This window comes from Gossypium raimondii, chromosome 5, assembly GCF_025698545.1.
Source record: "Gossypium raimondii isolate GPD5lz chromosome 5, ASM2569854v1, whole genome shotgun sequence".
In the NCBI taxonomy this organism is placed as follows: Eukaryota; Viridiplantae; Streptophyta; class Magnoliopsida; order Malvales; family Malvaceae; genus Gossypium; species Gossypium raimondii.
The window spans coordinates 52,873,742-52,934,689 of record NC_068569.1 but is presented as its reverse complement, the minus strand read 5'-3'; the positions used below and the strand labels follow the sequence as shown (position 1 = coordinate 52,934,689).

Below are 60,948 nucleotides of genomic sequence, written 5' to 3'. Positions count from 1 at the left end.
TCCTATGGTTCGTACGGGGCTTTAGGATGTCTTAATTCAATCGTATCAAACTCGTAAACAATTCTCCCATGCATAAAATAATTCAGCATTTATAATACACATATATATATATATATATATATATATATATATATATATATATATAGATATATTCAAATTAACAACAATTATTTACTTATAAACTTACCTCGGATGAATACGAACGGACTGGGACGACTATTCGACCACTTTTGATTTCTCCTGGTCCAAATCCGATTTCCTCTTTTCTTGATCTAAATTAATACAAATTTAACTTGTTTTATCATATAATTATTCAAATTCATTCAAAAACAAGTAAATAGGAAAATTTCATTTTAGCCCCTAACATTTCACATTTTTTACAATTTAGTCCCTATTTCACAAAACACAAAATATTCAAAATTTCACCACACCTAAGCTTGGCCGAATTTCACTAAGGTCCCTAGCAGCCCATTACTTTCATTTATTTCACATTTTAACCCTTAAATTTTTGAAATTCACAATTTAATCCTAAATATGCATTTTTACTAAAAATCACTTAATTAAACTTGACAATCTAACAACATATATTTATTTTTCATCATCAAACAACAAAAACCACAAGCTATAATCAATGGAAAATCATGAATACATCAACAAATTCAAAAATTTCAACATGGGCTAGCTAGTATTCGAAGCAACGATTTAAAAAAAAATAAAAATTATCAAAAATCGAGCAAAAATGAACCTTGAATCAAGCTTGGACTATGGCCGAATGTTGCTTGCTCTTTTTTTTTTTTCTTTTTCTTTGGTAAATTCGGCCAAAAACATGAACAACATGCATGGTTTTTAGTTTATGTTTTATTATATTAACATAATTAATTAATTTACAAAACTAACCTTTATAATTTCATTTAAAATCCACTAATCTTAGGCTTTTATGTCCATCCATAATTTCAATGGTATAATTTCAACATAAAGCCCCACATAATGAAAGCCATAGCAATATAGCACTTTAACAATTAGCAAGTCACTTTTGCATTTTACGCGATTAAGTCCTTTTATAAAATCGAGCACACAAAAGATAAAATTTTCACATGAAATTTTCACACATATAAATTAACATGCTATAGACACTAAAAATAGTATTAAAATATTTTTCTAACTCGGATTCGTGGTCCTGAAACCACTATCCAACTAGGATCTAAACCGGGCTGTTACAAAAGTATTTAATTTGAGTTTATTTTAAACTAATTTTTCACTTTTGCCCCCATTACCAAATTTCTAGCTTTGCTTTTGATGCTTACATTGTTAAAAAAAATAACGTTTTAGTAAACATTTATTAAAAACGATTTGACTCTTTTTAAAAAATTAATGATCAAATTTAGTTAAAAAAGAATAAGATCTAAATTGACAAAAAAATGTAAATATTGAAGGTTAAATTTATCATTATGCATTTTTTCACTTACCCTTTCTTCCCATAAATAAAAGGGTAAATTTTATAAATAGTCACCCAACTATTATCGTGTTTTTGTTTTAGTCACTTAGGTTTAAATTTTTATTTTAGTCTCTAACGTTACCGTAATTTAATATTTTGGTCACTCATTCATTAAATCACTAATGTAATGTTGATGTGGTGTTTTATATTGAGATAATAACAAATTTAACCATCTAATGTTTTAATATTCTATCAATTTGGTTTTAATACTAAAAATTCAACAAATTTAATTCTCAAGTTGACACAGTTTATCAATGTAATCTTGATTCTGAAAAATTCAAAATAAAATTTAAAAATTAAAAAGTATTTAGAACTTCATTTTCGATAAAAATACATACAAAATTATAGATAAATGAATACCCAATTTTCTCTTTTTTCTAACATTTCTTTTTTTTTATATAAATAATAATTTATTCATCATACATTTGACCTTATTTCTTAGTCCTCGCCAAATTTGTCGAACACTGGGCACTTCCTTCGCTTACAACCACAGGCACCAATAACATTTACTTCGAACTCTTCGATTTTCATATCCTTCAGTTTCATGCCATCTTGAATTAGGAATTGATTATTGAGTTGCCAACATGATCTTTCACCTATTGGGTCTCCAAGACCTCATTCTCACCTATATATCTCCAGTCATGCCCTCCCTCAAACACAACCTCAGACGCAACAAACTCATTTTGGGTAACAACCTAAAGGCGTCGATTCTTATCCTTTTTGACCTCGAGTTTAGTTTTTGATCCAACCTAAACATAATGGTCGTTAATCTTGAAAAAAAAGAGGAAAAAAGTTAAATCTATTTAAGTCTTCTTCATGATTTTTTTCCATTTAATTGTTTATTTATAAAATTATTATTTTACTAAATAAACGTTATGTTAGGAAATGAGAAAATATATATTCATTTAAATATAATTTTTCATAATTTTGAATGTATTTTACATGATCTTATCTCGGTTTTATAAAAAATTGAACTTTTAAATAATCATTATTTTAAAATTTTAAAATTTTAAAATTTTAAGAGTCAAGGCTAAATTGATAGAATGTGTAAAATAGATGATTAAATTTATTGATTTTTTAGATTTAAGACCTAATTGATAGAATTTGTAAATATTGGAGTATTAATTTGTTATTATGTCAATAAAAAAGGTCATGCCAATATTTCGACAATAATTTAATAGGGGAGTGATTAAAATATTAAATTTCGATAACGTTAATAGAAATTTCCATGGGTCCTGCTGATTTGATGCCCAATTTTAAAAAATTTCAAGCTTGAGCCCTTTTTGGCTAAGTTCGACTGGCCCAAAAAGTCCATTTTACTATTCAAAAATTAATAAAACATTCAATATATATTTAATTATAATTAAATTTAAATATTAAATTTTTATTATTCAAATTGAGTTTGCTCTGAGCCGCCCGAGGTGCAAAATATTTGTCCAAACTTTAGTGACTAAAATAGAAAATTTTAAGCCTGAGTGACTAGAATAGAAATATGCTCATAGTTGGGTGACTATTTATAGAATTTACCCAAGGAAAAAAACCTTGATATCATTAACCCGACCCAACCTACCCAATTAAAAAAGATCCAACTATATAAAAGTCTAATTTCCATGTCGCCTCTCAAAACCCTAGAAAATCTTATACTTCCATTTTTCCACTTTCCGACACTTTCTTGGCAGCCAAACACACTAATCCTAAAGTATATCGTAAAATGGCGAAGAAGAACACGGAGAGGAAAGTGAACGTGTCGGGTAAGCCTAAGCACTCGCTAGACGTGAACCGGAGCGATGGCAAGAACAATTCGAGAACCGCCGCCACGGTGCGCCGCCTTAAGATGTACAACACACGGCCCAAACGTAACGCTAAAGGGAAAATCTTGAGTCATGAGTTTCAGTCTAAAGAGCTACCAAATACGCGTATCCAACCTGATCGCCGATGGTTCGGTAAGCTTAAGCTCACCTTTTTTTTTTAAAAAAAATTTAAGTTAGTTCCCTTTAGCTGTTAATTTTGTTAATTTATATGGTTTTTTTCTTAGAAATTGGGAATATAAGAAAATTATGTTTTTGAATAATTGAAAATTTTGTATATTGTTTGATCATGTTAATCAAATAAAGCGAATAAGAATGAGAAAGCAATGCAGAAAAGAGCCTTAACTGAAGTCCTAACTTCATTTAATGGGCTTGGTTTTATTTTTATTACTATTTTTTTGGTCTTGTATGAAGCTTACTAAGTTTAAATATACCTTTCTTTTTTGCAGGGAATACTCGAGTTGTGAATCAAAAGGAGCTAGAATTTTTTCGAGAAGAGCTCCAAAGCCGGATGTCAAGCAATTACAATGTCATTTTGAAGGAGAAGAAATTGCCCTTATCTCTCTTAAAGGACCATGCTAAGGTATGAATTCCTTGGAATTGAACCCTTTTGGCATTTGGATTTCAGAATTTGCTTTGACTTTTAAGTTAAAACTTAAAAAAAAAAAAAAAGATACTTCTAATTCTATTGTATTGTTGATTAAAATGTATGTATATGAAGCAAGCTAGAGCTCATCTTCTGGACACAGAGCCTTTCGAGAATGCATTTGGACCTAAGACAAAGAGGAAGCGCCCAAAGCTCCTAGCTGTAGATTATGAGTCTTTACTTAAGAAAGCAGATGGTTCTCAAGGTAAATTATTACTTTTAATATTTTTATTATGAGGATTTTAATCTTAAAGTGCATCTTACTGTAGTTTAAGCTTTGTGTTTCACATTTTGTTTTATCAACTCCGCAGATGCATTTGAGCAGAAGCATGCTGCTTCTACTTCTGCAGAAGCAGGTGAGGCGGATGGGTTCCGTGACTTAGTTCGGCACACTATGTTTGAGAAGGGTCAAAGTAAACGAATATGGGGTGAACTCTACAAAGTAATAGACTCATCAGATGTTGTTGTCCAGGTCAGTCTATGTCCATCTTCTGTTGCTTAGACATTGATTTCTGTAGAAAACAACAATTCTTTTACCCACTTTTTCTTCTTCCTTGTTACTTCTGTTGAATTATTGGAACTATTTTTATCACCTAAAATTCAGGAAATTTTACTTACGCTACTCGAATTCATTTCCCTACATACATATGTCAGGCACATGTCAAACACTTTTAAAATAGACCTGGACGTAAAGTTATGTTCCTTTCTAAATTTTGAATGTATCTTTGTGAGGCAATGCATGACTTCTGTCCCCTCTTTAAGAGGAAACAGTAGTAGCCTTCGTTTTCTTATTTTCTTTTGCATTACAGGTTTTGGATGCTAGGGACCCACAGGGCACCAGATGTCATCATTTAGAGAGGCATTTGAAAGAGCATTGCAATCATAAACATATGATTCTTCTGTTAAACAAGGTAAGTTGCATTTTCATGTTGCAGTTTCTCTAATATTGTTGTTATTGTTATTATTATATTTTACTCCATGATGTTTTCTGCAAAACTGCTTGTAAATGCTAGTAATACCTATTTTCAGTGTGATCTTGTTCCTGCTTGGGCTACGAAGGGGTGGCTTAGAGTTCTATCCAAAGAATATCCAACTCTAGCATTCCATGCTAGTGTTAACAAGTCTTTTGGCAAGGTAACTCTAATTCATTTCATATTGTTGTTGCATTTAGGATATAGATAGAAAGTGTTTACACCTTCATCTCCTTTGGTTCCTTATTTATGTCTCATGCTGTTAATTTATGGCATTATGGCCCCTCCAACTTAAGTGTGGCTTTTTATGTTATGATGTTGCAATCTTTAATCAGAATATGAAATTCTTACCTGTAATTCCTTAGAAATTTGTTCATTGCAGCGTATTTAGTTGATTTGATGTTTACATGTGTTTATTCAATGTTTAGATTTTTGTTTTAGAATTTCTATCAAAATCTGTTTCCATCAAATGTAGGGTTCTCTTTTATCGGTACTAAGACAATTTGCCCGCTTAAAAAGCGACAAGCAAGCAATATCTGTTGGATTTATTGGTTATCCTAACGTTGGCAAGTCTTCAGTTATCAACACACTCCGCACAAAAAATGTAAGTTTTCTTTCTCATTTTTCGTTCTTTGTTTCATGCACACTATACTTTTAAGTTCTGGTGGTCCGGTATTATGGTAATATTAAAATGTAATGTATTTTGTATTCACGTGTTCTTATGCATACATTTATTTTAAGTTCCTTATTTTTAGATTTGTATTGTACCTGACCTTTTGCTTTCATTGCCCCTTAATTGAGAGCAGTGATCATGTTTCTATTTTGGTACAATGAGAACTTTAATCTGTCAGGCATTCATGTCAATAGTTTGTAATTGGTAATTGGTGTAACTAATGCTCTCTCTATATTTAGTTCCGCTTTTTTAATTCGTTTTCTTCAATTTTCTGAAGGTCTGTAAGGTTGCTCCCATCCCAGGGGAGACTAAGGTTTGGCAGTATATAACACTCACTAAAAGGATTTACTTAATTGACTGCCCTGGAGTTGTTTACCAGAATAGTGACACAGAAACAGATATTGTGCTGAAGGGTGTGGTATGTTCCTTACATCTAATTGCTGTTGTTTGTGTCTTCCATCTACATTCATGTCACGGAATCTTAGCATCAAACTCTTGGTTTTTGTAGGTACGCGTCACGAATCTAGAGGATGCTGCTGAACACATCGGAGAAGTTTTAAAGCGTGTCAAAAAAGAGCACTTGAAAAGGGCATACAAGATAAAGGACTGGTGAGCAACTTTGTGGTCATTAGTTCCGTAGATTCTTAGTATGGAGCCCATTGTTGTTTGTTTGATATTTGATTTAAATGCAGTTTGTTTAATGACATATGGTGAAAAATAGGTTAACTATTGCTTTATATACTTTTTTTCTTTTATCTGAGGCATCTTAAAGGCTTCTAAAAGTATGATGGCCTACCTTGGGGCATTTTCGTTGAGTGTTGTGCCCATTTACTACTCTTAAGATGATAGTCATACAACAATGAAGTTGCAATTTATTTGTGCTATGTTTGTTGTTTTGCTGTTATCAGGGAAGATGAAAATGACTTCTTAGTTCAGCTATGCCAATCAACCGGTAAACTTTTGAAGGTATGTTTTTAATCTGAAGTTTCAATCCTCATTTAGTATTAACTGCAGTATATAAAGTATAGATTAAATTTTGCGCATTGTAAATGGCTTGTATGTAGGGTGGAGAACCTGATTTGACTACTTGTGCGAAGATGATCCTTCATGACTGGCAGAGAGGTAGAATACCCTTCTTCGTTCCTCCTCCGAAACAAGAAGCTGATGATTCGTCAGATGAACCCACTGTGCATGGGATAGACAAGGATGCCGTGGCTGATAATAATCAGGCTGATGCTGCACTTAAAGCCATTGCAAATGTAATGTTGTTCCAGCAGCAGAAAAGTGTACCTGTTAAAACTGATCTCTTCAGTGACAATGAACTCACCGGTGATGCAACCAACCAGGTACCTGATAGTGATATGGTTGGTGAAGATGGAGCCTCCGATGATGATGATGATGATGAGGTTGAAGGTAGTAGCTCAGATGAAGCATAGACATTTTGTTTTGGAAAAGGATGGAAGGCTCGATTTTTGGTAGTTAGGGCTTGCTCATTGTAACTGGAATATGTTTTTCTTTTCCCTTCTTAATATGAAAAACATTTGACCAAGTTAAATTAAATTTATGTTTTTTCGTTGTAATTCAAGAAAAGAAAATTTCTTAATATTTTATTATGAGCAATTTGTTTTATCTATAGCAATAAGAAACCATTACATCTTTTAAGTCATTAGTTTCCCAAATACTAACACCTCCCACTATACTTTGTTGAAACTTGCAATTGTTAGCTTGTACACAAATTGAATTAACTAATCGTGTAAATCAGCATGTCACGCCCCAAATTTGGATAACTTGAATTTTAGGCGCATACACAAGAAGATGTTTGTTCTGGCGCACTACGGAAGTTAGTTTGCCAAATTATAGCTTCTAGCAAATTAATATTTTGGGTGTATTGAGTATCCACCCAAGTCTTGGACGTGTTCTTCAGTAAAAGAAAGAGTTCGATAAAAAAGGGAAAAAGTAAGCTTTATAGCAGTAACCGCCAAAGGTATATTACGCTCAGTTTGTTTAAATACCGTGAAGGGCAAGTCTCAATAACTAGATCTGGTTATAAACCAACTAAACTAATTGGACAAATGACATATGGAAAAGACTTTCGTTTATGTTTCCTTTGGATTTTATAGGCCATTATGAAGGTTATATTTTGAAATTTTAGGACATTTGTCAAGTTCTACTAAACGGAAGTGGATTATATATATGCGTGAGAAAAGTTCGTGAGAGGTTCCTCTTCCTTCAGAGTAATTTTTTTACTTCTTTCGTTTTTTCCCTTTAAGCATTAAAGGTTATTGCTGGTTGTTTTTCTTATGTGATCTGGAAGCTAAAGATTCTTGGATAATGTAGAGGTGTTCCATCTCCTAGTAAGTATGATAACTTTGCATGTTAGGAATAAAGATGCTATGAGGTAATTAAGTAGTAAGTTATGAATAAGAAGCCGTGCATGGGGATTTTCTGTAGATGAATTGTAATAGCCCTCCCAACAAAGTCTTTGTATCTGGTTACTATTTGATATGTTTTGGTAAAATGAGGATTGATTAAATGCTAAAATTACATGTTTTATGTAATTAAATTGGTTAAATTATGAGAATGCACCACTAACTTTGCCATATTTATTGAATTTTTGTGCAGGAATGCAATTTGGGCTAAATAGAAGAAAAATGAAACAATTGGGCCAAATTAAAGAAAGAAGCAAAGAAGGAGGGCCAAAGTAGAATTTTTCCTATTTTAATTAGCTGAAAATTTTGTTGATTTAGTGGGGGAGATTATTTTGGGATATTTTTGGTCATGGAATATTTTATTTTTCCTTGATTTTCTAGACTAGTTGGCTCCAAAATTAGTAAATCCTCTAGTATAAATAGAGCATGTATTGTTCATCATTTAATCAATCAATCAATCAAAAAATATTTTAGCTTTTGTCTCTCAATTCTCTCTTTTCTACATAGCCTTGGTTGATTCTCTAGTTTGTTTTCTTTCAATTTATTAGTTCCAGTAGCCAACAATCTACCTTTACTTTCAACTTTTCACAAGTTTATTTATTGTCTTTAGTTTCTTTAACTTTTAATTTCTAAAACTTCCAGCTTTTACTACTTTCCATTTACAACACCTATTTCAAATTCCCTTTTTCAACCACCCCCACACTTAATCACATCACCTATCTTTTCACCTTCTCTACCTTATTTAATTTATCAAATACCAACATGTCCCAAACCTTAGCCAACTAAACCCATTTTCAGCTTTAGGCCGAAATTAGCCTCGTCAAAACCCGTGAGTTACTGAACCCGAACCATTTAACTCCTAAAATTCCAGTACTTATTGCTTCTCCGGATTAAGAGTATGATTTTGTCAGCTCATAAAGTCAGATCAACACTAAGTCAAAAAAGACGTCGTTTGATTTAGTGTGGTTAGACGTACAGTTGGAATTCCGAAAAGAACGTTTCTAATCGGTTTTCTGTGAACACATTGGCGTGCCAAGTGGAGGCTGCTGTTTGGTTCCGTCAAGGGAAGTAGTAACCGGATTTAAATGTCCCACGCGGTTGAGGGCATTGGTTCGAGCTAGGCTCTTCTAGAACGCAAAGCTGCCGGAGTTCTAAATCACGAACGTTTCGTGGTTGTTCGATCGGTAAGAATTAGTTATTGGACGTTCCATAACTAATTTACACAAGGAAGAGTTGGTGTCCGAGGCGTCCTTGGTAGCTATAACTAGCTTATTGGAAAAGAAGAGTTCATCCAATTTCGAGGATCGGTTCAAAGACGAGGAAAATTCGCGCCTAAAGCTGAGCTCATTCTAATTAATTTTTCTTAATAATTATTTCACAGTTATTATTATTCTGTTTTCAACTTTTACTTTTGACATTATTTTTCTGTTAATTTCAGGTTTTCAAATTTTTATCCCCCCAAACGTCTTGGGCACGGCAGCTGCCCCGACATAAATCTGGTCAAACGAGCAACAATTTACAGTAAACCAGTCTCTGAGGGATCGACCCTACTCCCTATACTGCATAATTTGCAACTTAAGGCGTAGGTTTATATTGGTGGATTCGACACCCATCAAGGATAGATGTGAGTAATTAACGTGTTTATTTTGATTAAGTATAGGATTTTGTGTGTATGCGCTGTTTGGCGAACTCTTTGTTTTGGCATATTCTCTAGTTTGGCGGACTCTTCTGTTTAGTATCTGCCCAACTCAGATGCTTTTGGCGATCCCAGTAAGTTCACAACTATTTAGATAATTTGTTTATTATTTAAGTATGGTAATTTGATTAGTTGAGTTGAGGTTTACTTAGAATGGAACTGAATTACTGCAGATGGTAAGACCCAGATTAAATTAAGAGCACTTAATCACGAGAACCAAGAGAGTTAGTGGAATTATTTGATTTTTCCACTAATCCTTGTCTCCGAGCTTAGGTATATAAGGTTAGCAGTGGTTTTGCTGAACACCTTTATGTTTTCTTCTTCTTTCTTGATTTTTCTCTGCAACTCTTTGAAAACTTAAGTTCAAAAAACCCCTTTGAAGTAAGGTTCGTAGTATTCAACTAACTTATACATTAGTACTAGCTTACTGGTAATTACTGATGAACCTTAGGTTATTCTTTATATCATTTGATGCTCTTCGTTCTGTATGCATAAGTATTAGAGTGGTGTGTTGTAACACCCCTTACCCGAGACCATCTCCGGAGTCGAGTACGAGGCATTACTTAGCTTATCTTACTAATTCGAAGCATAAAAACTTGTTTTGAAAATTAATTTCACTATTTACAGCAATCTGTCTAATCGCGCAGCAGTTACTAAATTAATTATAAATAGAGTTACGGGACTCGAAATTTAATTCCGAAAATTTTCCCTGAAACTAGACTCATATATCTTCCTACCATAAAAATTTCATAATTTTTGGTCCAGCCAATTAGTACAATTTATTAGTTAAAGTAAGCCCTGTTTCACCAATTGACTGCCCTGACCTCTTGTCACTAAAAATAAAATTTCTCACTGTAGGATTGTCATATGAAGTTATTACTTGTTTCTACAGAAAATAGACTCAATAAGGATTCTATACATATAAACTACAACTCATAATTATTTTTGTACCATTTTTAGTGATTTTCTAAACTTAGAACAGGGGACTCCAAAAACAGTTCTGACCCTGTCTCACTAAAATTCACATATCTTAAAATATAAAATTATTTTTGCTAAACCGTTATTTTTCTATGAAAATAGACTTAACAAGATTTAATTTAATATATCATTCACCCTCTAATTCATTTTATACTATCCTAGGTGATTTTTCAAAGTTACGTCACTGTTGCTGCCTGAATTCTGTTTCTTTGCAAAGTTTACCCTTTCTTGATTTTCATACTTAACCATTTTAAAAGCCAAACATTATCACATACTCACACATCTTTCTTTAGCAATCTCATAGATACAACATTCAAAATGACTAATCCCTATACATCACTTAGGTATATACATTACCTAGGTACATGCCACATTATCAATGAAAGGTACATCACTAAAATGTCTCCGAGGTCGGGATTACTTTGGATCTTTGGATCGAACACCGGTTTTTTTACTAACTGCATGCACGGAAACAACCGTGCATTGAGTATGGGTATACTCAGTGGTATTACCATAATTCAAATTAATAATATTAATCGATAAATTATATATATTTTATTTATGTCTACAATTATTCATTAATTATCTCATACATTAAATCAACTTGATAATTAATAACAATAAGCAATAATTCAAATCTTATATTTAATTGTATTCATACCTTATTTCACTATCTCAATTCCGTGGATTTTTTTTCTTTACATCTCATTCCAATAGTTCATTTCAATTCATATACAGTCCATTTCATTTAATTTATATTCAACATCAATTTTATTGCAATTTTTACTCACTAATATCATATAACAAAATTTACTCTTTATCATATTATGAACTTTGGGTTCATATATTTAAATCTCATATCTCGATTTCCAATTCACATATCAATTCACAATTTCACTTTCTCATTTCTTTCCATATCCCAATCAGTCACACTTATTCAAATTTTCTCATTTCAATTATTTACCCCTATTAACAAGACTCGGACCTTGGCGGATACACGGATCCAACCAAACACACGAATGGCACCCAGTGCCTCATCGGATAGTTCAAGCAATAGTTGACACCAGTGTCTCATCGGCAAAGCAAGTAAGTTGGTACCAGTACCTCATCGAATCTATCCGAAGAAATATAGTGACACCAGTGTCTCATCGACTCGAGGTCAAGTATCCTGAACTCTTCCAATCCTATGGCATGCCAACTATATCCGACTCACCGACTAGTTAATAGGGTTTCCGAATCACATTTCAATTCAATCACTTTCTCATACTTTCAATTCAAATCATTCCAATTTAATCACCATTTGATTCAATACATTTTTCTATTTCAAATTCACTTCCCACTTTCAAATCAATGTACAGTTCAGTACCAATACATATTTCACAAATCATACTTCGATTCGAATCAAACCACTTTTCAGTCAATACTCAATTCACGTATTCACACTTATTCATAATTTAATTCACTTTTATTCAATTCATATTTTTAATTCATTCAATTAAATATCGATATTCTCCTTATTTTTATTTACTAAACATATTATTCAAAATTCAACAATTACTATCAATAAATTTAATATCAATACGTATATATATATATATTTCATTCGATTCAATCATGATACTCTCCTCAATTTTCTTATCATGTATATTAATTTAAATTTTAACGATTAATAATTAAATTCGAATTATGGTAATACTAACCGGAATTTCTCTCGAATCACTCCTTGTCCACTTTCTCCTTTCCTTTCTCGGACAATGACTCGTGCACGACATTAGCTACGTAATTAAACAATTAAAAATCATTAATACACAATTTCATTAAAATATTTCCCGTATACCTAAACTTTACCCAAATTCTAATTTAATCCCTTATCAATACTAATTTTATTTTTCCATTTTAACTCTATATTCTTTCTTAATTCTTACTATAAACTCAGTTTAATTCTTCAATTTCCCCATAAATCTCTAATTTCGGGATTCTTTCAATTTAATCCCTATCAATTCAAAACTTATATTTTATTTTACAAATCAATCTTTTACTAACTTCTAACTTAAAATTCAATCATTTTAACCTCTAGTTCATCAATTAATTCAACATAACTCATGTCTAACAATCTACTAACTTTCAAAATATCAACATAAATCAAGTAGTATTTATCTCTAGGATTCCAAAAACTCAAAAATTATAAGAAAAAGACTTAATTTGACTTACCAATTGAGCTTGGAACCTTAAAACCTTAAATTTCCCTTTTTCTTTTTCTTTCTTTCTTTCTTTCTTTCCTTCCTTCTCTGCCCGTTTTGCTCTCTGTTTCTTTCTCTGTTTCGTCTCTTCTATTCTGTTTCTTTTCTTTCTTTTTCTATTCTTTCTTTTGTTTTATGTATATATATAATATAATATAATATATTAATAATAATATAATATAAAAACATAATCATTACTATAATATAATAATATTTTTTTAACACATAAAAATCTCAGATTTTTATACTTATGCCGCCTCAACTTTGGAAAAAGGCATAATTGCCTATTTGGTCCTTTTAACTTTTCTTTAATCTATAATTAAACTTTTATCCCTATTGCAATTTAATCCTTTTCATAATTAACTATCGAAACGTTAAAATTTCTTAACGAAACTTTAATATTATCCTATTGACACTCTGTAAATATTTATAAAAATATTTACGGCTCAGTTTATGATATCGAGGTCTCGATACCTCGTTTTTGACCCAATTTACCTAATAATTTCTTTTAAATCACAAAATTCACTGATTCAAAAATATTTCTAACTTTTTCATCGAATTTAGTGATCTCAAATCATTGTTCTGACACTACTGAAAATTGGGCTATTACATGTGTGAGGAAGAAAACTTCCTGATTCTGGTATAAGTGTTGTGATTCTTGCATGTATGATCAGATTTGATAAATTCATGATATGATATGTTTATTATCTTTACTTTAGCTCAAGAAGATAACGAAGGTCTAAGTGATAAGGGAAAGGAACCTACGTTATAGACTTGTGTTAGAGTTTCTGGTGAGTTCTTTCTTACTTCCATGTGCTGTAGTTTCTTTATTTTATATTTCGTGTAAGGTAAGTATTTTTCCTTTGTAAAGAAGGTAAGGTAAGTATTTTTTTTCATGTGAGTCATTTTCATGCTTAAGCCACTACCATAAGCTTCTGATATGTATGAAATGATACAATATGATATGTAATGAAGGAGAAGTGGATATATGTTTGTGCAGCCTTCGGTATGGCAGAAATATTGCAAATCGATTGGTAGATCACGATAAAACACACTATTCTGAATGAATTGATATGAGGAGTTAAGGGAGAATGAATGTGAACATGTTTGAAAGATATGCTTCTGGTATTGTATTTTGGGTACGTGATTGGCATAAAGATAGATTTGTATGAGTCAAGTTGAGTTGGCGTACAATATACGTCAAAGTGAGATGAGTTGGCCTAATGAGTCTGTTTGTGTTTAGTCTACACCAATGGGTGTACTTTGTGTAAAACGTGTGTAATTTTCAGAAAGATTCAATTAATATTCTAAGTATTGTATTGTATGAATTCTCTTTGGAATTCATTAAGTTCATACGAACTTACTCCGTTATCATTTTCCTTATCAGGATTTGCTGATTGAAGGAAAATTTTGATCAAGGACTAAGGGCTAGTTCTTCATTACTTAAAAAAAACACTTTTGACTCCAAAAGCACTTTTGGAAGAAAAGCTGTGCAGAACAAGCTACTTTTGGCTAAAATTTCTAGCTTTTCAGAAGTGCTTTTCAAAAGCATTTCTGAAAAGGAGAAGCTAAAAATTTTAGCTTTTCCTCTCCCAAAAGTACTTTTGGTGCTTAATTTCTTTTTCACCCTTCCAATAACATAGTACTTTCTCTTTTTTTTGGTGCTTAATTACAAATGTGTTAAAATCATTAATTAAAAATAAAAAATATTTTTTAAATACTAATTACAAATTTAATGGTTATATTTAAATGTTTAAAATATAGTTTATATATTCTAATTAAATTTTATAAATAATTAATATTTATTGCTTAAAATATTTAAAACTTATATTTCATATATTAAAATATTAACAAGTTATAATAATTTTTCTATATTCTTACTAAAATATAATAATATTAACTAATTTAAATATTATTTAAATACATATTTGTTACTTGATAATAACATGTCTAAAATGGACATTTTATTTCTCAAAAGCCCTTTTTGACAGCAATGCTAAACACTCAAATTTTAAACCAAACTTTTCAAAAGCACTTCTCAAAAGCACTTTTCCATAACACTTTTCAAAAGCATTGCTAAACTAGCCCTAAGCCAAAGAGCTATTAGGATTGTGAGCTGACTGTTTTGTGTCTGTATCATGCATGATATATGGGGATGATGCTCAAGTCTATGTTGAAAATGATGTGTATAAAGAACTTATGTATATTAAGACTTTGTTTTGATAATAATTGAATGAAGTATTAATATTTGGGTTTTAAGTCAATATATTCTATTTATAAAGTTATCATATTTGAATTTATATGCCTTATAAATTGAATATTATTTTTAAAGTGATGATATTTCTCTCACCTTATTAAAATAGCAGCTAAACTATGTTCTAAATCTAAAATGTTATAAGAATTCTTTAAAGCTTCCGCCAAAATGTATTTAAGTCAGTCTGCATTGCCCTGGTGCAATCTGATACTCATTTAAAACAATATAGAAGAATAGATTCAATGATAAATGGAAACCAGCCTCCAATAGAATAAATGGTAAAACAAAACCTACGATATTATCGCTTAAACGACATCGCTCGAGTAAACAGAAAGTGTAAGCGAAGTTTGGGTTTAGTATACCTTAGACTTCTAAATACCGATCCATCTCGTCCTCGGTGGTGCTACAAGTGATCGAATGAGTCCTTACACTCAGAAGGGTATTCTTAGGGACCTTGAGGCCCAAATGGAATGGGTCTGGTCAGAGTAATGTTTCACTTGGAATGGCTTTGGCCCTTTCCTCAGGTAGTGCTTCGAACCATTTTTGTGATATAAAGTAAAAAGAAGAAGAGAAAAGAAGAATAATTCGTACCTTTAAGTAAGACGAAGATGAAGAGCGCAGAGAGCGAGTTGAGTAGACAAGAACTTAAGGATTCAAATGTTGCAGCAAAGTGGAAAAAAAGGGGTGTTGAAATAATAGATATAAATAGAGGTAATCTTGTGGGAGAAGTCAAGTTGAAGATGACTTTTTAAGTTCTCCAATGTGACGGTGACATCTATCACGGGGTAAGTTATGAAAATTTGAAACTCTGGTGTAAACGCTAAGTTTTGGCTAACCTATTGGTATTCTGAACAAGTAAAGACTATTGTGATATACCAATAGGCAGTTGAGTTTGACGGGGATTTTCCAAGATTATATTAATTTTGGCAATGAAATTTCCTAATTGGGGAGAGTTGTAATACCTAGTTTTGGCAGGTTCTGAGTTTGACGCGTAACCTGAAAGTAGTTTGAGTGGCACAGTCCTATTCACCCAATTAATGCTTTTGGTGTGTACATCGGAAACAGGGTTAATGTTAGAGTATCAGTTAAGAATTGTTTTTTGGATGTGCGAAGATGTAAAAAAGAGGAGATTGGTAAAAGTATTGAAGGTTTTGGATATTATGGGTATCGTCAAAGGAATGATACACCAAGTTTGTTTAGTTACTATGCTAGTTAAGTTCTAACAAGATGGTTAAGAATGAACGAAGGGATGAATTGTATGTATATAAAGTTATTGGATTCTCTTATACGTTTCTTTACAACTTAAACAATTAATAAAGGTAGTCTTGAAAGTTTGTTGCACGTGTCAAGTTTCACTATGAGAACATGGGTTATATATATTATGATATGAGCTTGAGAAGAAAGAGAGTTATATTCTTTCTTCCATTTAAAACACCATTGATGATTTTCCTTGGAAATGTGCATAGATCTTTCTTGATTGAGCTGAACCAAAGGATTTGGTGCATGTAAAGGGTTGTTTAGCATCCTGAGTAAGTATTATGGTCTTGCATGTTGAATTTTAAAAGAGTAAGTATGGTTTTATGTGCTTGAACAGTAAGAAGAAGAAGTAAGGCTTTGCATGAGGGTTCTCTGGGTTTGAGATGATGGTAAAGATTATACGAATGAGTTTTAATGGCGTTCCTATGTCTTATAACAGAGGTTTCTGAAGTCTCTTGATGGATGTTTGAATCTGGAGATCAAGCTACTATTCGTGGATATTAGGTGAGTCTCTACACTAACTTTTGCATGTATACTATTCATACAAGATACATTCGTGGTAATCGATCGAACTATGAAATAGAAACCATAAATGTATAGTTTGAATGTTTGTTGGGGTTTGCATGTATGGTACATCTGAAATGTATGCAATGAGGTGTATGTTGGTAACTTGAAGTGTTGGGTCGTAAATGATGTCAGTGCATTGTGAGCTTGTCAAATGAGTCTGTGTCTATTCATTGCAGTGGAGACTAAAGGGGTCTGTCGGGACTTTAAACACAAACTCTGAAATGAAAAGTCCATGGCCATGGCACTCTCTGTAAGGGGACTAAATGATGGTTATTTCCCAATAGGTTTTTTTGCATGTACTAGAACGATGATGGGCAAACCTCACGAAATGTGAGTCTAGGCAAATCCAATCGTAAACATGCTAGGAAAGAAAATGCCCTCATAGCGAACCCTAAATGAATGCCTTTATGGCACAATATGAAAGGAACACCTTTGTGGCGCAATATGAAAGGAACACCTTTGTGGTGTAATATGAAAGAAAATCTTTTGTGGCAAACCCTGAATGGATCGCCTTAGTGGCGTGTTCTATCTGATTGCCTGTATGGTGTCTTTTGCTAAGTCTATGTGGCGTGAACTTTTAGGAATATCCGGTAAGCTACGAATTTGAATGCTTGTCTCTATGGTAAGATATGAGTAAGTTCTAGTAGTTCTGTAATATGTATAACCAATATAAAGAGTTTATATGCTCTGGAATAAGAATTGAATGAAGTCTTAAGAGAGTTTCATGAAAAGAAGAGATGTATATCTGTATCTCAAGAAGCGTGTTTGTTATGATGATTTGTAAGTATGAAAATAAGGGGTATCATATCTTCTTTAAAATTTATTTTGAATTTGAGTAAATGCTGTTTTGAATTATGAGATTTTGTTATAGCATGATATGAAGTTCATTTGGACGTTATATGCAGTGAATTATCAGTATGGATAGGTGCACATAATTAGATCAAGAAAGGTCTGAGTGTAAAGCATTGGTACAAAATTTGACATAAGTATTCACCATGTATATGTACCCGCCCAAGATAATGTTAGTGAGTAGTTGTTTGAAATAAGAGATTCGTGAATTGACTAGAAGGATCCCCTAGTTAACAAAATATAGAAGATTAAGTATAACAGAGGTATGATAATTGGCGTATAAGAGAGTGATAAGATCGTATGATATCTACTGCAGTAAATGATACAGAGTAGAAGTTGACTCATGGAAAGTCTTAGAATATTACGAAGACTTCATCAAGGTATGGTTAATGAGCTCGCTAAGTACTTCTATACTTACAAGATTATTATTTCTTTTCAGGTTTGATGAGAAGATGCTTTTCCTGGAGGGACAATGCAATGAGTACACCTAGCTCGTGGCAGATTGGGCTATTATGCATACAGAGGATTGTGGCGCAGTCTTAAAATTTGCTTTTAAGTTTGTCCTAATTAAATTTGAAACTTGTAAAGATCCAAATCAAATGTGTTGTAATAAGGTGTTAAATACATATCTCATTTTACGTTTTAGTTTGGACTTCAAATAATAGATTTAAAATAATTGATAAGTTGTAAATTGTTTTTGTTAAAAGTTTTATACGTCTAGTAACACCCAAGATCTGGACCCGGTGAATCAGGTCGGGTTGAGGGCATTACAATTACAATATTAACAAATCCAAGATATTGTGGAAATATTAGAGGTAAGTCTTCAATTCAATTTTTATCCAATCTCCTTATTCAAATGATTAGATTGATTGGCCCAATGTAAGCTTCAAAATATGTTGATCCAAATGGATCGATCTTCAAAGATGGGCTACTACACATCTAAAATATCAACAAGAATTACAACCTAACTATTTTGTTTCAAAAGATTGTCAATCTCTAAATAAGGTAAGTTATGTGACTTGCGTAGTGCTTAAGAGCAGCGAGCACTACTTTGACACTATGCAAGTCACTGCTCACATAATTGCCTTAACATAGTGTTTAATGATATCATCTTGTGACTTGCATTTGTGAGAGAGTTACGAAAGCATGTTTTTTATTTTGCTTCAAAGGAAAATTTAAAAGAAAACAATAGTCTAAAGAAAGAGAAATAAAGAGCACTTGTATTCAAATTGAAAAATCAAAAGAAAGTGTTATTTGTTATAAATTTTTTGTTATAAAATGGATGCTAAGTAGGATAAGAAGCTTGATATACTTTAGGGCTATAATGTCAATTTTATATCATTCTTACTTTTAATGTTTATAAATATAGACTTTTAAGAAAGTATTGAAAATGTTCTATTGATGAATAAAAAACTCACATACTTCTCTTTATTCACACATCTCTTGTTCTTTTTACTTTTTTTTTCTTTATTTTATAACACACTACTAGCACAATTCATTTAAAGCGATTGTTTTACGTCTCCATTGCACTTAAAAAGTCTTATTAAGTCGATCATAATGCACAAAGGTCAACCTCAAAGATGATCTTGCCAAAGTGTTACATGACTACTAATACATGGAAATGCTATCTATATAACCCACCCCTTATGACTACTTAAAGGGGACTCCTTCATTCTTTCTCTCAGCATAAAGAGTCACAAGAGCTCCTTTCTCTCGTATTTTAGGAAACCACTTGCGACTATCATAATAATTTCATTTAAGGAATTTACAATTTTCACTGTTGATAAAAAATGTTTATTATTTTAAGAATATAAGGAAAAATTATTAAATTTTTTTTATCAATCCTAATAAGATTTCAACATTTTGTAAAATTGAATGCCCAAAAGAAGTATACAATTTGAAACATTTTTCTTTATAACACTCTTTCGATTGCTTGTAACATCATGAAATAAAACAAAAGGAGATAATTGAAAAACACCAATCATAGATAAAAATATGGCTTAAAAATGTTGAGAGAAGCTATCTTTGTCTTACTCGTGTATGGCCACCAGACACCAGACCAATCAACCAGCCGCAAATACCTCATCTTAAAAACTCTTTAAATTTCATATTTCCATAGTTAAGCATCATTAGCCATTTTTTTTTAAAAATTTCTTATCTTAAGCTTAAAAAAAAATTTTAAAAAAAAATGGGGAAGATTGCTTTTGTAGTATTCTCATTGACATTGATTCTCTCAATCCAATTCGTGGTAGGACAAGAAACCCAAGATTTCAAGCCCAAACCTGGGTTCAACGTTGCAGGCGGTCATACCGATAGTTTGAGGGAAATGGCTACTTCATTGGAAAATCTAGAACTCACACCTGATCAAGCAAATAGGCTTAAGGAAGAGATCAAAGAAGCCTTTGAAAGTGGGGATGTCGACGACGTGCAATCAATCAAACTTTCCCCTCAACAGCTAGAACAATTTTATCAATCAATGCTGGTAAGCACCTTTATGAAAATGGCTGATGATGGAATAATAAATCCTGATGAAGTCAAGACCAAGCTTTATCCACAGGGAGAAAAACTTTGGTCCCCTGAAGCTAAATCAGCCTTTGATCAAATCCTCCAAACTGCTAAAACCAAGGCTCAGGCAAAGGCTGTTGCTAACGCTAACGCTAATGCTGTAAATGACAAGATTTAAACATGGGATATTGATGAGGTAGTTTAAATTAAACATAGGCACTCCATTCTCATTCTTTCACTAATGAACTTGCAATATATGGATAAATCTTCAAACCCCCCCCCCCCCCAAAAAAAACCATTTTTTAGCAAGAAATTCAATAAAAAAAATTTAGCAAATTGGATTAATTAAATGTAGCATATCTATATTTAGGAAAAAACAAACATTTTCTTTTACGATAATTTAGTTGTAATATGGAAGTTCATTGCTTTCGAAAACACTTTAGATTTCTTATTATGTTAGCACTTCACTCTACACATATAGGCCATCCTTTTTATGATGTGTACATCGCTTTTTTTTTTATATTAATAACATTATTATACGAGACTATAATTTTATATAATTTAGTGCATCAATATTTATAATATCAGACGTGAATTTTAAGAATGATTAACACCATTTAAATTTTATATTAAATTCAAGTGCATTCAATGCCATTTCTTTTTACATAAATGCCGTGTGAGTATTTCTTTTAAAAACTTTAAAATGTCACACAAATTAATTTAACAAAAAAATTAAACGATGTTAATAATTGAACCTAAATTCTAAATTCGAAAAATAGAATGACTAAATTCTTGAAAGTAAAAACATGATGACTAAATTCCAAATATAAAAGGATTTAGAACATATTAACTTTAATTATAGTAAAAACAATTAATTCAAAGCTGATTGAGTTTAGCTTAATTGAAATTGACATTATTATCAGTATAGGAGGACGTGAGTTTGAGTATACTGAAGCACATTATCTTTCTATTTAAAGATTGGGGAGGGGCTATGAGTAGTGTTCAAGTTTTGGATAAAAAATTCCATTGCAAAATTAAGTTGTTTAGAACTTGAAAATTAGGCAACCAACATCTATGGTGTATTTTTATAATTAGTTTTACATATTATACATATTTTAGTAGGTCAGTCGCTTCTCACTATAATTAAAAATAAAAATTACCTTCACATTATTGACAAAAACTGAGCAAGAGATTAACTGGAGATCCAATCTAGAACCATCATAGTGAACGAAGTAGTATTTTCATAGTAACTTCTAACAAGTTATCTTGCATTTTTTAAAAATGAAAGGTTACCTTGTTTTGATTTTTTTTTATAATTTTACAAATAAAATTAATATTTAGTAAAAAATAATTTCATATTATTTTTAATTATATTATAATTTGACTTTTATTTATTTATTAATCGTATCAAATTAAATTAATCTATTTAATATGAGAGAAACTAATTCCTATAATAGGTTTTTTAACTCATTATTAGTAGGTGGAGTGGTTAGCTGATTTAGGGTGGGTTTGGATGGGCGATTGAGTGCGGTGCGGTGCGTTTAACTTACTTTTTGTCTCACGCTACAGTATCACTACAGTATCTAATCTCACCGCCACTACTATTTTTACACTAACCGCAGGTAAACGCACCGCCCATCCAAACTCATCCTTAATCAACTAAGGTCAAATTTCACTTTTTTTTTCTTCTTTAGCAATTAACACTAAATTAGTTGTCAAAATAACCTATTGTGTTTATTCCAATCCAAATAATCAATCGTTAATCACAAATAATTCAACAAATCACCCATTCAATCCATTCACTCAAGAAGGCCCAGTCATAAGAAACATTTTAGCTCATAATGGAATAGTGAAACTGAATCATGATCATAAATATATTCATATTAAGTAAGTTTTTTTTTTTTTTTGTGAGGAGCTGTTTATCTCTCTTAGAGAGTTTTCGTGATGAGAGGATTAACCATTGTTACAATGAGGATATCTTGATTATGAAAAAAAAAACATTCAACCTATAAGTGAACCCAAGTTGTGACCTATTGATTGAGTATTTACTTTCCTCAATGTTAGCATGAGTTTAAATATCCATTGTACTAAAAAAAGATTTACTTAGTTAAATTTTGCTATTAGTCCCTGTATGATATATAAGTTGTGGATTTAATCTTTATATTTTTGAATTTTAAAATTTTAGACTTGACTAATCGATAACATTGAATTCATTAAGTTAAATTCTATTATATTATAACATGCGTAATGTCATTTGAACTTGTTATTTTTACATGTTACTCACTTTTACATTTAATGACTATCGTTTGCATCAAGATTGAAATTTTGAAATTTGAAAAGTATAAGCACTAAAAAATCTAATTGGAGAACAATGACTATATCTACAACTTTACACATTGTACATGACTAATACATAATTTAATTAAACATATTTAACCGCTAATTTTTAGATTAAGATTAAAATTTTAAAATTAAAAAAGTATAAGAATAATTGCTACGTGTAAAACTGAAAATTTAAGATATTACACTTAAAAGGAAACAAAAATTACAGAGAGAAATTTTAGCAAGGAAATAACAGGGACTAGATTTAAAGTCTTCCCTTTCTAACACAAAATGAAGTATTGAATGCTGCCTCAACTACCTCAACTTACTCCTTGAAACCCGATCCCTATAAATTCTAAGGGATGAACATTAAACAAAAAAAAAATGAATTAAGATAAAAAATACGACACAAAAACATGCACCAACTAGATTATTGAGTGTACCCCCCTTTATCTTCTTCAATTACATTCGACAGATTCCAAGCTCCTCTTCAGAATTTCAAACCTTCTTGCATTAAGCTCTTGGTAAAAATGTCATCCAGCTGGTTTTCTGTTGAAATATACCGAAGCACAACACGCATCGATTCAATTGGTTGAAGTGATGTCGGATATCTATATGCTTTGTTCGAGAGTGCAAAACAAGATTTTTTGAGATGCTTATTGCACTTGTATTATCGCAATATACTGTTAAGTTCCACGTCTGAATGCTTATTTGATCACTTGTTTGAACACGCGGTATTTGAACACTTGTTTGAACAACTTCTTGAACACCCGTGTGTACACCATAGTCAGCGAACATTTGGCTCATTCACAGCAGTTGTGCACAATAACTCCCAGCTGCAATATATTCAGCCTCAATATTAGACAAGGAAATAGAGTTTTATTTCTTGCTGTACCAAGAAACCAAGTTGTTTCCAACATAAAAACATGCCCATAAGGTACTCTTTCTGCCATCCATAAAACCAACTCGGTTTGCATCACTATAGCCAACCAAAGCAAGATTAGTTTCTTTTGAGAACCATGGTCCAAAATCAGAAATACTTTGATATATTTGATGATCCTCTTAGCTGCTTTAAGGTGGGATGATCAACTTGAAAACGAGCACATACCCCGACACATTGGAAAATATCAGGTTTGCCGGTTGTCAAATAAAGCAAACTTCCTATGATGCTTCTATATGTCTGACTGTTTGTCTGAACTCCCATCTTGTCAAGCCCCATTTTCTCACTTGAGCTTATAGGAGTTTTTGCATTCTTTGCCCGCTCAAGTCCAAACCTCTTAACCATATTATGAATATGCTTCTTTTGGTTCACAAAGATCCCATCTTCTACTTGTTTAATTTGCCAAAAAAAAAAAGAAAAAAAAAGAAAAGGAAAAAGAAGAAACAAAGTAGTAGGTGAGCTTTCCAACCATCTCATTTTAAATTAAGAATGCATGAACTTCACAAACTCATCCTTATCTTTTACTCAAGTGGATCTAAAGATAAAATTGTTCATATATATTTGCACTATTATGGTGTTTGTTGGAATTTTGCTGCTAAGGCAAAAAGAATTACAGAAAGAACAAGAATTTTAGCAACAAAAATTGTTTGCTAAAGTTTTATATATTTCACTCACTCTATATTTGAACAATGTAACAGGGGTATTCATAACAAGAAAAACTCTTAAAATATTGAAAGAAATTAAAAAAAAAATTTTATACTAGTCAACATCAAATATATTATACTAATAAATACTAAATTTTGTAAGACATAACTTGCATGCAAACTCTTCAAACCCAGATGCTTCTAATTTGCCAAAATAATGAGTTCGCCAATTATTATGAGTTCACCCAAAAAACTATCCGCCAAGTGATTTACAGATGTGTACACCATTTGGTCTATCCTCCATGTTCACCAGTCTTGATTAGTTTGCCCTTCCTGGAGAGTTTGACAAACTCAGAAAGTACGCCAAATCTGGGGCGTTTACCAGTTGTGCATGTTGCATGAAAGGTCATCTTGCAACACTCCTCCTTAGCCTTCATGCTGCGAACATCAATTTTATCCCTCAATTCTTCAAATCTCATCTTCCCAAGTGGTTTGGTTAGAAGGTCTGCAAGTTGAGTTTCAATATTGCAATGAACCAAAGTCACTTCTTTGCTCTGTTTGACTTCTCTCACAAACTAGTACTTGATCTTAAAATGCTTTTTCTTCCCATGAAAAATTGGGTTCCTTGCAATTGTTATGGCAGACTGATTATCGTAAAAAAAATTGTGTTGCTTCAACCTGCACAAGATTCAAGCAGGCGATAGTTTTCTCAACCAAATTGCTTGGGTGACAACTGTTGTTGCATCTACATACTCTACTTCAGCTGTGGATTGAGCAACTATCAATTGCTTCTTCGAACTCCAAGAGATTTGTACCCTAGATCCAAGCGAAACGACATATCCAGAGGTACTTCATGTTGACACCATTTTTTGGATGAAAACGGGGTCGACTTGGGTTTTGAAAAATGAAAACAAAAAACGGGAGTCGCCATCAATCCTTTTTTGATAAGGTGTGATCGGATCACCTTGAAAAGTGGTTGTTTTTAATAAACGATTTAATTTTATTAAAACAACGATTTTGGTCCACGAAATTCAGAAAAACGGGTTCGGGAGTTGGTTACGCACGAGGAAGGATTAGCACCCTCGATACGCCCAAAAATTGGTACCTAGTTGATTACTTAATGTCTTAATGTCGAAAAACTGAAAACTTTAAAGAAATTTAAAATACGATCCTTAAAAAACTTGAATGGCATGGATTAAAATTCAAGAGGATATTTGTCAAGTTGGTTAGACGAGAAATCGAAACCCAGCACCTTAGAGCACGTTCCTCAAATTTCCAAACGCAAAACATTGCCTTATTTTGAAATTTTTGAAAAGGATATTTAGCTATTTGGTTGAACGAGAAAATCGACACCCAAGACCTTAGGGCATGTTTTCTCGAATTTCCAAACGCAAAACATTGCCTTATTTTGAAAATTTTTGAAAAGGATATTAAGTCATTTGGTCGAACGAGAAATCGAAACCCAGTACCTTAGGGCACGTTCCTCGAATTTCCAAACGCAAAACATTGCCTTATTTTTGAAAAGTTTTTAAAAGGATATTTAGCTATTTGGTCGAACGAGAAATCGAAACCCAGTACCTTAGGGCACGTTCCTCGAATTTCCAAACGCAAAATATTGCCTTATTTTGAAATATTTTCCTTTTTTGAAATATGAAGTTTATATGCATGATGGAATAATAAACATGGTGAAGTGAATAAAAAATATGAATAAAGCGAATAATAGATCAATCATACATTCCATAGCAAATAAATAAATAAATAAACTAAAAACATAAAAATGAACATATAAACAAATACATAAATGAACATAAAAAAGAAGATTATATGACGATTATAACATATGAAAAAATGTATGTACATATGTATATTTAAAATTATTAAGTAAAATACATATATAAGTATGTATACATATATTTATAAGAAAAAAGGGAATATAGATATACGTACATAAATATGCATATATATATAAAAATTTTTATATATATTAGATAAAATATATGTAATGTATAAACACTTATATAATAATGATAATATAACATAGCACATATATTTAAAATTACATAGTAATTAATAATAATAATAATAATAATAATAATAATAATAATAATAATAATAATAGGACTAAATCAAACTGAAGCGAAATCTGTATTTGAAATCAAAATAAAATAGGGTAAGGGATCAAAATGTGAGGCGCGCGAAAAATAGAAGGGCCAATTAGGAAATATTCCACACCGACCAAACGATGCCGTTCAAGCGAAGTCCAAGCTCATAGTCTATGGACCAAATTTAAACAAAAGAGAAACTTATGGCCGAAATTGAAAATATGCGAAAAACTATCCTGAAAGTGCCACAAAATCAAAGGGACTAATTGCGAAAATAGACCCTTAAACGAAAACGCGCGGATCCTTGGGTGCGGGTCAAGCGAATCGGGTCAACCAAAACGACGTCGTTTTGGTGCCTGAGAGGCCTGCCCAAAACGGCGTCGTTTTGGGGGCCTATTTAAGCCCAAAATTTTTTAAAAAAATTTATTTCTGCCACTTTTCTAAAAAAATTCAAAACCCTTCCCCTTTTTTTCTCTCAAACCTCCTTCTTCTCCCCAGAATTCGGCCACCGTACTGGCCTCCTTCTTCTCCTCCTTCCTCTTTTTCTCTTCCACGCACTCCCTTGGCCTCCCCGAGCACTCCCAAGACCACCGCGAAGGTAAAAATCTTTCCTTTTATTCTTTTTTGTATTTTCAGTATATTTTTAAAATAAAACAAAAATAAATAGAGTAAAAAGAAGTAAAATTAAAAGAAACCTTTAGATCCAAATCGGTAACCACCTTTTTTCTGCTTTCTATTTCTTTTCCTTCAAAATCTCCTAGAAAAAACAAAATCCCCTTTTACATTGGTTGTTATGGCTTTATAGCCATGTTTACAATATTTTGATCTATTATTTTTTCTTTACTTGTCATTTCTTTCTCGATTTTTGCAAGTGGGTGGAGTTGGTGATGGCAGAGACGTGACGCAAGCTTGCGATGGCGATGGCGAGGGGCAAGTGGGCTAGAGTCTGCTGCTAGGGTTGGGGTTAGGCTTTTTTCGAAAGTGTTTGGGTTAGGGTTTGTTTGTAATTGGGCTGAGGTGTTTGGGATTATTGGGCTAGTAGTTGGGCTTTGGGTCTGTTTTGGGTCTTGGGTTTGGGCTGGTGGGTTGTTTTGTAATGGGTTTGGGAAGGGTTAAAATTGGGCTTGTACAGCTGCCCCTCTTTGCTCGTTGTCGTGTAATGATAACAGAGCAAAGACTAAGAAAGCCCAATTTTGCCCGGTCTCGTCGAGTCTCGACTTCTTGGTGCTTTTCTTCTTCAGCTAGCTTCATTCCAGTCCACTGTCTTGTCGTTTCAATCCATTGCACTTCAAAAAGCTCTGACTTGTAGTTTTAATCTTCTTCTCAGCAACTTCAGGGGAACGAAATTTACGTTTTCAGTCTGTTCCACTGCAATATTAGGAATATAAGACCTGATACGATCCACTCTACTGTAACTTCAGAGAGATAAGATCTGTGGTTTTAATCTGCTCCGCTGTAACTCCAGGGAGATAGGATTACTAGCTTTAATCTACTCCATTGTAATCTCAGGGAGATAAGATCTCTGGCTTCAATCTGATGTGATCTACTCTACTGTAACTTTAGAGAGATAAGATCCTTTATTTTAATCCGCTCCACTGTAATTTCAGAGAGATAGGATTACTAGCTTCAATCTACTCTGCTGTAATCTCAGGGAGATAAGATCCTTTATTTTAATCCGCTTCACTGTAACTTCAGAGAGATAGGATTACTAGCTTCAATCTACTCCGCTGTAATCTCAGGGAGATAAGATCTGAAATTCTTCAATCTATTCCACTGCCAACCAGGGAGATAGAATTATCGGATTCAATGTACTCTACTGTAGTCACAGGAAGGTAAAATCTGCCATCTTCGATTCTTCAATCTATTCCGCTGACAACCAGGGAGATAGAATTATCGGCTTCAATGTACTCTACTGTAGTCACAGGGAGGTAAAATTTGCCATCTTCGATTTTCAATCCATTCCACTGCCAACCAAGGAGATAGAATTATTGGCTTCAATGTACTCTACTGTAGTCACAGGGAGGTAAAATTTTCCATATTTGATCTGCCCCACTGTCGATACAGGAGGGCAATATCTACTGTCTTCAACCAGCTTCACCACAACCGAGAGAGGTAAGGTTTGTGTTTTTGACCTGTTTCGCTGTCAATGCAAGAAGGCAAGATCTGTTGTCTTCAACCAGCTCCATCACAACCGAGGGAGGCAAGGTTTGTGTCTTCGACCTGCTTCGCTGTCAATGCAGGAAGGCAAGATCTTTTGTCTTCAACCAGCTCCATCACAACCGAGAGAGGCAAGGTTTGTGTCTTCGACCTGCTTCGCTGTCAATGCAGGAAGGCAAGATCTTTTGTCTTCAACCAGCTCCGCTACAACTGAGAGAGACAAGGTTTGTGTCTTTGACCTGCTTCGCTATCAATGCAGGAAGGCAAGATCTTTTGTCTTCGACCAGCTCCATCACAACCGAGAGTGGCAAGGTTTGTGTCTTCGACTTACTTCGCTGTCAATGCAGGAAGGCAAGATCTTTTGTCTTCAACCAGCTCCATCACAACCGAGAGAGGCAAGGTTTGTGTTTTCGACCTGTTTCACTGTCAATGCAAGAAGGCAAGATCTGTTGTCTTCAACCAGATCCATCACAACCGAGGGAGGCAAGGTTTGTGTCTTCGACCTACTTCGCTGTCAATACAGGAAGGCAAGATCTTTTGTCTTCAACCAGCTCCGTCACAACCGAGAGAGGCAAGGTTTGTGTCTTCGACCTGCTTCACTGTCAATGCAGGAAGGCAAGATCTTTTGTCTTCAACCAGCTCCATCACAAACGAGAGAGACAAGGTTTGTGTCTTCGACCTGCTTCGCTGTCAATACAGGAAGGCAAGATCTTTTGTCTTCAACCAGCTCCATCACAACCGAGAGAGGCAAGGTTTGTGTCTTCGACCTGCTTCGCTGTCAATACAGGAAGGCAAGATCTTTTGTCTTCAACCAGCTCCATCACAACCGAGAGAGGTAAGGTTTGTGTCTTCGACCTACTTCGCTGTCAATGCAGGAAGGCAAGATCTTTTGTCTTCAACCAGCTCCATCACAACCGAGAGAGGCAAGGTTTGTGTCTTCAATCTGCTCCGCTGTAATCTCAGGGAGATAAGACCTGATGCGATCTACTCTGCTGTAACTTCAGAGAGATAAGATCCATTATTTTAATCTGCTCCACTGTAATCTCAGGGAGATAGGATTACCGGCTTCAATCTACTCCGCTGTAATCTCAGGGAGATAAGATCTGAAATTCTTCAGTCTGTTCCACTGTAATCTCAGGGAAATAAGACCTGGTGCGATCTACTCTACTGTAACTTCAGAGAGATAAGATCCTTGGTTTTAATCCGCTCCACTGTAACTTCAGGGAGATAGGATTACTAGCTTCAATCTGCTCCGCTGTAATCTCAGGGAGATAAGATCTGCAATTCTTCGGTTTGTTCCACTGTAATCTCAGAGAAATAAGACTTGGTGCGATCTACTCTACTGTAACTTCAGAGAGATAAGATCCTTTAATCCGCTCCACTGTATCTCAGGGAGATAGGATAGTGTCTTCGATCTGCTCCGCTGTAATCTCAGGGAGATAAGATCTGAAATTCTTCGGTCTGTTCCACTATAATCTCAGGGAAATAAGACCTGTATAATGAACCTAATTATGCCTAATGACTAGAATGACATGATCAGAACGAATCAAATACTCCTAACTAGATGTGTATGAATGATATGCAAAATGTCATGAAAATGATTCCTTAATGCTTAGGTTATCTTCACACAAAAGCTTATTAAGGCTTTATCACTGACGTGCTACACCGCCTTCTTGCTCGGCTAGCATATCCAAAGAAACACTTAATCTGATTGCCCCCCACTGTGAACGTCAAAGTTCAATCCACTGGGACATAAAATTTGCACCATCAATCTCCCACTGTAACCCAAGGGTAGAAAGGTATGACTTTTCTCAATATTCTCCTATCGCAATTCAATGATATTGAATGTGAAACTCTTTGGTCCTTTACCTCATCCCCAAGGTGTCATACCAAATGCTCATGCACAATTGCAAAATTTTCTTCTCCCAGAAGACCTTTTCTTTTTGCCTGGTAAACATCGCTTGTTGGTTCATTAAAGCTTTGCCACCAACACGACATCTTATCATATTGTTCAATCAATGTTTAGACAACAAAATCTGAAAGGATAGTCTTTAACTTAGACTCTTCCTTCTTAGATATTTCACCCTTTAAACTTGGTGTTTTCTAAACAATAGTCCTGTTTCAGGTCCCTATATTATTTAGAAACTTCTAGAGTAATATGCAAAACTTCCATTGTGAAAGTATTATTAGTCCATTAATCATTATTCTAATGCAACATGTTTGCAAAAAAGAATATAACGATGGATGAAATAGAATTGATTTGAGAGCAAGCTCGAAATGAATGAATTATCAAGGGTAGCAAGAATAAAAAGAGGAATTGATTAGAACATGTATCTTGAAAAAGAAAGAAGTATTCCAAGAATGACAAATTCAATATATAAATAGTATAAATGTCAGGTGCCCCAGATATCGCAGCTTGAACTTCTCTGTACAAACTTTCTGAAGACTTTCCTGAGTTTGACATGTGTTTAGGAGATCTACAGGACTCTGTCGATGCCCCAAGATGTCGCCTTACCCTTTCAGGTATAGTAGGATCACCACATGCCCCAATCTGATCACTTCATGCCCCATTCTGATCAATATTTGAGCCGCCCATCGGGTTTTCAACTCAAATCCCCTTTGGCCTAAGGTGCCCTTTGCGGGTTTTCCCATTAGCCTCTCCATTTTTATTTTTTCATTTTTTCATTTTTTTCATTTTTTGTTTGACTCAAAGTGCCTTTTGCAGGTTTTCACCTTGGTCCTTCAGAAGTGTTTTTTAACTGGATCCGAGTTTATAGGATTGGCAATCTCACTAAGGATCAGTGCTCCTCTGAAAATGGTATTCTTTACAACATAGGGACATTCCTGGTTTGGCATTCATTTCCCTTTAGAATCCTTTCGTTAAGGAAAAATCTTTTTCAACATCCAGCCCTCTCGTGGAATTCTCTGAGACGAGCATGTTTATTATGGGCTCATATTATTTATTTATGGTACATCCGACTCTAATAAATAGCTTTTAATCCCTTTTCCTAGGGCCAACTGATCACATCACGATTGGATCCCTCCAACAAGCAATGCGAGGATCTTAATAGGTAAAATAACCTCAATCCTGTAAACCAAAAAGAGAGGTGTTGCCCCAGTACAGATGTTCGACAAACGATGAGGGCAAATGGTAATTTCTCACGTCAATCCTTGTAAGTCTCAGTCATTTTCCTTCAATTTTCGATGTTCAACTCTAGGAACTTCAGTGACAAATCGTGGTGTCCACTTCTGAGTTAATTTGAGACCTCAGCTATCGTGCTATTGTTTAAGCTCAATGCATTCTCCAATACCCTCTTCTCTGCATCGGTATAGGATGACTTTGGCTCATGAAGTAGCCTCTCAAAATGAAGCAATGGCCATTAGAATTCTTCGATAATGGTGATGTCCATGCCCCATCTTGCTCAAAATTTGAGTTGCCCTTTTTCGGGTTTTCAACTCAGATCCACCTTTGATTAAAGCGCCCTTTACTGGTTTTCGCCTTGACCTCTCCTTTTCTTTTTCTTTTTCTTTTTTCTTCTTTCTTTTTCTCCTATTTTTCTTTGATTTTTTTATTTTTGATTTTTTGATTTTTTTATTTTTGATTTTTTTTTGAGTCTGAACTCATGAGATCAGGCAAGTCCTGGTCATGTTTTTCGACCAGAATCAATGTTATTCTAAAGTCTTCCACTTTCATCTTGTATGTGAAAAATCTTCTTTGGTACCAAATTTCTTTCATAGAGCCCTTTTGGGACGCAACTACGACAGAAAACTTTGGATCTTCCTCTTTAATCCGGACAAAATCCAACATCTTGAAGGGATGGAAACTCGACTTCAAATGGGCGAAGCTATGCTGACTCAACGATAGAGGCATTGCCCCGGCAAAGAATTGCATCGTTCGCACTGTAAATTTCTGACATCGTGCTGTTGTGCAGGCTTTATTATAAGAATCGAGGCATACCCTGGTATGATCATACAAAGACATCTTTGAACTCTAGAGGTAACTCAACAAGGTTTTGCTTCGTCTCTGTGGTTAGGTCAATTCTAGTCTTCACCAAGTTCACAAATTCTAATGATTCCTTGAGAGGTAGGACCTGTTTATCCTCTTATTCTACCATCCTCAACAAGTCCAGAGATAGGCTACAATCTATGTCATCTTCAAAGGTGTGAGATCCCTCTGAACACATGTCTCACTCAAAAGGAGATTCTAAGTCTGTAGTAGTGTCATTCATGTCGTTGATATCCAGGGACCTACTGTAGGTACAAAAGAATATACAAAAAATGTATGAATTTAAGAATAATTATCTGCACAGTATGATTATGAATGAATGAAAGAATGATTTGGATGAAAGAATAAAAGAATAAAAATAATCATTCAAGAAATGAAAGGATATTAGTTCAAAAGATCGCAAAGATGCATTCCATTAAAATAATGACGTTCAGACATGAGCCTATTTCACAAAAGAGTTCTTATTGCCTCTAGGCTAAAAGCAACAAGTGTGTTCTGAATATTACTCTGAGTAAGCTCTAAATACTACAGGGATATCTTCTGCAGTCCGGTTATTTAGAACACTCCCAAGTTTATAAGGGCGAATATCTAATAAGGTCCATTTTCAGTTGTCTTCATGTATGACATTGATATGAACATTTTTTCAACCCCTTCACAAAACTCTATCTTGCTGGACCTTATCTTACCGTTCTTGTATTTGCAGTTGTAGTTGGTCTTGCCTCCCCCTTTGGAGTCGTTCAAGTTTTTTAATCTTTGGTCCATATTTTTTTTATTCGGGTACCATAACGATGCTAAGTCGATAGACTTTTTTCGGTTTCCAGGTTAACTGAAATAATTTTACCTAATTAGGGTCACTTCGGGAAAATCTAATGCATATGATGCAATGTGATGCAAATGCATGAAAGAGACGTTGATTCTTGATTCGATTCTATTAGAACAACTTTTCTAGAAAACAAATCTCTTTACATAAAGTAGATATATATACGATTTTTCCTTTATATTCCAAGACAACAATCCTTTTCTTCATTCGAGCATTAAGATGAATCTCACGATCTCTTCAAAAGGACGTCTCTTCTATCTCTATTTTGTTTGATCCGGGCCACAACTCGTTGCTCACTTATCCTTGTGATGCTCATTGGCTTCTCTTTAAGAAAGTTTAGCGGCTCTTGAATAATCTTCGTCATCTTGAATCCTCGGGCATCAGAGCAATAGTTGTGTTGTCCTCTATCATCTTTCTCTTGTTGTGTTTTCTCGGAACATATTCGGGCAACCGTAGTATTATCCACTTTATCAAGAAACCCATTTCCTTATGACAAGCTCTCTATTTAACAACCGGACGTGAATCAACACCTCTTTTTATGATGAAAATGCAATGCAATCATAACAGAAAAGAAAACAGGTTAGTACAAAGCAAAAGCAAGCAAAAATAATTAGAACACCTATTCGGGTGAATACTAGGGGTTCAAAGTGGTTCTACCTAGGGTGGGCTCCTAAGGTTCACTACATGAGGTTTGGTTCTAAAATAAAGGTACCCGAACCAGCAGATTCCTCGATCCTCACCCATTATAGGCTCATACGGACTGAGTTCGGTTCAGGGGAATACATTTCCCTATGGCTGCACGGAGATGAAAATCTCACGAAGACATGGGTACGGATGTATCCCGAAAGCAATCCACTATCCTGCACGGAGGTGAAAACCTCACGAAGGACTAGCTTCTCACTCCCACTTAAAAGGGGTGACCAACGGTCATGCAATGCAACGCAGAAAGATATAAAAATTTAAAATACAAAACATGATGAAAACTATAACTCAAAAAAAACAAAATGTAATGAGAGGATCGTATATTTAAATCAAATTTTCAACTTTCGTCAAAAAACAAAAATTAATCAACACGTGGCTTGACTCTCTTATTTTGGGTCCCTAGTGGAGTCGCCAAGCTGTTGACACCATTTTTTGGATGAAAACGGGGTCGACTTGGGTTTTGAAAAATGAAAACAACAAACGGGAGTCGCCACCAATCCTTTTTTGATAAGGTGTGATCGGATCACCTTGAAAAGTGGTTGTTTTTAATAAACGATTTAATTTTATTAAAACAACGATTTTGGTCCACGAAATTCAGAAAAATGGGTTCGGGAGTCGGTTACGCACGAGGAAGGATTAGCACCCTCGATACGCCCAAAAATTGGTACCTAGTTGATTACTTAATGTCTTAATGTCGAAAAACTGAAAACTTTAAAGAAATTTAAAATACGATCCTTAAAAAACTTGAATGGCATGGATTAAAATTCAAGAGGATATTTGTCAATTTGGTTAGACGAGAAATCGAAACCCAGCACCTTAGAGCACGTTCCTCAAATTTCCAAACGCAAAACATTGCCTTATTTTGAAATTTTTGAAAAGGATATTTAGCTATTTGGTTGAACGAGAAAAATCGACACCCAGTACCTTAGGGCATGTTTTCTCGAATTTCCAAACGCAAAACATTGCCTTATTTTGAAAATTTTTGAAAAGGATATTAAGTCATTTGGTCGAACGAGAAATCGAAACCCAGTACCTTAGGGCACGTTCCTCGAATTTCCAAACGCAAAACATTGCCTTATTTTTGAAACGTTTTTAAAAGGATATTTAGCTATTTGGTTGAACGAGAAATCGAAACCCAGTACCTTAGGGCACGTTCCTCGAATTTCCAAACACAAAATATTGCTTTATTTTGAAAATTTTTGAAAAGGATATTAAGTCATTTGGTCGAACGAGAAATCGAAACCCAGTACCTTAGGGCACGTTCCTCGAATTTCCAAACGCAAAATATTGCCTTATTTTGAAATATTTTCCTTTTTTGAAATATGAAGTTTATATGCATGATGGAATAATAAACATGGTGAAGTGAATAAAAAATATGAATAAAGCGAATAATAGATCAATCATACATTCCATAGCAAATAAATAAATAAATAAACTAAAAACATAAAATGAACATATAAACAAATACATAAATGAACATAAAAAAGAAGATTATATGACGATTATAACATATGAAAAAAATGTATGTACATATGTATATTTAAAATTATTAAGTAAAATACATATATAAGTATGTATACATATATTTATAAGAAAAAAAGGGAATATAGATATACGTACATAAATATGCATATATATATATAAATTTATATATATTAGATAAAATATATGTAATGTATAAACACTTATATAATAATGATAATATAACATAGCACATATATTTAAAATTACATAGTAATTATTAATGAAAATAATAATAATAATAATAATAATAATAATAGGACTAAATCAAAACTGAAGCGAAATCTCAGGGCTGAAATCAAAAATAAAATAGGGTAAGGGATCAAAATGTGAGGCACGCAAAAAATAGAAGGGCCAATTAGGAAATATTCCACACCGACCAAACGACGCCGTTCAAGCGAAGTCCAATCTCATAGTCTATGGACCAAATTTAAACAAAAGAGAAACTTATGGCCGAAATTGCAAATATGCGAAAAACTGTCCTGAAAGTGCCACAAAATCAAAGGGACTAATTGCGAAAATAGACCCTTAAACAAAAACGCGCGGATCCTTGGGTGCGGGTCGGGCGAATCGGGTCAACCAAAACGACGTCGTTTTGGTGCCTGAGAGGCCTGCCCAAAACGGCGTCGTTTTGGGGGCCTATTTAAGCCCAAAATTTTTTTAAAAAAATTATTTCTGCCACTTTTCTAAAAAAATTCAAAACCCTTCCCCTTTTTTTCTCTCAAACCTCCTCCTTCTCCCCAGAATCCGGCCATCGCATCGGCCACGGTCGTCGGCGTACGGGCAGTGCAGCAGACACTGCAAGTGAACTGAAAAGTTTCCTCCTTTTCTCTTCCACGCACTCCCTTGGCCTCCCCGAGCACTCCGGCACCACCGACGAAGGTAAAAATCTTTCCTTTTTATTCTTTTTTTGTATTTTCGTATATTTTTAAAATAAAAACAAAAATAAATAGAGTAAAAAGAAGTAAAAATTAAAAGAAACCTTTAGATCCAAATCGGTAACCACCTTTTTTTCTGTTTCTATTTCTTTTCCTTCAAAATCTCCTAGAAAAAAAAACAAAATCCCCCTTTTACATTGGTTGTTATGGCTTTATAGCCATGTTTACAATATTTTGATCTATTATTTTTTTCTTTACTTGTCATTTCTTTCTCTGATTTTGCAGGCAAGTGGGTGGAGTTGGTGATGGCAGAGACGTGACGTGCGGCGCGGCGATGGCAGGGGGCAAGTGGGCTAGGTGCGGCGGCTAGGGTTAGGGGTTAGGTTTTTTTTTCTGAAAGTGTTTGGGTTAGGGTTTGTTTGTAATTGGGCTGAGTTGTTTGGGATTATTGGGCTAGTAGTTGGGCTTTGGGTCTGTTTTGGGTCTTGGGTTTGGGCTGGTGGGTTGTTTTGTAATGGGTTTGGGAAGGGTTAAAATTGGGCTTGTACACTTCACATGTCATCCACCGATCCAGCCCAATCAATATCAGTGTACTCAACAAGTTTCAAGGAGTTTTCCATTTTAGTGTTTTGCCATTCTGAACCAAATACCAAAATTAGTTGTTCCTTTGATGTATCTCAGCACCCTCTTCATAGATTTGAAATGAGATATATCGGGCTGTTTTACCAAAATAGGCCAAAAATAAATTATATTTGCAAAAATAACCCAAGTTCAGAAACAATCACCAAAATAACCTAAAATGAACAGTGCCCCTCTTTTTTTGCACCAATGATTGCCTAATAATTATGTCAGAATTAAAAAAATTAATTTTTTGGGTTTTGGCCTGTCAGTGGCCAGAACCCATGTATTTTTTTTAAATTTGTATATTACTAATATACGAAAAAGGAGAAAGAAAAAAAATAAAAAAAAATTAATTTTTGGGTGCTGGCCTGTCAATGGCCGGCACCCAACAGTAAAAAAAAAATTTCCTTTTTTTTTGTTAGAATAAGATATAAATATACGAAAAAAAATTTTGGGTGCTGGCCTGTCAATGGCCGGCACCTAGTACAAATTTTTAAAAAAAAATTCTTTTTTTCGTGTCAGAATCAGATATAAATATACGAGAAAAAGTAAAAAAATTTTGGGTGTCATTCATCAATGGCGGCACTCAAAGACAAAATAAAAAATTCTTTTTTTTCGGTCAAAATCAGATACAAATATCTGAAAAAATTTAAAAAATTTTTAGGTGTTGGCTTCATCAATGGCCGGCACCAGATAAATTTAAAAAAATTTTTTTTTTGTGTCGAATCGATATAAATATACGAGAAAATTAAAAAAATTTGGGTGTTGGCACATCAATGGCGGCACCAAGACAAAATAAAAAATTCTTTTTAATGTCGAATCGATATAAATATACGAGAAAATAAAAAAAGCTTTTTGGGTCTTTGGCTCACAATGGTGGCACCAAGACAAATTAAAAAAATTTACTTTTTTTTTCGTGTCAGAATCATATATAAATATACGAGAAAAGTAAAAAAATTTTGGGTGTTGGCTGTCATCAATGGTCAAGCACTCAAGACAAAATAAAAAATTTCTTTTTTGGGTCGAATCGATATAAATATACTGAAAAAATTTAAAAATGTTTAGGTGCGGACTGTCAATGGCGGCACCAAGACAAATTAAAATTTTTTTCTTTTTTGTGTCGAATCGATATAAATATACGAGAAAAATTTAAAAATTTTTGGGTCTTTGGCTTCATCAATGGTCAAGGCACCAAAGACAAAATAAAAAATCCTTTTTTTGTGTCGAATCGATATAAATATACAAGGAAAATTAAAAAAGTTTTTTGGTGGCTTTGTCAATGGTCAAGACTCAAGACAAATTTAAAAAAATTTACTTTTTTTTTCATGTCGAGTCGATATAAATATCTGAAAAAATTTAAAAAATTTTTGGGTCATTGGCTTTGTCAATGGCGGCACCAAGATAATTTTTTTTAAAAAAATTCTTTTTTTGTCGTGGTCGATATAAATATCTGAAAAAATAAAAAAATTTGGGTGCTGGCCTTCAATGGCCGGCACTCAGTACAAATTTTAAAAAAAATTTTTTTTTTCGTGTCAGAGTCAGATATAAATATACGAAAAAAATAAAAAAAAATTTTTTGGGTGTTGACCTGTCAATGGCCGGCACCTAGTACAATCATATATATATAGGCCATTTCATCTTCCATTTGTCTAGTTTGAAAAGTTTTTTTCCTCTGTTTAAAGGAAAGCAATTTTTTTTGAAAATGAGTTCTCAAATACTTTTTGTTTATGTTCATTTCGATGGTGAAATGATAAATCAAATGAAGAAGGATGTGTATTCCAAAGCCGGAAAAAAATAGGAATGAGGTTCAACAAACAGATTTCGCTATCGGATTTGAAACGAAAAATCAGTACAAAGATAGCAAGCCGTTGCGGAAAGCAAATGTCGAGACTGTTTTATAGATTTCCGATTTCAACTGATCCACTAAAGTTCTCAGAAATGGAGCTTGAAGATGATGATGATTTAGGTACAATGATAGCAATTTATTGCCCCCTTGGTATAGAAAATCCCAATCTAGTTGAGTTGTTCGCGGAGATAACTGAACCGGATCCCATTCAAATGGTAATTCCAGCAAGCCAGCGCTCCGAAATTGATTTTGATCTTAACGTCCCTTGGGAAGATCAGTCAGGCTTTGTATTGTCGGCGCCAACTCCCGAAAATCCAAACACTGGTGGATGTTCTATAACACCCCATACTCGAGTCATTGTCTAGAGATCCATCCAGAGGTGCTGGCCACCATAGAAGATTGTGATGAAGGGTCCGATAATGATGATCAGTCCCACCGTGATCCCAACGATGATTTTAGTGACCCCGATTTGGATGATATCCCTGAAGACATAGACGAGGAAGGGCCGGTAGAGGGTGAAAATGCGATCCCCCATCCGATTGGAAACACGGGCCCTGGTATAATTATAAGAAATAATCCAGGAACCTTCATGAGCGACGTGGATCCTGATGCAGCTCTTGCACGCGAGTTCTCGGAATACCCAGATATTGTGCCGACTCACTTAGTTCACAATGAATTTGACGAAGAAGAGTTGTTTATTGGGCAACAATTTGATAACAAAAAAGACTATTTACATGCTATAAAAAAACTTAGTTTGAAGTTAGGTGTGGATTATAAAGTAACGAAGTCGACGCAGTCTTTGTACGCAGGAGAATGTTGGAAAGCGTCAAGTGGTTGTAAATGGCGTGTCCGGGCCGCGTTAATGCAGGGGACATAGATGTGGATGATAAGGAAACTAGAAGGTCCACACACAAGCACGTCTGCTCGTGTGTCGCAAGACCATAGAAAGTTAGATGCAAAAACTATATGCAACTGCATCATCCCTTTGGTGAAAGAGTCACCCACCATTCAAGTGTCGGTCCTTATTGCGGATATGCAAGCTCGATTCAAGTACAAAGTGTCATACCGAAAGGCATGGTGGGCAAAGCAAATGGCAATGCGAGAGTTGTATGGTGACTGGGATGTGTCATACAACGAGCTTCAAGGGTGGATAGTTGGAATGCATGAGTATGTGCCGGGGACAGTCACTGATTTGCAAACACTGCCATATCAAAGCCCTGACGGGGAGATACAACCGGGGAAATGAGTTTTTCACCGGTTGTTTTGGACGTTCGAGCCGTGCGTTAGGGCCTTCCCTTATTGCAAGCCAATGGTGCAGGTGGATGGGACGTGGTTGTATGGCAAATACACACAAATCCTCTTGATTGCTGTTGCACAAGACGACAATCGAAATGTACTCCCGATCGCTTTTGCCATCGTCGAGCGTGAGTGCTTCGAGTCTTGGGAATTTTTCCTCACAAATTTACGGAGGCACGTTGTCAGAGAAGACAATATTTGTCTTATATTAGATAGATCGAAAGGATTACTTGCTGCGATAAGGCGATCGGGGGTTCCGTGGAGGTCTGTTTATTGCATCCGGCACATCGCGGCAAACTTTCATAGAGATTACAAGAATAAAGATTGGAAAAAAGAACTCGTGAACATGGGTACAACAATTTGTTTGTATTTATTTAAAAAATTACTTTCCAAATATTGTATTGTTTTTAATTTGGTGGAGTGAAATTAAATATGCAGCCTATGAGTTAGAACCGAGAAGATTCATGCAGAGGTTCGCAAGGCTTGAATCTCAGATGTCATCTTTACCAACAAATCTCCGGACATGGTTGGGGAGCATGGAAAACTGGCAATGGACTCAAATTTACGATGAAGGGTTTCGGTATGGGCAAATGACGACTAACCTCGTCGAGGTGGTGAACTCTGTATTGAGGCGCACACGCCATCTCCCGATTTCTGCTGTATTCTCGGCAACATTCTATAGGTTGGCAACATTGATGCCTAAGATGGGGTCGAAACAAGCTAAGCAGATCGAGGCCGGGCACGTGTACATAGAGGTCGTCCGAAAGGCCATGGCGGTATATAGTCGAAGGGCACAAACAATGAACGCAGAATTGTATTCACGTGACTTGGAGACTTTCCGAGTACAGGAGTACATCGGTCGCCGTTTAGGTCTTCCACCTAGGTCGTATGCAGTTGATCTGCAAAACAGGCGATGCGAGTGCGAGATATTTCAGACTCTTCGATATCCGTGTGCGCATGTTCATGCAGCGTGTGCGAGAGCAACCTGTGTACCGTATGATGATAGAGACTCATTCCGGTGATGGCGTAAATTACGATTCCAAATATATTTTTTTAAATAAAAATAAAAATATAGAGTAACGTGTTGTCTTTATTTTGCAGTTTATATGGATGCCATATACTCAGAAAGATCTCGCGGCACTCATACCGTCATGGGTGGTCGAGCAGCAACACGTGTTCGTGGCTAATGTGCCGTTGATTAATTTTCATATGGTGGAGTGGCACGATGGAGGTCGGGTTTTGAGGCAATTCGGTTGCGCACAGCCTATACCGAACCCTCCCGTTGACATCTCAGATGTCCACGGAATGGATAAAAAGGGGCCGACTCGGGACTCTTTAAATTGGGCACAGAAACATGAACCATATATCTTTCTGTGGAATCAGCGACATTTGAGGCGCCCTCCCTTGTATGTCTTAGAGGGAGGGTTCTCTCCTATGCCCGAGTACGCAGCATGGTATATGGCACATGGGAAACCCTTCATATTCCAGGGTCAGTACATGCTGATCCAAAGAGACGCGCGACCTGATTCTTCGCGATCGCAACCAAGGAACACCCAACCGCGTAGTAACCGAGTTCCGCCATTCGGGGCCGAATTGGGGGCCGAAAATGAAGCATCCGACTCATCATCACAGTTCATAGATCCGGATCCACTGCATGGAGTTCCTCCATCATTTGAAGATTTTTTTGGTGACAACCTCCACCGTCAACATCCGACACGATCCGAATCGTCATCCTCATACCACATGGACTTCCACCCTGAAGCACATACACCCACCACTGAGGATATTTTTCCATCGGCACCTCCGGTCACGCAATACCAATTAAGTCCCGATTATGGTGAATATAATTATTCCACCTTTTTAACTACATCGGAAGTGACACAGGACTCTGGACCGAGCAATTATCAAACGCCTCATCAAGGTGCACGGCATCGCCGACGGAGGCATCCGGATCGTTACACGCCAGCGCCGGGCACGTCCCCAGGATCGCAACAATTTTAATTTTTTATGTTAATTTGTACTTTCTTATAATTTATTATGTAAATATTCCTTTTATTTTTACATTTTTCTTTTTTTAATATTTATTTAATGAATCTAATATAATTATTTGTTTGAATATATGACTTCGACAATTTAAAAATATTAGCACTAAATTCTTAGAAATAAAAATATACAAACTAAATTCTAAATTTACAAAAATATATAGGACTTGGGGATTTTAATTTTGTAATAGTAAATAGGAGGAAATAGAAAAAAAACAAGCCAATTAATATGTGAACAAAATCTAAATGTTTTCAATTTCTAGATAATTGTGTGATTAATAGCGCATATTTTTCGATACATTAAGGATAAATTTTTTCCAGAATTTCTATGACAGAATTTAAAACTTATTTCTTTAATTCTTGCATCTTTGATTAAGGTCCACTTAGTGTATCCTCTAAGAACTGAATCTATCTATTAATAGTGCATATTTTTCGTATATTTATATCTGATTCTGACACGAAAAAAAAAGAATTTTTTTTTTAAAATTTGTACTGGGTGCCGGCCATTAACAGGTTAGCACCCAAATTTTTTTTTTAATTTTTCTCGTATATTTATATCTGATTCTGACACGAAAAAAAAGAAATTTTTTTTATTTTGTAATGGGTGCCTGCCATTGATGTGCCAAGACCCAAATTTTTTTAATTTTCTCGATATTTATATCTCGATTCGACACGAAAAAAAGAATTTTTTATTTTGATTGGTGCCGCCATTGACAAAGCCAAGACCCAAATTTTTTTAATTTTCTCGATATTTATATCTCGATTCGACACGAAAAAAAAGAAATTTTTTATTTTGTAATTGGTGCCGCCATTGACAAGCAAAGACCCAAAAACTTTTTTAATTTTCTCGATATTTATATCTCGATTCGACACTAAAAAAGAAATTTTTTTATTTTGTATTGGTGCCGCCATTGATGTGTCAAGACCCAATTTTTTTACTTTTCTCGTATATTTATATCGATTCGACAAAAAAAAAGAAAATTTTTAAAATTAGATTGAGTCTTATTGCCATTGATGATAAGCACCCAAATTTTTTTTATTTTTTTCGTATATTTATATATTATTCTGACAAAAAAAAGGAAATTTTTTTTACTGTTGGGTGCAGGCCATTGACAGGCCAGCACCCAAAAAATATTTTTTTTTGTTTTTTTTCTTTCTCCTTTTTCGTATATCAGTATTATACAAATTTTAAAAAAAATACATGGGTTCCGCCATCGACAAAGTAAAACCCAAAAATTAATTTTTTTTAATTCTGACACAATTATTAGGCAATCATTGGTGCAAAAAAAGAGTGGGCACTGTTAATTTTAGGTTATTTTGGTGATTGGTTCTGAACTTGGGTTATTTTTACAAATATAATTTATTTTTGGCCTATTTTGATAAAACAGCCGATATATCGCAGTAGTGCATAACTCTTAAAAACAAGCCAACAGTGAACATAATATCAAGTCTTGTCGCTGTTAACTACAACAAGCAACGTACGAGACTTCGATAGTTCTTTTCATCAACCTTTTGAAACTTTTTACTGTTGCAAAGTTTCTGTTGGCTTATGAAAGTTCCTTCTTGAACTTTTTGCATTTCCATCCCATGGAAGTATCTCATTTCTCCTAGATCTGACATTTCGAACATGTTCTCCATTTGCTATTTAAACTCCTTTCCTAAGGCTTCACTGCTCCTAATCACAAGCAGTTCGTCAACATATAGTGAAACAATAAGCAAAGTGACTTCACCAATCTTCTTGACATACTGTTTAGACTCGCTAGGACTCTTTTAAAATCCCAAGCTTGCAAAGTGCTTATCTATCCTCACATACCAAGCTCGGGGAGCCTGTTTCAGTCCATATAAGACTTCTCTTCTTTTCCTCTTAACTGCGAACCCAGGAGGTTGTTTGTAACATCCCCCTCAGTGGAATCTTAGGATCGAAGTACTGTTCAAAATAGTAAGATAGGTAGAATAAGTCTAAAAGTGAATAAAGCTAAAGTAAGAACGGTAAGAGTGCGCATGTGACCCCTTGATGTTGGCAGACACTGGGTTAGCACATAGCGATTGAGTGTTAAGTTATAAGAAATTGATTCATGTAACGACCTGGTGGTATCGGAAAGAGTGAAGTTGGGACCTAATTTTCATAAATTATATTCGTAAATATTTTTATTAAATATTTACGGAGATATTTTAGAAGCGAATTGAGTTTTGATTAGGTAATTTTATAGAATTAGGGTTTAATTTAAGTAAAGGGACTAAATCAAATAAGTGATAAAAGTAGGAAATAATATTAATTTATAAGGTGGAACTAGATTAAGGGAGTTATTAAACAAATATATCATTATATAGAATTGTGATAGTGGACGGTTGTAGTTAATATTATATGCTTTATATGTTAAGTTTATTATAATGCTCAAGTTAAAATTTGAGTAAAAATAAAAATAAAATAAAAAACAAAATATAATTAAATAACAAATCTGTGTCATGGTTTGAAACGAAAAGCATCGTCCTGAGTCCATGTTCTTATGGTGAGAACATATGTGAAGGCTCAGGTAAAAAATGCTAACACCCAGCAATATGTAGGCTCTCTCAAAAGTCTGTTTGGACAGGTATTTAAATAGTTTGTTTAAACAGATTATTTGAACAACAATTGAATCATCAGTCTTGAACAACTTTAATCCTAACAAAATCAAATTTATAATGAATTAATCAAGGCCTAAATCTTGATTACCTAATCTAAAACTTTTAAAAATTGAATTGTGTAAGTCGGCTTTTGAAATTTGCATGAGAGCTACTTTAGCCTTGAAACATTTATACATTGTGTCAATTTGGCATTGGTTCTAAAATATTTAGTATAATTAAATTTTTTTACAGTTTAATTTTTTTGTAACTCTTTCACCTAAAAAGCTAAAAATAAATAAATTTATCATCTAAATTTGATTAAAAGTATACCAAAAAGGAAATGCCTAGAAACCCAAGATCATAATTTAATTAAAATAAATAAATTTATCATCTAAATTTGATTAAAAGTATACAAAAAAATGCCTAGAAACCCAAGATCATAATTTGCTTCATCAATGACAACCAACTCAAGCTAACAAAAGTTAATTAATTATTATTGAGAGGTATCAAGTTCTCAACCATTTAAAGTATATGGATAACAATGAATTTTACTATTATCTAATTTAATAATAAGAAATTAAAAAAAACTTTTGTTTTTATTTCTAGTTTACTTATCATGTATTGATTTGTATTTTAATGTAAAAATAGGATAAATTAGGTAATGGGTAAACATTAAGAGCTGTTTTTTTAAATAAAATAAAACTAATACAATGTATAAACATTTGAGGGTTAAAATCACTATTATGGTAATTTTAAAAGAGACACATTATTGTTCTGTTAGCCATTTTTTTCGAAAAAAAGAAAAAAAAGGCAAATAGTATGATCTACTAATAGACGAGTGATTGCCAATGTAGTTTAACTAGGGGCGGAACTAGAAATTTTTCTTAGAGGGGTCAAAATTAAATTGTAATTTTTATGATAGTAAAAATACAATGTCACAATTCTAATAGCTTATGAATTTATAATTTTTAAAGGATTAAATTAAAATTTAATAATTTTTAAGGAATAAAATATAATTTTAATTTTACTAATTTAAAATTTTAAAAATTTTAAAATAGTTAAAAAAATTGATTTTAAGGTGGGCCTGGCCCTGCAAGCCCTAGCTACGCCCCTTAGTTTAACCTAACAATAATAATAATTAAAGAAAAAAGTTACCAAAAGACTATCTGGGGTTTTATTATCTTATTGATTTGATTCAACAAGGCTTGATCGTAAAACTCCGAAACATCGTTAGCTCTTTATATTAGAACAACTGTTATGTGGTGTCTAGGGCTGAGTAACTGTGCTCATAATCTTCGACATCTCTTTGGCAGCTCCAGCAGCAGATCGTCCTTGAAGTTCATAATGAGCTGGACCAACTGGTACACAGCTCCCAGGGCCATTCACTAGATTGCAATTGCCGGTAGTACATGCAGGAACACCTCCTGAGCCGTATCCCACGCCAATCCCTGACCCTAGTCCGCCTGATCCTGACCCGATTCCAACTCCAGTCCCAGGTCCATTCCAGTTGTTTCCACCTGATCCAATTCCGACGCCATATCCAACACTATTTCCTGACTGACCTCCATTTCCGGTACCAAATCCAATACCGGTTCCTAACTGGTTCCCATTTCCAATACCATATCCAATACCAGTTCCTAACTGGTTCCCATTTCCAGTGCCATATCCTATGCCATATCCCATGTTATTTCCGGCCTGACCCCCATTTCCAATGCCATACCCGATACCCATTCCCATCTGGTTCGCATTTCCGATACCAAATCCCATGCTATTTCCTGATTGACCCCCATTTCCAATGCCATACCCAATGCCCATTCCTAACTGGTTCCCACTTCCCATGCCATTTCCAATGCCTGTACCTACCTGGTTCCCTTCTCCAATGCCATATCCAATGGCTGTACCTAACTGGTTCCCATCTTCAATGCCATATCCAAGGCCATATACCATGCCATTTCCTGAGCCACTTCCAACGCCATAACCCACACCAAGTTTTTCCTCACTAGGGTTTTTCATTGGTTCATGGACAGCAGGGTCCATGTTTTTGTGGGCATGATTGGTTTGATCCAACAGGAACCTATTAGCCGAACTGAAGCCTAAGGATAAAGAAACTGACAGAATAATGCACGTAAATTTTAGTATCGGGGATGCCATTTTGCTGGTTTTGTTTTTCTTTTCTTCTTCCATGCGAAATGAAAGGTATCATATCATTCTTTTATAGTGTGAAAAATGGCCAGTCAAAAGAAAGAGGATTTGAAAAGTGCAACGCAGAAAATGGCCATTGCCTTTGCTTGTTTTTTGATTCTTCTAATATGAGATCATGGACCTTACGTGAGTAGCCATTTACATGCCTTAATTTGCTGCTACACCATTTTCTCATTATTCACCACGCAAAACAGAAAGGAGAAAGAAAAGAATCTTAACAGTGCTTTGGGATTAATACATTATGACGGAGGTTTAGGTTACTTAAGCACTTTAGCTGGAAATATATAATTTGTTATTTTTCAATGCTAAAATGTGCTCCGTATTTGGATCAAGTTTGAATTTTGAAGTAATTTTATTAAGAGGATTTTAATTGAATATCACTTTAACTCAAGTTAAACTAAGTTCGTACTGAAAAATGGATACAAAAAAATGTGATCTTAGGGACAACAATATTTAAACCTATGTCATCTAAATACTTCTTGAGTGTCTATCAATTTTAAATTTGTAAAAGTAACAAAATAGTCAAAATATATATAGAAATAAATTTCCAAAATTTTATAAAAAATTATAAGAATCACATAAATAAAAAATAAAACTATATAAAATTATAAAAATTTAATTTTTTTTCCAAAATGGTAAACTCAAAACCTTAAGCAAGTAAAAGTACTAAATAAAGTTTATCATACTAAATTTATTATCTTTCACTTACTTTGAATTAAAAGAGCTTTCAAATATTTATGGTAAGTTCTAGCTTGAAATTTAGCTCTATTGTTAACAAATATTTTAATCTGTTTACTTTTTTAAAACTTTATTTGAATAAATTTATTTAATTCAAACTTTATTTTATTTGACTCGATTAAAACAATCTAATTCAAATTAGAATAATAAAATATGTCTCATCAATTTAATTAACTCTAAAAGATTTTCACTTGTTTAGATCAAACGTTGAATCATAAAAACATAGATTATAAAAGATTAATTAGGTACTATCCACATCCATAAGCATTGTGGGTGCTAATCTAGTTAGATGGTTTTTCTTATGAAAAGTTCCTTATGATATTGATGGCAATGGAGTTTCTATTTTGTCTCTTCCCTTGATTTGTTTGAGGCTCTACTATAATAATTTCAAAACTAAAATATTTAGAAAAACCCAATATAATAATTGCAAAGACTTATAAATTTTAAAAAAAATCCATTTATTTAAAAGATTATTTAGTTATCATTTTAGTTTTTCTCCCAATTATTTTACTCAGTTGTAGAAAAAATAATCAATAAATACAAATTTTCTAATAAAAACAACCTTAATCTATGTGGTTATGTCACTGGGGTTAACATTTCCCTTGTTACAATCAGAGTTTCAACATGCCCCCATCACCATGACACTGATTGAAAATCAAATTTATTCCCCGAGATTTTAGATATAAGATGTAGGGATTTACATGAAGTGTTTTTTTAAGAAAAATAAATAAAAATGACTATGCAACCATTACAAAAGTTTAGAATGACATTTAACCATTAAAAAAAACATTGGCTATTTGAACAAAAATGACTTTGTGCCATTATTATTTATTTTAAGTAACTTTCATAAGTAATGATATTCTACCATTGATGAAATTAACAGAACTCATATATAAAGAGAAATAAGTTTTTCTTAGATAATGCAACATTTTCGAAGAGAGCAATGAGAGTTCTCAAGATAACTCTTTAAAGGGTAGAGATAACTTATCATAACAATGTGATTTGGAAGATCATTGGTCACATACCTTTCATATGCTCAAATAGTTTGTTTTGTTAATATTCTTTAAAGAAATATATATATATATATATATATATATATATGTCTTGTTGACAGTGTAGCAATGAATACTATTCTTATGGATAGAAAGTATTTGTCTTATTTGGTACTGAAACAAACCGATATTACTGCAATATTTAGTAGAACAAAATTAGTTAAGAACTCTAGAAAGCTAAAATATCAATATCTAATTAAATAATTGAAATTTGTGATGATTCATTGGTTTTAAAAGATATTCACCATAAAATGGATCTCATATTGAGATTGTGAGATTGTGAATAAGGAAAAGATTGATTATATTTGGCATTTGATTTTAATGAGTTTGTGGATTATTAATTAATATTTGGTATTCAATTTGTGAATTATTAATTGATGGTTGCATAATTAACTGATGTTTGTGGTTTATTTGATATTTGAATTAAGCCAAGTCTCATATGAAAATTTGAATTGATTATGACCATCTCCATTATCTTCTTTCATCATCATTATCATGAACGCTTGAGAACAGAACATTTGACCATGTAATATCCACTTGAATTGTGGAATAATTTAAAAGAATGATATAATGACAAAAATGATAATTTTATCTAAAGCTTGTTATGATTAGATGCACTTGTAGTTTCAAGATCTCCCATCTAAAGCTCGGTATGATTAAATGCACCTGAAGTTACAAGATTTTAAAATTGTGAGCATGTGAGAGACTATTACTAATGAGATCTTATTAGAGAACTTTTCCAAATTTTCATCCTTCAAATGTGCTATTAAATAATGAGATATTAAATGAAAAACCCTAAAGCTCATCGTATTAGATTTGCTCCATTCTCTGAAGTGAATGTAACAATATATAAATTCATAATCTTTGATGTGGATGTAGTAAGTGACTATATAATAATCCTAAAACAAAGGATTGTAACAACCCATACTCGACCTAGACGTTATGGAATCCTGAGAGGTTACATAAGTTTGTTTTGATATCCAAAGTTTAGTCTAAATATAAATCGAAGTCAAACCCTATTTTTGTCCCTCTCCACAAACTTTAAGAAAAACTCATCATCAAATTTTGACAATTTACTTTAGAACCACATATATTCTATCCCTTAATTTACTTGCAACGGAAAGTCCTAAATTAGCGTAGCTTTGAAAAGCCATATTTGATCTTGGAAATTCAATTCTTTTAAGTTTGAAATGAAAACGTTCATGAAATAATTAAATCATTCCAAAGCAAAGATTAAGTCTAAAAATAGTCCTAGAAAGTCCAAATAATACAGTCCACAAGAAACATAAATGAAAACTTATCAGTACTAAAGAAAATGCAATTTAAATACTGAGGTCCTACCACGCCGACCCTCCCTAAGGCTGCTAGTTACTTGAAAGGATTCAAACTGAAAATGTGAGCTGACGAGCTCAGTGTGCGAACTAACTCAATCAATAAATTAGATACGCAAATTTCACAAAGAACACATATCAGATCATGCTTAGTTATAGATTCCAGATATTGTTCATTATTAGATCAGATGTAGAATCATTTTCAGAGACAGATACATAATCAGATGCATATATATATGTTCTACCCCCATCCACTACACACCATCTTGTTCATCCTTACACACCAATTAGGGTATTAAGTACCCATCCAACCACCCACACTAATAAGTGAGCATATGTCACTTTATAGAATCGTGCAGTCAAGCTGCAAAATACAATATATGGTAAACTGCCAAATTTAGATATATGTGGCTAAGCCACCAGATAAGACAGATAAATTAATCTGCCAGCACTTCCTCCAAAATATCATAACCCAACCCAATGCAAATAATCTTACTAGCAAATAATCAGAATACGAATATCATGCATGCATGCATTACAGAAATAGTCATGCTTTTAAAATTATCAATACATATATCATACATGTAACCCACATACCAAACACATTAACACATACGACATTTTGAGTTTTATTTAAGCAGTATGGACTCCACGAAGGGTCTAATTTGAATTACAGATTAAATCGACCCTAAATGAAAATTTCCAAAAAAATAGGCCACACTTCTGTATGACCCATATCGCCCAAATGACCAGCCCATGTGGCCCACACGAGCTACCTATCATACTTGTGTGATTTCACATGCCTCGGTGTCCTACACAGCCTACCTAAATTGATCATATAATCACACATGCCCGTGTGCCCCACACGACCTACCTGAATTGCCAGTGTAATCACACACGCCCATTTGCACCCACATGGCCAGCCACATGACCGTGTGGTGCACACGGTTTGCCACATGGCCAACCAAACGGTTGTGTCATAAAGAACATTATTGAATTCTTAGGTTTTTTTTCCAGATTTGTTCGTGAAGGTTTCGAGTTAGAAACACACACGTGAATATTTCTTGATGCAAAATCAACCACGAGACTTCAAGAACCTAAATTCAGTAATCATAGGACTAATTTTAGCAACATCAAATGAAAACTAAATAAAAAATTCCGGTCATATATGCCCACGTTTGGCTTTCAAGAAGACATTAGAACACTTACCTAATAGGAAACGACAACAAATCGATGTCTAAGTCACTGGAGGAGCACCAATTGCCTATCGATCTTCTCCTGACAGCTCGCAAATGATTAAATTAAAAACCAAAACACTTGAAACCCGTTTCCACAACATAAATCTTAATACGCTCGAAAACCTCAATCCAACAAATTTTCACAAGCTTACTTGACGATATGATCGCAAACAACCACAACACCAAGTTCGAAACCAATAGCAAAGAAGCAGGGAAAAACGAAATAATGAACAGGAGCAAAAGATGTAAGTAGCGGCAAACCAAGTAAAGAAAGAAAAATCAAAAAGCAAGAGCAATGGAAAAGAATGAAAAAAAGAAAAAGAAAAACTGCTATCAAAAGAGGAATAGAAGAAAATGACGTGAAAATGGGTGAGGGAAAATGTGTAAGAAGATTTTTGGAAAAAAATAATTAATTAAAAGTTTATTTACTTCAAAAAGAAAACCAACTCTATCTCACTAACAACTAATCAGATTTTTAAGAGTTTAAATTAAATCTAACTTCATCCATATAGGCCGCACAAAAATTGACGTAAAAATATTTTTATATGCCCACACAGAGATTCAAACTCAAGACCAAAGAATAAGCTAAAGCTTAACCACTAAATTAATAGGCTCATCCTTGACAAAAATAGCACAAAAATAAACATAAGTAAAATGCTTAGGATCAAGGATGAGACAAAAATACTTAAAACTTTGAAGAAATAGATTTGAACCCAGAATCTCCCACACCACTCACAACACCAAACCACCGAATCAAATTAATTCACTTAACAAAATTTAACAATCCAAAAACTTAAAAAAAAATTGGGCATTACAAGGATGGCCATATTAATTCTTCTTTCCACCACAAGTGAAAAAAATGAAGATAAATAAGAGAAGAACAAGAATTCCCAAGAGAAATATTTAAAGAGTGAAGATAACTTATGTTATTGATGTGATATGAAAGGTCATTGGTTGAGTACCTATTGCACACCTAAACATTAAGTGTGAATTGCATCCTTTTGTGGATTGTGATACTAATTACTTACTTATTAGATTTATTACTAGTAATAATTCTTTTCACCACTAGGAGTGGAGATATAGAGATAAATAATCGAATAACAATTCTCAACGTAACCCTTTAAAGAAGAGAGACAATTTATGAAAAGTCATTGGTTATATACATGTTGTACACCTAGAAATTTTAATATTCAATTAATGTTTCTTAACGGAAAGAAAATATATGACCTGTAGGCAATACAACAGTGCATATGACCTGTAGGCAATACAACAGTGCATACTATCAAGAAGTATTTTTCTTGTTTGGTAATGAATGAACCAATTTTGGTGGTACAAAATTGATTTGAGACTCCATAATAGCTAACATATTGGTACTCTATGTTCAATGTGGTAATGGAACATGCTAACCTTTCATTGTACAAAATTAATTCAAGGATCTAAAAGAGCTAATACATTGTTATCCGAAAAAATAAAGTGATAATTAATGCATTATATTCTAGTCGGACTCAAAGAAATTAATATGATTTAGAAAAAGATATTTGCTGTAATAGATATCATATTGAGACTGTGGATGAGGAAACAATTGATTTCTATATATTAAATATATTATATTGTGAAAGAATTTTGTATTGAAAATTATCCTATTTCCTCTAGTTTGTACTATGCATACATTAGAATAGTTAAACCACATGCAATAGTTAACTGGAAGTTTATATTAGTATAATTGAATCACATGAGATAGTAAATTGGAAGTTTACTAGTCCAAATATATTAATTAGTTGGCAAGACCAATTAGACCATTCCGATCAATAATGATACAACAATTGAGAATTTACATGGATATTAAAGAACTTGAAGATTCTTCATATTAAAGATTTTTCAAGCGTTGCTTGTTCTCAAAGAAGATTTATTAAATCTCACTAGAAAAAGTTGAGATTGAATCTCTGCATTTTTGAAAAAAAAAGGGGACCCATTTATCCAACAACTGGATGTTTTGATATAATTTTATTAGGTGCATCTGCAAATTAATCACATGTGAGTTATTAACTCGTAACCTGTAGTTTGCGAGATTATTTGTTTAATGTTTTGTTTATGAACAAAACTTTTAGATGCAATTGAGACAATTCTTAATAATGTTGGTGAGTTTATTTCTCAGGATTTAAATGATTATTATATGTTAGATTGTAGTGCGAATAACTATTTCAAATCTTGCTGATAGAATTTATGAAATAAATGCCTCCAATTAGTAGCTAAACCATATCTTTTGAGAAAAAAAAGTTTTTGTATATAAATATAAGGATATGATATTTTACATGAATTGACACTTGTAGGCATTATGCCAATAAATTATGTTAAATACTCCCCATTTAAAATTGGCTTTTGGTTAGGAGCCAAATATAACCCATTTTAGAATTTTTGAGTGTGAAGTATATGTTCAAGTTGCTCCACCACAATGCACAAAGAGGGTATTTAAAGAATGTTGGGAATATAGATTAATTATTAATCTCCTTGTCTTATTAAATGTTTTGATTGGATTGGAGATTCAATTATGATATGATTTTGTGATTACTATTTTTATTTGACAAGTTTTCCCAAAATTAGGGGGAGAGAACTAATGGTTGGATGAAATAATTAATTGGAATGAATTATCATTGTTTAGATCCTCATAGAAAGTAATTTGAACAAGAAGTTAAAAAAGATACTTCACTTTATTTCAAGTTAGTTGTCAGATGCATTTACAGACTTGATGGGAATAACAAGTGTTATGTACCAACTAATATTTTTTTTTGTATCAAACTCCTAGTAGGATAATCCATTAGAATAAGTGAAAGTAATCCATGCTTGAAGCATGGTATATCTGTCTGGTTCCAAAGATGAAATTTTTTGTAAAAGAAAAGAATAAATTTAGATGGTCATATAGTAGAGGCGGTGCTTCTGAAGAGACGTAAGTCATAACTAATTATTAAAACTTTAGAAAAGAATTAGATACTTAAAATTGAAGATGGAAATAGTGAAAATAAAGAGATCTCACTACACCAAAACAGGCTTTTAGCGGCGTTTTTAGTGGCGTTTGGACAAAAAACGCCGCTAAAAATCAAGCATTACCGGCGCTTTTAAGAAAACGTCGCTAAAGAACGAGTATTAGCTGCGCTTTCAAGAAAACGCCGCTAAAAATGAGCATTAGCGGCGTTTTCCAAAAAGCGCCGCAAAAAACCTAAGCCTAACGACATCGTTTTTTGAGTTTTCGGGGCTTTAGCGGTGTTTTTGAAGAAGCGCCGCTAATGATCAGGTCTTTAGCGGCGTTTTTGAGGAAGCGCCGCTAATGTTCGGGTCTTTAGTGACGTTTTTAAAGAAGCGCCGCTAATGCTCGGGTCTTTAGTGGCGTTTTTGAAGAAGCGCTGCTAATGCTCCGGTATTTAGCGGCGTTGTTGAAGAAGCGCCGCTAATTCTCGGGTCTTTAGCGGCGTTTTTTAAGAAGCACCGCTAATGCTCGGGTCTTTAGCGGCGTTTTTGAAGAAGCGCCGCTAATTATCAGATATTTTATTATTTATTTTTCCCCCCAAAATCGATTCCCCCATTCTTTTTCCCCCCCAATTCCTTTCTCCCCTACCCCGATTCCCTTCATTTTTGAATTTGCGACAATATGGGAAGTCATCCAAGCTATCACTCAATGCTTTTGAATTTGTTTTTTTTAGGGAAAAAGTTCAATGCTTTTTTAATATTTTCATAACTTTAAAACCCGCCAAAAGAAAATCTAGCCATAGCTGTAAGTTTAACCTCGTATCATTCCGCTCTGGAACATGCGTCTCTCCGCCGCGATTAACTCATTCAAGTCCTCCAATCTCATCTCATAGAAAACGGTACCTTCCCTCACTCCCAAAACATCCTAACCTGATCTCCATTTTCGTTAACTTCTACTGTGATCCCAGATAGGTAAGCTTCAACAAACCCTAGCGGGATGCATCGAACTGTCGGGAAAAACACTTCAGTCGGGGAAGGTTTCGAAGGTAAAGATATGGCCGGGATTCGCCGGCCAAGGAAGGTACTTTGAGTTTCACTCAAATTTGATTCCTGCATCCATCGATTTTGTTCGAGAATCGCTGTTGTGTACCTCTCTTTGCAAAGACGGATACAAGATTCGGACCGTTGAGCATTTGCTTTCGGCTTTGGAAGCTAAAGGCATCGACAATTGTAGAATTCAGATTCAAAATCTCGATTCTGAGGATACTGAGGTCGAGGTTAGTGCCATAATTTTTGTTCGGATATCAAAATTGAGTTTTAATTTGCTTAAAATTGTAAGTTTTGTTATTCATTTGGTTGTTACTTTTGTCACATTCTTTCCTTTTTACAAGAAAAGCGACTTTTCCTGTAAGGTATTGTTGGATAATAAAATGCATTATTTTACATTTCCTGTAAGTTTTGTTATTCATTTGGTTGCCTTTCCTACTTCAAAGGTTCACATATCTTGTGGAATTGACTTTCCAAAGGTAAATTCTTTTGTTCTCTGGTATGCTGATTGTTAACCACATTGAATTCAAATGGTAATTGTCTCGTTCGTCTTGCTTTACCTTTTCTTCTCTTTTTCAAGGGAAATAGGAAAACAGTTTAAGAGCTTATCCTTTTTAACTTTTAATCGGCTTGGATGTGGGTAATGTGCCACTTTTTAATCACTTGGTTATAAAGACATCACAAGAGATCAGTTTTGTGCATAATCTTTTTTTTTTGACACTTTTAGCTCAGTCGAAATGTTTCTAATATGTGCTTGAAGTTGCTGTGTATTCTAGGGGCTTTGGGATGTAGAAAACGACAATGATAGCCAACAAGAAGGCTGCGTTTTGCGGGTTATATCCCAGTTTTAGTCATTCTATCTAAAATGTTCTTTGCAGGTAAGTCTTTTTGGTGTTCTTAATAGATGTTTAGTAGTTAACTGTTGAGTAACTTTGGTGCTCTGTTGATGTACCATGATTCAGGATAATCACTTAGTTTAGATGCTTTATAAATGTTAATCCTGTTGTAATTTGTCCATTGCATTTCAAGAAATTTAGGTTGGTAATTTTCTTGAGCCAAATCTTTTAAAATTCATTGTGGAAATGCTTAATGATACTGTTTAGTTAATCATTTTTTTTTCATTTGAGGTTTTTATTGCATTTATGCCTATATACATGTAGCTTCTGTCCCAATTAAAACATTGTTTGGTTTTTAATTACAAGCTTTTCCATGCATATTGACTGAGAATGTATATATGCCTATATACATGCATATTGTGGAAATGTTCTTCTTTATCATTCTTGTTTTGGGTTTTCATTTTTTTTTTCTAAATGACTGACAGCTTCGATGCACCATTTTTTTGAACTTTTTTTTGAATCATTTAATTGGTTTAATTTATTTAACACGTTAACTGTTGTGGTGTGTCTTCTAACTAATGGAGATGCAACCTCTTAAGTTACTTTGATTCCTCTATTTATTTAATTCTGATATGCGGATATCTTGTGGGTTTTTCTGGCTGCTCTTTAGCTGGACATACATACAATCAGTATATGTCCAGCTGCTCTTTAGCTGGTTACATGATTTATTACTCAGTATATGTCATATTCATGTTAGGACCTGTTTTGATGTTTATTTTACAGCAGTAGGCGACTGTTTAAAGGTAAAATTTTAATTTACCCCTGTTCAAGAAAATTATGTTAGCTAAAACAATAAGCTCGTTGATTTTCTGACTTGCTTAATATAGATTAGTTGTTTCATGTTTGGAAACTTTTGATGCTCTTGGTCTTATGTCCTGCAGTCATTGACAAAAATTTGGTTCTCATTCTTCACTTAACAAGTCCAGTGGCACATACATATGTAAACTAGGAAATTGAAACAAGAAAGAAACGCAAAGCCAAAGCACATTGATACTCTTGAATGATAGTTATAAATGAATAATATGCCTGACTTGGCATTTATAAAACTCACATGCTTGAAGGATAGAACAGAAATTGCTGTTAGAATTGGATTGTCAGCTTTAAGTGTCTATGACGTGTTTGATATTGGTTTCATTGGAAGAATTCATTGGTTTCATTGGTTTCTCTGCTGATATCAATTTCATTTGTAAAAGCTTCCTGAAAATTAAGCATGTGCTTTGCTGAAGGAATTTGTATTTTTAAAATTTCATAATTCTATTTTGTAAACCATGGTAATAAACTTTAAGGTTCATGGATATAGATATATATATAGAGAGAGAGAGAGAGAGAAGTGCAGTAGGGACTGTAATTCTTTCTTAATTATTAGCTACTATTTGAGACCATCCAAGGTTAAGCTTATTCCATGTTTCTTATCTTGTGCATTCTTTTTTGTGTTTTTTTCATTGAGGGTTTCATAGGGTCTTTAGTAGTTTTTCTCTTCTTCATGTTTGATTGTTTATCATCAACCGAATTGACAAAAAAGCAAAGAAAAAGAAGCATGTATTTTATATATTTAACTTATTCACCCTCTTTCATGTGCTTCATATAACATTTATGTTATTCATATTTAAAATCACTAAAGGACATGTTTGGTCTCTTTTTTTAAAATTAAAAAAATCACTTCTCTTAACATCCGTGTATTATTTTCTTTGCAGAAATTCATATGTTGGCAATCTTTCTCTTTTCTATGAAATAGAGGAGAAGCTTAAGCAGGTGACTATGCTCAGTTTTCTTTTTCCTTTTACTGGATTCCTCTAAACAAGACCGAGTTTTGCTCCAGCATCTTTTTCACTAAGATGTCCTTGTCATTATTTACATTTTGAACAAAAATACTGTTAAAGATCATAACATGATTTATCCATCATAGAGCTGCTTGGTAGTAAGTTGATGAAATTTTTTATTCTGCATGCTACAATACTTGCATATTCTTTGATTAATAACTAACAAGAACGTGCATCTGAGGAAGAAATAAAATAACAGGTTTGTATGTTAAATTGGTGTCCATTTTATTTTAATTTCTTAATTTTCATCAGCTTTAGATCATGTGAATTTATATTTTTTTTATGCAAGCAAGGCTGAAGTTATATATTAGTATTCAGAAGGAAAGTTTAATGGTGTTTTCCTTTCAATTTTGTATTGGCATAAGCTAAACATGGTCATATTAAGTTTTCAACATTCGGGAAACTTTTACGTGCAACTGGGACTTAGGAAGCTTGCAATACTGGCTGAATCTTTCATGTTTAAACTGGCTTTTTTATGGATCTAATTGTCAGACAATTGGGTGCAGGGTCACAACGTTGTACTTATATCAAACCATCATACTGAAGCTGACCCAATCATCATCTCATTGTTGCTTGAGAAAGCAAATCCGCATATTGCTGAGAACATGGTGATTCTCTCTTGAATTAATTTCTCATTCTGAGCCTGCTGTAGTAGCCTTCATCTATGCCCTTGAGGCCTTGACTGTACTTGGGTTCTGTGGTTGCAATAACTGCCGGGATGGTACATAGCATGGCTATTACTGAAGATGGAGCATTATTTTATTGGGTTTCCTCAGATCCTCATCTTAGATGCCAACAGGTTCTATTCCATTGTCTTTGTTGATTTTAACTTCCCCTGGAGTGAAGCTTTTATTTACTTCATTTGGATGAATTTGTACAACTATATTCCCTTTGTGAGAAAACAATCGTAAGCATTTCTGCTGGTAAGTACTGGGCTGCTACTGCTACTGCTACATGTGGGATGGCAAGAAAAGTATGGAAAAGCCACCTGTTGCAACTCGGTTACACCGAGTTAAGGGAAAAAAGATCCCTTAAAGAGTTGATTTTGAGAGTTGGTCATGAGAGAATGTAACTTGTAAACAATTTTCTAATATAGAATGTAACTTGTAAACAGAACTTATGTAATTCTAATGTAATTCTAATATAGAATGTAAACAATTTTCTTATGTAATTCTAATATAGAATGTAACTTGTTTTAATTTTCTTAATTTAAATTCATTAATTTTTATATTTAGTTTTAAAGTTAAAATTTTAATAGAAATTTTAATTTAATATTTTTTATCCTTAAAAGTATATAGTTTAAAGTTTAAATTTTAAAAATAAAACATAATATAATATTTATGATAGAAATATATATTATTTAATTAAAATATTTTTTTAAGTCATGTTTTTAGTGGCGTTTGTGGGAAAAGCGCCGCTAAAGGTCCTGGTCTTTAGCGGCGTTTGTGGGAAAAGCGCCGCTAAAGGTCTTGGTCTTTAGCGGCGTTTTTTTCTGCGCTTCTGAAAGCGCTGCAAATACTTTTAGCGGCGCTTTTTAACGCCGCTAAAGGCCTAAAAAAGCGCTGCTAAAAGCTTGTTTTGGTGTAGTGTATTGATAAGTTATGTCAATATGAGAGACTTTGGAACCCTAAATGAAAAAGTTGTCGACAACGATTTTGTATGCAATAATGTTATTGAGATAATGAAAGAAAATGAGGATCTTGAATAAATATGTCGATAAATATAGACATGAAAAAACTTGGCCAAAATGGAAAGACACAATTTAAATTGAATTATATTTGTGAAGTTTTTCGACTAGTAGTCCAAACGTCTAAAAGTATAAAGCTAGTGAGGGTATAAATGAGCAGTTTTGTAAAAAAGAAATAAGAAAATAAAGTTTTCACTATTTCCTAACATTGATTATGAAAAGATATGATATTCTTTTGTGGTGAATGTAATAACCTTTAGATATATCATTAGTTTGACAGTTCATGAAAATATGACATGCGTTTAATGATTGTTATAAGTTTACATGAATCACTATATAGTGGAAGTTTATATTAAAATCCTTGAAGGATTTAGAATGATGGAAACATACAAAATTCTTGAGAAATTTTTCAATACGGTTGCATAAATATTTATATGAATTGAAATGATTTAAACATATGTTGTAAATTCAACTTAGTGAATAGTAGTTGAAGGAAGATTATAAAATGATCTAAAATATCCAAATGTATTTTTATAGAAGAGATTATGATCAAAGTTTGTTATGATTATCGTTGGAACTCTTAACGATATCAAAATATATTTGCCCAAAATTCTTCTTTACTCATAACATTTAAAAGAATGATGATATAAATGTTTAGCAAGTTTATTCAAGTGATCATTTGAAAAGCTAGTATTTAAGATTGAATATTTAGAATTTGAGATATCATGTGACGTTGTCGTGAGAGGGTAAATATGCATTGTACTATTTTTCCCTTAACCTATCGAAGTTTTGTTCTATTGCGTTTTCTTGATAAGCTTTTTAATAAGGCAACATATTATGCATATTATAAACATGTGTACTCTTTTTCCTTCACTAAGAATTTTTTCCAAAGGTTTTTTTTATCTTAGTATGATTCTAACAAGAAACATTATCTACCAATGGACATCAAAGGGGGAGTGTTATGAATATTTTATTATAAAGTGGATGTCCATCAAGATTAAGATAGTTTTAATGTGCTTTAGGACTCTAATAGTCATTAGAAGTAGAGTTTTATTTAGTTTATACTTCTTATGTCTATAAATATAAAGATTTTGGAAAAGCATGGTG

General features: G+C 33.5%; 3 protein-coding genes, 1 long non-coding RNA gene and 1 other non-coding gene across 6 annotated transcripts; 3 read left to right on the top strand and 2 right to left on the bottom strand.

The window, feature by feature from the left end:
• Nucleotides 1-3,106: 3,106 nt before the first annotated feature.
• LOC105768390 (nuclear/nucleolar GTPase 2) lies at nt 3,107-7,259 on the top strand. The gene is made up of 11 exons (XM_012588284.2): nt 3,107-3,438; nt 3,753-3,886; nt 4,025-4,154; nt 4,261-4,421; nt 4,759-4,860; nt 4,979-5,083; nt 5,396-5,524; nt 5,871-6,011; nt 6,102-6,202; nt 6,502-6,559; nt 6,658-7,259. The coding sequence occupies exons 1-11, from the start codon at nt 3,207-3,209 to the stop codon at nt 7,027-7,029; spliced, it is 1,665 nt and encodes a 554-aa protein (XP_012443738.1). The 5' UTR covers nt 3,107-3,206; the 3' UTR covers nt 7,030-7,259.
• Nucleotides 7,260-12,389: 5,130 nt separating this feature from the next.
• Nucleotides 12,390-13,059, bottom strand: LOC128041374 (uncharacterized). The gene is made up of 2 exons (XR_008196369.1): nt 12,908-13,059; nt 12,390-12,471 (listed from the first exon to the last, which is right to left on the bottom strand). It is a non-coding gene; the product is annotated as an uncharacterized LOC128041374 (long non-coding RNA).
• A 25,822-nt stretch (nt 13,060-38,881) lies between these two features.
• Nucleotides 38,882-39,804, top strand: LOC105767211 (uncharacterized). Its single transcript, XM_012586722.1, has 2 exons — nt 38,882-39,251; nt 39,293-39,804. The coding sequence occupies exons 1-2, from the start codon at nt 38,882-38,884 to the stop codon at nt 39,802-39,804; spliced, it is 882 nt and encodes a 293-aa protein (XP_012442176.1).
• Nucleotides 39,805-46,135: 6,331 nt separating this feature from the next.
• On the bottom strand, nt 46,136-46,906 carry LOC105767210 (uncharacterized). Its single transcript, XM_012586721.1, has one exon. The coding sequence runs from the start codon at nt 46,904-46,906 to the stop codon at nt 46,136-46,138; it is 771 nt and encodes a 256-aa protein (XP_012442175.1).
• An 8,619-nt stretch (nt 46,907-55,525) lies between these two features.
• On the top strand, nt 55,526-59,353 carry LOC105767209 (uncharacterized). Of its 2 annotated transcripts, XR_008195906.1 has the most exons (4): nt 55,526-55,668; nt 56,215-56,316; nt 58,029-58,086; nt 58,661-59,353. It is a non-coding gene; the product is annotated as an uncharacterized LOC105767209 (transcript). The 2 variants fall into 2 exon arrangements; XR_008195905.1 differs by lacking the exon at nt 55,526-55,668 and having other exon boundaries at nt 55,886-56,316.
• Nucleotides 59,354-60,948: the final 1,595 nt, after the last annotated feature.

Bases quoted from the DNA above. Each gene is read 5' to 3' on its own strand.
- LOC105768390 (XM_012588284.2), top strand. From the start codon at position 3,207: ATGGCGAAGAAGAACACGGAGAGGAAAGTGAACGTGTCGGGTAAGCCT. The intron at 3,439-3,752 runs GTAAGCTTAAGC...TCTTTTTTGCAG, and splicing joins ACCTGATCGCCGATGGTTCG to GGAATACTCGAGTTGTGAAT. The intron at 4,422-4,758 runs GTCAGTCTATGT...TTTGCATTACAG, and splicing joins CATCAGATGTTGTTGTCCAG to GTTTTGGATGCTAGGGACCC.
- LOC105767211 (XM_012586722.1), top strand. From the start codon at position 38,882: ATGAGGTTCAACAAACAGATTTCGCTATCGGATTTGAAACGAAAAATC. The intron at 39,252-39,292 runs GTGGATGTTCTA...GTCATTGTCTAG, and splicing joins TCCCGAAAATCCAAACACTG to AGATCCATCCAGAGGTGCTG.
- LOC105767210 (XM_012586721.1), bottom strand. From the start codon at position 46,906: ATGGACCCTGCTGTCCATGAACCAATGAAAAACCCTAGTGAGGAAAAA.